Source organism: Brassica napus, chromosome C9 (genome assembly GCF_020379485.1).
Source record: "Brassica napus cultivar Da-Ae chromosome C9, Da-Ae, whole genome shotgun sequence".
In the NCBI taxonomy this organism is placed as follows: Eukaryota; Viridiplantae; Streptophyta; class Magnoliopsida; order Brassicales; family Brassicaceae; genus Brassica; species Brassica napus.
This window is the reverse complement of record NC_063452.1, coordinates 29,688,699-29,759,693: the sequence shown is the minus strand read 5'-3', so window position 1 is coordinate 29,759,693 and position 70,995 is coordinate 29,688,699. Positions and strand designations below refer to the sequence as shown.

The window sequence follows — 70,995 nt, the reverse complement described above, 5'->3', positions numbered from 1 at the left end:
TCTTGAGTGTTCCTTAAGGCTGAGCCACTCCTGGAAGCTCCCCCTTTGTTCTCACAAGCTTCATTGGTCTGGCGCATGCTGCCTTGTATAGATGGCTCACCAATATCACCAGAGAAGTTTGCTTTGGCATCATTGTAACCTGTCCTGAACTTCTGTGGCTTGAGATGGGGATGTTGTATCCAGCACTTGTCCTTTCCATGGCCTTTCTTCTTGCAATGATCACAAATCCACACCTTCTTGTCTTCAGCTTTGTAAGAGCTTTTGTTTGCTGCTCCATCAGCTTGGTTTTCAAGCACCAAATCTTTCTTTCTTCCTCCAAAGAGACCAACTGAGCCTTGCTCCTTGTGAATCTCAGAGCATACCTCATCTAGAGAAGGTAGCTCCTTATTCCTAAGGATGTGCTTGATGAGGTCACCATAGCTTGGATGGAGGGTAAGCAGCAAAGCAAAGACCTTGTCTTGCTCTCTCCTTTGATTAAGCACATCAGGATCAATAGTTGCTGGCCTCAGCATATCAAGTTCAGCCCACAAGGATTTGAACTTCCCAAAATGTTTATCAAAATCATTGTCCTCTTGACTAAGAGTATTGATAGCTCTTTTGACTTCAAAGACTCTACTGATGTTGGAATTGTTTCCATACACCTTCTGAAGTGTATCCCATAGCTCCTTGGAAGTTTCACAATAGGAGTAACATTCCTGAAGTGAGGGGTCAAGACTGTGCTGAAGAATGGACAACACCAACTGGTCCTCTTGACATTTCTTCTTGGCGCCAGCATCAGCAAGAACAACCTCTTTGCCATCCTCTCCTAGGATAGTCTTCTTTTGTGGCATGTCTTCTTCAACAATCTCCCAAAGCCCTCTGCCTCCAAGAGCTGTCTTAGCAAGCCTTGCCCAATGTAGATAGTTAGCTCCTTTAAGAGTAACTGGAATCACCACCATTTTTTAGTTTTCTCCTGAATTCATCAAGAGTCACAAGAACAGAACTAGAAAAATTGAAGAACAGTTCAAGAACAGAGGAGAGAGACTGGTGTGAATAATAAGAGATTTTAAAGAGAAAAAGAGAAATAAAATCAGAGTAATTTGCGGAAGAGATTTAGGTTTCAAGAGCTTGTAGCTCTGATACCATGTAAATTTATGAGAATTAATGAGAGTTTATGAAAATTATTTGAGAGATTTTGGTGAAGAACTAAAAGAGATATGTGAGGGAATCCAAGAGAGAGAGATATAAGAATATTTGAGGAACATTTTTCCTTAGATTGATTTAGTATATACAATAGTTACATAAATAGATCTAGCAAGGAGAATAAGACAATGAGAATGAATAAACAAATGGAGATGAATAAAGTAATGAAGACCAGATCTGAGGAAGTCACTTTCGGATAGTGACAACTCTCTTCTCTCTTCCTTCCTTAGCATATCATGTGACTTTGGCTTGTTTCCACACTCCAACAGCTCTATTCAGTTGCCTCCACTTGTTTAAATTCGTCCAAGACTTCAGGCAAGATATTTAAATCAGTCTCACACCTTTCCTTGCTTCAGTTTTCCTGTCCATGATTTCCTATCCATGATTTTCTGTCCATGATTTCATGTCCATGATTTTCTGTCCATGATTTTCTGTCCATGATCTCCTGTTCATTATCAATCAGGTTCTTCATGTCTTTACTCTTGCTCTTTAATCTCTTCATGTCAACAGTAAGTAGATGGCTCATTCTTTAATTGATTTTCTTTGTTGTTGTGATTTTTTACCGGCAAAAAGGGCAGTGAGTTAAAAATTTGCATCTTATATAATAAAACAGAAGTCACAACCTTGATTCATGTGTAATTTTTTTAAAAAATGGACTTAATGGACATATTACTAGGAAGTCATGTTACATTTAATCTCTAATCTTATAATTAAAATTTTGGGCCTACAAAATTTTTATTGGGCTATCAATAATTGGATTTAAACAATAGATGATCCATTGGATTTATAGATAATATAAATTAAATATATATAATTTAATGTTGTAATACTATACCTCCATATGTTAATTATTTAAATATTTGTCGATGTTAACTTTTAAAATTATAAAGATTTTTTTTAAATAACAAAAATCATATTATCTAACAATGATTAATCTTTACTACCTTAAACCAATGAAAACAAATTTTAAACTATATAGTTTATTTTAAAAATTAAACAAAAACTAAATGTTTAATTATTTACTCGATAATATAAATCTATGAAGCGAAAAGTTTAATTTTTAAATAATTTTTAAATTTGTGAAATGTTACAATATCTTTGAATATGACAATAAAACAATATTTTACTAATCTTTATAGATATAGTTATGATTCTAATAATGAAATAATAATCCGAAAATATATATATAGAAGAAGATACAAATACTTGTGAAAGTTTAAAACAATCTATTTAATTAAAAAAATATACCGTAAACTTTATTATGTTTTAAAAATTGATAGACACATAGATTATAATATATACCAATTTAGAATTGAAAACAAAATATTTACATAAAAATAAATGAAAACAAAAATCCGCGCAGTTGCGCGGATCGAAGTCTAGTTAGTATTATGACAAGTTTTATATCATTGCTTACACAGCTCATCGTCTTGTTAGTTACTTCTCTCTCAGTTTCAAGTTGCTTATGTCCATTTTCATTTATCATCTCCGTCTCAGGTATGAATTCCAGATCTTTGTTGTTCCAGATATGAACTTAAGATCCCACAATAGCGTGGAATATGTTATTACTACTTTTTGGACCTTGATAATTCTAAGTAGGTGTTATTGGTTTATATATTTTGATTAATTTAGAAATCTATATAGTATTTATAAATCCAAGTAAAATATGTAAATCCAGAGGTTTTCCTTCGGATTTGAGTCTTTGTAATTTTAACTAAAAAAATCCAAACAAATCCATTCAAATCCATTATAAAATCAAATATATTAGTAAATCCGTACGATTGAATAACACTTGATTTGATATAGAATTTATGAATCATTAAACCAATAACACATGATTTTAATATAGATTTGAAAATCACAGAACCAATAACACTAGAGTTAGTTCGGATTTTCAAATCCATTAAAATACAACAACCAATAACCCCTGCTTATTTTTTCTTTTGAATAATTGTATACTTTTAACTCAATTCCTATTGGCCTTTCTTAGTTTCTTTTGTAGTATAGGTTTACTAGTTGTGACGTTGTGGCAAAAGTTACACGATTTCACATCAGAGTGAAAATAGAATGGGTTTCCACCATCGTGATTAGGCCTGGGCATTTTGACCCGAAGACCCGAAGACCCGAATCGGAACCGATCCAAAAATACCCGATCCGGAACCGGACCGAAAATTTACAAGTACCTTTTGGGTCTAAATTTTTTTTACCCGAAAGAACCGGAACCGAAAAGGAACCGACCCGAATAGACCCGGATCCGAAAAGAACCGACCCGAATAGACCCGACCCGATAAGAACCGATTTGTAACCGACTTAAAAACATGTATATCTAAAACTATGATGTTTTTGTGTTCTATTTTATATATATTATTTTATGATTTAGTTGAAATATCTTTTGTTAACAACATTTGTTATTATTTTTTTAAAGTAATATACAGCTTTAAAATGTAAAATTTAGAGTTTTAAAATGTTTTATTTTAATTATTAATAGTTTCATTTAAGTTGTTTTGTAAAATTTTAGATATATATGACAAGTATTCAACTAAAGTTGATGGAATTGGGTATATCATGTCATTTTCAGATTCTAAATACCCGAACCCGACCCGGACCCGATATGGACCCGAAAAATTACGGATATTTTATGGGTATTTTAATTATAGACCCGAACCGGCCTGGACCCGAGAAGAACCGACCCGAACCCGAACAGAAAATTTCTAAGTACCTATTGGGTCTAAATATTTAGGATCCGAAAAGATCTGGACCCGAAAAGAACCGGCCCGAACCCGACCCGAAGACCCGAACGCCCAGGCCTAATCGTGATGTTAAACCTAACTAAATTGAATTTGCGATATCCCCATCACTCTTTTTGAAATGCCATTAATAACTTACCTAGGATGCCATATTGTTGCCAGAAAGATATGGTCGTACAGACTTCAAAATTAAGATGAGTGGTATGAGATTAGGAGTAATGAACGTTTTTCCTAGGCAAGGTAGTTGGTTTGAGACTTTGTGCCTTCTACTTAAGCATGTGTTGCAGGAGCCAAAAACGAAAAAAAAAACTGTAGGGCTATCAGAAGCCTGGATCATGAGTAAAGTATATGTTGATTGTTGTGATTGTTGTGATTGTCAACAGATGAAGATTTGGATGGTAGTTCAGTATCGAAACGACCTAGAATGTTTTGATCTTCTGCTATCAACTTGTAGAGTTTTTATGTATCTTGATATTGTATATAGAAAGACTCTGCAAGTTATAGAAGAAGATCCAGACATAGGTCATCTTGATAAAGTGCCATTTTGTGAGACACCGGATCCATTGCAGCCGAAAAAGGGAAAACTAATTTTTGATTATGTATAATGTTCAATGAAATGTCCCAGACAGGTATCGTTCAAGGGAACTGCCTTTCCATGGACCCGCTTATATAGCACGAGTAGGTAGAATGAACATTATTGTAGTGAAAAAGCTTATAGTTCTTCATAAGAGAAATGACAATGGACGAATCATCTGATTATCAAAAAAGGGTATATTTTAGATTTTCTGTTAGTACTGTGACAAGTTCTCCAGTATTATTGTTGCCCAACATTTTGATTGTTTTGTTGGCTACCTCTCCCTATGCTAAGTTCTTATCTCCATTTTCATGGAAAAGAAAAAATGTTCATGTTGTTTCGTTAACTACCTCTATAACATTTTATTTTTTTGAACATACATATCTATAAGATCTTATCTCCATTTTCATTTATCTTTAATTTGCAGTCCCATCCATGTATGGTTTCAAGACCTCTGCTCATTACTGCAGCTCCAGGTATGAACTTAAGATTCCACGTCAGTTGAGGATTATAGTCTCCAACTTTTGCAATTCTTCTTCTAAATGATACATTATAAACTCAAGTTAATGTGGGTCTTTTGCTTTTGCATTTTCTGATGGGAATCTCTGTTCATTCAAGTTTGCAGTAGTAGATGTAAAGGTACGGACTTAAAGGCGCACTGTCAGTAGAGGTGGATTGGTATATCTTAGATTGATATTTTTTTTAGTTCAATCTTTTTATTCACCGACAGCTAAGGTAGAGTAGCTACCGTAGGACTGTTCATTTCTATGGTGTTTGGTATGGACACAAACTATGGCTGTACTTTCGATGATGCCTTGATGGGTTTCAACTTTCAACCACCCTAATGTGGAACCTAGCTAAATTAATTTGAATATTGCATGAATTTATCAAATTGGCATGTGAAAAAATGAGTGGTCTAAGATTAGAATAACTAAAGTGTTTTATATATAAGGTAGTTGATTGGAGACTGTGTTTTCTACTTAAGCATGTGTTGCAAGAAACAAAAGTTAAAAGTCTATGGAGGGAGCTGAAGCCGGGGTTACTAGTGAAGCTGTGTCATAGAGTATCGGAGATGGTAGCTCAAGAAGTAAATTTGAATGGGAGATCGAGTAGAAGCACTCAAGATGAAAATATCTATGAGAAATTGAAGAAGGCTGCTCAAGATGGACACATAGAAAGACTCTACAAGTTGATAGCAGAAGATCAAAACATTTAATGTCAATTTGGCAAAAATGTTCCTTTTTGTGAGACACCAGTACTACACATTGCAGCTGAAAAAGGGCAAACCCATTTTGCCATGGAACTCATGACCCTTAAGCCGTTGCTTGCTTCAAAGCTAAACGTTTCAGGTTTCAGCCCTATGCATTTAGCTCTGCAAAACAACCACATTAAATTGGTGAGAGGGTTTGTGGCACTCGACAGCAGCTTAGTCAGAATCAAGGGAAGAGGAAGGATTACTCCTTTGCATCATGTGGCTCAGACAGGTGATGCAGAATTGTTGAGTGGAACTCTTGTTAGCTTGTCCTTCTTCCATAGAAGATTTGTGAGACAGCTTTGCACATTGCTGTGGAGAACCAACAGCTTAAGGCATTTAAGGTTCTATTGGGATGGCTCAAGAGAGCAAACAGGAAGGAAATCTTGGACTGGAAGGATGAAGATGGTAACACAATATTCCATATTGCTGCATCAATAAATCAGACTGAGGTAAAATGTCTCTCTTATCTTATTTAGTTTCTCCTTTCCCCCAAAATCCTTGTGGCTGTTACTCATGGAAGTGGATAGGTGTGCTTTCATGCTTAAAAGCTGTTGTTTTAACTAACGAACATGTGGGACTAATTTGCTTTCTTTGTTCCCAAATTTCTTATCAATGTTTCTGTGGCAATGGGTATATGAGTATATATATGTTTATGTCTCGCATGCTTATCAATGGTTGATTGATGCAGGTGATGAAGTTACTTCATTTTGAGTTTGTTATCAAGTTCCAAAAGCTAAGGAGAGAGAGTGTCTCTTGTTACCATGGCAATAACAGGACCAGAGCTAAGGAAGTCACACAAGCCATTGAAGAAAGGTCTTTCCTTAAGATCATGGTAATGCTTCTGAGCGAAATCTTTGGAAGGAACAACGACCTTGATCCCAACAAGCTTGAATCCCTTGCGTTCGAACCGAGAAATGATCTCTGATATCTGTTGGTTCATGAGATAAGAGATTAGCACACATATGAATCAAGACTAAAATTTACCAGTCCTCCATCAGGCTTGATAGCGATGAACGTGCGTTCCATCTGATTTGGAAAGCAACGTTCAGCGATCAAGAGCATAAAGAAAACAAAATGAAAATGGATGATTATTGTTACCTCAGCAGCAAGAACCTCCTGATCTTGAACCATGTAGGCTGTAACAGAAATAAAAGATTAACATATGTCAACGCTTCCATAGTAAAGTGGTGAAAGTTTCGAACTTTGTCCTATTCTAGGAAGCCAAACTAATTCAAAAAATAAACAAAAGATTTGGCAGCGTAATATTCAAATAATGTGGGTAAACCTGCAGCAGGAAGAGCCAAGAGTCCAGTGATCCAGCGATCTTGCAAAGTTAGATGCATAGAGAGGGATCTTTGCAGATGCAGTGACCGCTGCTGCTGCACCAAGACAACGTTAGAAATCCAGATTCTTCTTCTTTGTCATTGCTGAATCAAGACAGAGATAGAGAGAAGAATAAACTAACCGGAGAAGAAACGAGCGTTCTTAGCTGAGGAAAGAAGAGACCTTGCTGCTTTGGAAGCAGATCTGCAGATTTGAGAGCTCATCGTTTTTTAGATTTTAGTGAGAGTGATGAATAGAACCTTCAAGTGAAGAAAAGGTCTCGGAAAATGTGAACAAACATGATGAAATCTGTTTGTCGAATTTTATAGCCACGTGTTTCAGGTCGACCTATCGGGTCAGAAGCCCTACCTACCTCTCTCTATGTGAAAAATGTTACATCTCTGTCGGTGATAGAATTCCTTATTTTATAAAAACTATTTACGATTGCTTCTCAAGAAATGCAATGTTACTAAACCATCTTATATGCAACTATATACCTTAACTTATAATACTACAAGTTTATATTGCATTTACAAGTTTAGTTGTGATAAAATACAAAATATGTCAATATTAAATAAGATATATGTCGGATAATTTAATTAAGTAAAAGATAACTAGTAAAGTAAAAAGATATAGTAAAAACAACGCGTCTCACAGCACAACTCCAAATTGAGCGATTACGGTTTTTGCTGTCACAAAACTTACAGCGTTCTCCGTCGTTCTTTGGCGTCACTCGAGACGTCGGCCCTCCCTTCCTTATGGAGAAGAAAAAATCCTTCAAAAACCTTCACCAAAAAAAAAGAAGATGAAGCATAGATCTCTAATTGTTTTGCATTCCGCTCAATCGATGATTCCGCTGTCTCCCATATAGTTCATACATCGACTGATGAAGATTCAAAACCTCGTAAATTCTCCCTTGCCGAGACATGCGCATCTCTGACCTCTCAAGAAAAAAGCTCCGACGTCGCTACTGTGAAAGTTGTGGAAGCAACCGTTCCAGCACCGACCTTACCCTGCCATGAAGCTCCTCACGAAGTTTCCTCTGGTAACACACAATGCATGTCCGAAGAACACCCACAATCAAAAGCCAACTTCACTGATACGCCACTTTCAAACACTTGATGTGATAAGGCTAAAGGAATTGGCAATAAACTCCAGAAAAAGGAAACTCCTTTCACCCTTCCTTCTAGTGAAATCTGTATAAACATCCCAAACTTTGTTATTGAGAAAAACAGAAGATTTTGGGATAGTTTTGTGTTAGGGAAATTCTATCATGAACCTCCTTCACAGGGCACCATCTATAATATAGTGAATGGAATCTGGAATAGAACCCACAGAGACATCACAGTGTCGAAGATGGAGGGATATTCTTATTCAGAATTTCAAATGCTTCCACGAGGAATCATGTCATAAAACACGGCTTGTGGCAAATAGAGGGCCAGACGATATTTGTTGACAAATGAGAACCTGGAGTCATCCCGACAAAACCAGAACTGTCGTCGGCTCCAATCTGGTTGGAACTGAGAAACGTTCCACTCCTATTCTTCAATGAAGATGGTCTAGAACGCATCGCATGCCTCGTGGGACACCCAAAGTACATGCATCCCAACACAGCCAATAAGACGATTCTTGACGTCGCAAAAGTTTTTACGGTCATTGATCTAAGGAAACCAATACTGAAGGCAATAAACGTGCAGTTTGATTCTGGCGATATTGTGACGGTCCTTGTCTCAAGTCCATTGATGCCTCCTATGTGTTCAATATGCCAGGAGATTGGGCACACAGCAAACGCTGTAGGCAAGCCCCTACAACCTACACACACTGCAAGTCAACAACTCACCCCACTAAAAGATGCACTTGCACTAAACTCCACGATGACAAGCACAAGACATCTTGCCAGTTTAAACCTGATGCTCCAGCCAAACAATGGCAAGTCTGCAAAACCCCTTTGCAAAATCCTGTAGTCAACCCTTCTGAGAAGTCCTACAAAAGCACCTTACACCAAAGTGACAGCAATGGCCTTACACCTGCACATAAGCTCCCTCAAACAGAATCATTAGCTAAGGCGCATGAGAGTGCTCCAGTGACTGCTCAGGAAAGTGCCCAGCTGAGTGCAGATGATGGCAAGTCTTCGAGGCTGGATCCTGACTCATCAAACATTGTATCCTCAGATATGAATGGAGATCCGAAGGAAGAGCTTCAATACATAAAAGTCCTATCGAGAAGGACTAAAAAGAAAAATCGAAGGGTAACTCCCTCACACCACTAATATCTATGTGTATAGACCTTTTTTGCTGGAACGTGTGGGGTTTCAATGTATATAGCCACCACATCGGATTTAGGAAATGGTGGAAGAAAAATACACCACTTTTTAAAGGTATTATAAAAACTCATGTGAAGCAGCCAAATCACCAGAAGTTTGTTACTAGGATCTTACCTGGCTGGGGATGAAGAAAATTATATGTTCTTAGGTTGTGTGGCATCCATCTGTAAGACTCTCTGTGCTTAGCAAATCGCTTCAGATGATAACTTTGGAGGTAATCTTTCTAAGCCAGAGTACGACTTGCATCATCTCGATTGTGTATGCCTCAAATGATGATGATCAAAGGAAAGAACTTTGGGAGGAACTGTCCTACTTGAAGTGGGATCCAAGAATCTTAAGCAAGCTATGGATCATTTTAGTGAACTTTAACCAAACCCTGGACTCTAAGGAGCATTCTCGTCCGGTCTCTCTCAACGTTGATGCGAAAACAAGACTATTCAGAGAAGTGCTGCTGGATGCTGACTTGGCGGACCTAAACTTCAGAGGACCAACGTTTACCTCGACAAATAAGAGCAAAACAAATCTGATTGCAAAGAAACTCGACAGGGTGTTGGTAAATGATGATTGGCTAAACTTGATGACGTCTTCATATGCTATATTTGGAGAGCCTGATTTTTCTGATCATATTGTTTGTGGAGTGGTCTTTCAGCAAGACTCCATCAGGGTTAAAAGGCCTTTCAGGTTTCATAGCTACCTGCTGCAGAATGAGAGCTTTTTCTGAGCTATGGTATTCTATTGGAGCTAATGGTTCAACAATGTTCAGAATCTCTAGAAAGCTAAAGTTGATAAAGAATAACATAAGAAGCTTTTGCAAAGCGAACTATTCCAACTTGGAAAAATGAGCTGAGGAAGCACATTCACGTCTACTCACTGCCCAGAGCAACCTCCTTGCCAACCCAACATCAGAAAATATGGACAAGGAAGCTTCAGCTCTTGAAAGTTGGTCAATCTTAGCAAAAGCAGAGGAACTCTTCCTCCTCCAGAAAACTCACATTACGTGGATTCAGGGAGGTGATTGTTACTCGGCTTACTACCATAGACTGATATCAACGAGATGGTCGGTAAATTACATTCACTACTTGCTTGACGATCACAAGAACAGGGTTGAAGGCCAAGCTGAAGTCCAGAACATCTGTATTGATTACTTCTCTAACCTCTTGGCTGAAGAGCAGACTATTCTTCTCTATGACCAACGCGATCTGTCAAAACTAATGCCTTTCAGGTGTACTGAAGAACAAAAGTATGATCGCACAAAAGATTTTACTAGGCAAGAAATCAAAGACATGTTCTTCTCCCTCATTAGAAACAAAACAAGTGGTCCGGACGGGTACTCAGCTGAGTTCTTTACGGGATCTTGGAGCGTTGTAAGAGCTGAGGCCATTGATGCAGTTTTGGAATTTTTTAAATCTGTCAGGTTGCTGAATCAGTGGAATGCTACAACATTGGTTCTAATCCTTAAGGTCCCAAATGCAGAAAGAGCAAAAGACTTCAGACCAATCTCATGCATCAACACCCTTTACAAAGTCATTTCAAGATTGCTAACAAAGAGGCTTCAAGACATCCTTTCGCATGTGATCTCTCCATCCCAATCGGCCTTTATAAAGGGAAGGCTCTTGGCAGAGAATGTCTACTTGCTACTGAAGTAGTTCATGGTTACAACCGAAGAAATATTTCAAGGCGAGGTATGCTCAAAGTCGATCTTAGGAAGGCTTTTGACTCAATACGGTGGGACTTCATCCTCTCCACCCTCCATCTTGTTGGCATCCCTGAGATCTTCATAAAATGGATAGCTGAATGCATCACCTCTCCGATCTTCACTGTCAGTGTAAATGGAATTTCTGGAGGATACTTCAAGAGCTCTAAAGGCCTTTGCCAAGGTGACCCCTTATCACCATACTTGTTCGTCTTAGCAATGGAGGTATTCTCCCGGCTTTTCTCCTCTCGGTTTGAGACTGGATATATCACATATCACCCAAGAACTAAGGCTATTGGCCTCTCACATCTGATGTTTGCCGACGATATGATGATCTTCTTTGATGGGGGTTCTATTTCTTTACACGCAATCACTGAAACCCTTGATGATTTTGCTGGATGGTCTGGGCTGCTGGTTAATAGAGACAAGTCAGAGCTCTTTTTGGCAGGGCTCAGTACCACCGAGACATTCCAAATCGAAAGGTACAAGTATCCTATTGGTAAATTTCTTATTAGATACCTGGGCTTACCTCTGATGCATAGAAAGGTTAGGTTATAAGAATATGACCCTCTTCTTGAAAAACTTGCTAGAACTTTTAGGAGCTGGGCTGTAAAAATGCTTAGCTATGCGGGCTGGCTGCAATTGCTCAGTTTTGTGATCTATGGTACAATAAACTTATGGCTCACCACATTTATCTTACCAAAAGGCTGCATAAAGAAGATTGAAGCTATGTGTGCGAGATTCTTTTAGTCTGGTAACATCGAAGCAAAAAAATCTTCCAAGGTGGCATGGACTACTTTCTGTCTACCAAAATCGGAGGGAGGGTTGGGCCTAAGAAACTTCAACATATGGAAAACAGTGCTTTGCCTAAGATTCATTTGGCTACTTCACTCCGGCTCGGAATCTCTGTGGGTATCAGATGGCACAAGCATCATCACCTCCATAGCGCCAGTTTTTGGGCAACTGAAGCAAAGAACTCAGACTCTGCCTCCTGGGAATCCATCATCTCTTTGAAGCCACTAGCAACCATTTTCTTGAAGTGTAGTATAAAAAATGGTGAAACTGCTCTGTTTTGGTATGATCTTTGGACGCCATTTTGGCAGCTCATTGAATTCATAGGACAAGCCGGACAAAGAGATCTTAACGTACCAATCAATGCCACTGTCCGAGAAGCCTCAAGTGAAATGGTATGGAGATTGTCATCTCCACGATCAGACATGGCCTTAACATTCCAGATTCACTTGACAACTCTACCTCTGCCTCATCTCCAGTCAGCTAGGAACACTTATCATTGGATAGCAGACAACCCCGACTGCCATGGCTATTTCTCATCTAAAACGTGGGAGGTCCTAAGACCTAGGGTCTCACCAAAGCAATGGACAAAGGCTGTTTGGTTCAGTGGTGCTATTCCCTGTCAGGCCTTCAACATGTGGCTGGCTTCTCTCAACCGTCTGCCAACTAAAGTGTGCCTAGCTTCATGGGGGTTAAACATTCATACAAATTGCTGCTTCTGCACCTCCCCGCCGACTGTTTCTCACTTGGGATGAACTGCTTTCTTGGACCCGACGATCTCCCTCAGCTCCGTCTACCTTGCGAAAGTTAGTGACTGAATCACAATTTACAACATCTGGAGACAGCGGAATTCATCGGTCCACAACAACGGTCATGCCTCTACTCAAATCATCTTCAAAACCATCGACAGGGATGTCCGAAACACCATGACGGCGAGAAAGCATAAGAGAAATTTATGTTCTCTTATGCAATTATGGATTCGGTGACTTTGTCTACCAAATTCTTTCTATGTGTTTCCTTGTGTATATCGAAAACACGATTATTTAATAATTTTAAGATATATTATCTCTTAACATAATTTTTTTAACATATCACTCAAACATTCTGTTCTATTAGACATTCTAGAAAGAAAAAAAAAACATTAATTTTTTTGACTAAAACGTCAAATTAAAATTGAAATCGATGCAATTTTGAGTTTCTAATCAAACATATTCATTATTTTGTACCCAAAGTTGGCATATTCTCTTTTCCGGATCTCACATGTGTTCGAAGAATTCTCTTTCGTTTAGGTGTCCCGCTCTAATACTAATTGCATAATCTAGATTTAACATAAACAAAAGACACAAAGTAATTCCAAGAACACATATCTATTTTATTAGAAATCATTTACACAATCTCTTACATACTTGCTTGATCCAAATTATACGACTCGGTAGGGATTAATTCCTAGTCTATCCACCTTGCTTGACACAACAAATTTTGATCAAGTTTTTAAGTTCACTCAGTTATAAAACCCCAAAACCTTTGTGTTTCTATATGAGAATTACAATGTCAAAAGTTCTAATCTAATTCTAGATAAAAGTTAAAATATATATCAAATAACCTTTTCTATTGTCTAATACTATAATATTTCCTATATGTTAACATCACCAAATTTTACAATTTATTATCTAAAAATGTTTCTTTAATTCTAATCACGTCAAATAAACATATGAAAATATTCTACATTAGTGCATTTTGAGGTCTGTTTTTATCCCTTTCTTATTAAAGGAGGAACATTGATAGAAATAAACCTTGGCCTCATGTGTTTATTACATGAGTGTCATTTCCTATGTGTCATCACCTCATGCACTCTCACTAACTTTTTTTTAAAAACCCTTTGTGAACTAGAATAATTACAACCAAATGCCATTGGTCATATACATTATACTATATGATTACAATCCGATTTGAAAAAAAAAACGGGAATTTATGACAGACAGAATATTAACTCTTTTGTAAAAGGCAACAAAATAAGTTCGATATCTATCAAATTGTTTTATGAACATTTTTGTTTACGTTAATTATAATGTAACATTTTATGAACATTTTTAAACTAATATCAAATCGTATTATAATGCAACGTTTTATGAACCTTTTTGAAACCGAGTCAACATTTTATGAACATTTTTATGCAATATTTTATGAACATTTTTAAACTAATATCAAATTTCTTTATAATGCAACTAAAGAAACAGGAATAATTTTATGAACAATTTTATGCTTATTTTAGGAACACGTATTATAATCAAACGTTTTATGAACATTTTTGTCAACGTTAATTATAATGCAATATTAACTCTTTTGTAAAAGGCAACATTTTTGTCAACGTTGAAAAAAAAAATTATATGTTACGGATATCAGATATATTTTGGTTATTTGGTCAAAATAAAAAGGAAACACAATTGAATTTCAATATTTAGTTTCCAAATATAGAGCTCTGTATTGTCAATCGCATGATTTTTTTTTTTAAATCCACGATCATGGGAATATTCCAACATTGGAATGTATGGAGCTAAATATGTCAATATTTCAGTAATATATGTAGTCATTAATATAATTCAAATTTGTTAAGGAAATTCGAGTTTGTACTTTATTTAGACGTATTTTAAATTGAGGCTGATTGATTAAAAATTTTAATAAGTTGATCGTGATTACAATTTGTTTCCTATAATAGGCAAATTGATTCGCATGGATGTGTTTTAAGGCAAGTACTCGATATTCTCTGGATTAGTTTGAATTCCGAAATTTAAGAAGATGATTATCTAAGCAAATCTACCCTAATCTACCCTAATTCGTTCGACTATCCATATAAAAATCAGGCCGCATACCTTCATTTTTTCATTTTGAAATCTCCTTCATACGTTTTCTCTGACACCGGCTAAACGTGGGGCACCGATCATTAATTTGGAGGAGCACCGATCATTGATTTCCAAAATTTTGTTCGAGCTCAATGATGTTCCATAAATAGGTGTTTTCAGAAAAAGGTAATACATTTTGTTTAATGAGTTCTGATTTATAATTCTATATTTTGATAATATATATTATTTGTTATTGCTCTTTATATGATTGCAAACGGAGAGTTTTGAAGATACTTTCCACATCATTTGTTGTTTTTTTCATTTTCTTTAAAAACCTTTCCTTATAAGTTCTGCTTTTCATATTTTATTATTATAGTATCATAGTTTATTTAATCTTATGAAAGCAATAATTTAATTTTCTATTTAATTTTTTATCTTAATACCATAACTAAGTTTATATAAGTGTTTACTTTAACAGAATAAACTTCGATTACATCTAACCAATAACGCAAGTTTCTAACAGTTTAAATAATTAACCTTATATAAACATTTAAATTTTTTATCAAATCCGTCATTGTATAATATGTAATATACTTTATAAATATCAATAACTAAAAATTACAAACTCTTTTAGTTTATTCATCAGGGCGCGGGTCATCACCTAGTTCTTCTAAATTTTGTGTGATACATTTTTTTCCATGTGTAACACCGCATCATGTACCAAAACTTCGTCTCTTCAGCAACTCACTAGTGAAGTTGGATTCAGTCAGCAACAACTCTGAGAGTTCCATTCGCAAGAATCCATATTTTATTATTGCTATAATACCAGGTATATATCATGTCTTCTTTTTTAATAATCCATACATATGAAATGAAATCATCTTTGGATTGATAGAATCAAAATATAGATTCTCATGAGGAGATTTGTCAGAGTGACAATTACTTGATTGCAAGTTGAATAGAGAAGAATAGATTGTATTTGGCCTCAAATTCAACAAGATAAAATCCAACATAAGCAACTTTCCTCTATCTGAAACTGAAAAAGTATAGTAAGCTTTTGCTGGATCAAGATCAACTATTCTTGTATGTTCATATAGTCTTTTGTTACTGTATGTGTATATCTGTGCATATAGATGACATGATGTTGCAAACTTCAGTTTTGATCTTTCTCTAGACAATCTGGTTCATTTCACGTCCTACAATAAAATTTAATTACTTTAGCACTTGACTATTGGGTGACAATGCTTAATGGCCTGAAACTCTCTATGAAAAAGAGCATCATGTTTTAACAATCTAGAAGCATTATTTAACTATAAGCAGCATGAATTCAGAGAGATCAATGATCTCAAGAGAAAAGACGTGATCTTTTCTAGTAGACGTGTCCACGAGTTTTTATTATTTTGTGCTTTCTTTTTTTCTGTGGAAAATGTAAAAATTAATATTTTATTTTTATTTTAACAAAGACTTCAATTAGCATAAGGCTAGAATTCTATTAACCTTTTTTTTTTTTTGACAACAAAAGCATTTACAGATTCATGTAGACTCTGAGAATTCTATTAACCTAATCCTCCAACATTTAATGTGTAAATATTATTGGGATAAAATTAGTTAGATGTATCTCATTTTGCTAATTCTTTTCGATTTAATATGTTGTGGTGTTGTTGTCGAATACGGGGCATGTGCCATGCTTTCCCTTTATGTTTTTTTGAATACAAATCAGTTGACAAAATAATCTTGTTACAAGGTTTACCTGGTGTTCTTATAGATCTACTTATTAGAGCCGTGCTTACATGAGAAATAAATATCTATTTTTTTGCCTCAAGCTTAGGGCATCTATTTTTAAAAAGTTTATAAGCATTTCTTATGATTAAAAATATTGTTCCAGGATTCTATTACACTAAACAACGATAGCTTTTATATTTTTCGTAATTTTTTTTTTAATCTCTCTATCGCTTTGGGCAGCGGCTACTGGCTAGTGTTCGCACGGCTCTGCTACTTACTGTATACAACTTTTAATTTTTTTTTAAAAAAAAACAGATGTGATTTGCTTATTTTTTCCTAGGTTTACCGCCTTTGTTCTGATAGTTTGCAAGAACTTGTCTCGACTGGCTCAAAATTAGACCTGAGCATTTTAACCTTAACACAAAAACTCGAACCGGAATCATCCTGAAAATATCCTATCCAAAACCGAACAGAAATTTATAAGTATTTTTTGGGTCCAAAATTCTTTTATCCGAAAAAATTGGTATCGAATAGATCCGACCCGATAAGAACGGATTTGTATCCGATTTAAAAACATGTATATCCAAAATTATGATTTTTTTTGTGTTCTATTATATATATATTATTTTATGAATTAGTTGAAATATATTTTGTTAACAATATACTTTGTAACATTTTTAAGTAATATGAATCTTTAAAATGTAAAATTTAGAGTTTAATTTTTTTATTTTAATTATTAATAGTTTAATTAAAGTTATTTTGTAAAAATTTAGATATATATGACAAATATCGACTAAATTTGATGGAGTTTGGGTTAGAGATGGCAATTATGGATCTGGACCGCGGGACTGGCCCGTAAAAGACTGTCGCAGGACGGTATTGGGACGAGGATTTCTAGGCCCGCAAATTTGCGGGCCTCGCGGGACGGGTCTTTGCGGGACTAGGCTTTTTGCTGGATGTGCCGAAACGGGTCATGTGGGATTACATGGACTCGCATTTTTTTCTTCATTTCTTATTTTACCTGAAAAAACGAGAAAAAATGAGAAAAAGAGATTTTTGTGACTTTTTCCCCAGAAAACATAAGGAGTTCCGGCGATAATGATTCGAGCTCCGGTGATGACGACTATAGCTCCAGCGATGACGATTCGAGTTCTTGTGGTGTTTTGATTTGATTTTCTCTTTTTATTATACACAACTATGAATTGCTTTATTACAATGTGATATTTCTTATTTAAGTTGATTGGTTTTGTTTTTAGTACTGTGAAGTGGTGTTTTTCTTAAATTTAAAAAAAAAAATTGGTTACAATGGCGTTGTTTAGGAGAAAAGTTAGTTGTATATCACATCACTTGTATAATTTAGCAAAGTGATTCACAATTTTTTTTTTGCAATCCAAATAATTAAAAAGAGAGATGTGATGATAGGAGTTTCAAGGCTCCTAATCAAATGTTGTACAATAAAGGATGTTAAACCAGTTCTAAGTGATTCTAAAGCAAAGGGAATGCAAAACCATGATTAATCTAAGTGCTATCAATTGGTGAGATGATTTTTGAACTAGAATACTACTAAAATGCAATAAAGGACAAAGCTTTCTTTTTTATGAAATAAGAGAACTCATGGGCTAAAGGAATTGACCTTGGGTGATCAAGTTTCAATCTAAAGATGGTATCTTTCAACCAATCTATTAACCTTAGACCTAGACACAATCCTAAACAGACTCTATCTCTAGATGAATGCTCATTCACTAAGATAACTCAAGCATCAAATCTCTTTGGTTGAATATTATCTAAGCAATCATTAATTTCAAGTCCATTAGCCATTTTAACACCTTTAACATCAAATCTCTTTGGTAAAGAGTGTTAAAATCATAGTAGAGTTGGTTCAGGCATTTCATCGAACACCTATCGGGTGTGAAATGCCAAAGGCTCAACTTTAGAGAGGCCAACTCTAAAGTTGCATTAAAAGCACTCTACTAGCAAGGAACAAGATGGATCTATATTAAAACACCTTAGATCTAGCTTAATCACCCTTAGTCTCCCTAACCCATGAATCCAAAGATGACTACTCACTACTCTTCATGATGAGCCCAAGAATCAATGATGATTTGGTGCTAATCATGATTAGTGATCAAGATAATCAAGCAATCACAAGAGAAAATGATCAAGATAAGATCTTTCACCTAAAAGTTCTTTGTGATTAGATAGAAAACAAGATGAACCTCCAACATTAGGTTTAGAGAGTATTTATATGACTTCTAAAACCTAATGGGCTCAGTAAACAACCTGAAAAACCCAAATTAAACATAAATTTGCGACCATAAGATAAGATACGGCGCGGGTACACTAGGTCGCTCCCGTAGGTCGCTCCACGTCTCCAAATCGTGCGGGCACGTGACGTCGCTCCCCCAGGTCGCTCTACATCTGGAGCGGGTTAATCACCTCGCTGTGGTACGTCGCTCTGATATGCTTGCTTATCGTCTTCAAACTGCGCGCGGGCACGGGACGTCGCTCCACCAGGTTGCTCCACAAAGTGAAAGTTGTCGACAAGAGGTTGGGCTCAGAGCGGGTGCTTCACCCCGGTGCAAGTGGTCGCGATGTCTTCGTTTCACCTGGAGCGGGTGTCGTAGGTCGCTCCCGTAACCCGATCTGGTGCTCTGCTTGCTCAAACAACACTTTTCACTCCCTTTTTGATCCCAAATGCTTCCAAGTACCTCTAAGAACTCCAATGGAAACTCCAAGACCTGATAAAGACTTATGCAATGGAAAAAGGAGACTAAAATGCATGATCCCTAATCTAAATGATCAAAACATGCAAGAATAGAGAGTTAAAACAATGTAAATATGCAAGATATCAACTCCCCCAAACTTGTTCTTTACTTGTCCTTAAGTGACTTTGTAAGAACTCATAAAGGAGAGAAGTTTGAAGGTGGGAACTCATAGCCAAAAGTAACAGTTCCTAGCACTCAACTTAACATCCTAAAGAAACATAGCAAATAGCATGAACATCCTCCTTATTATACTCTAGCTTCTCTAGGCCTATCCATACTCTTTTGCCTCTACTCGAGTTGCAATACTCATCACCAACAAGTTCCTTCAACCAGCTCTCACATTGATTCACACACACGCACAAGGTGAATTCTCACAAATGGGCACATGATCTCAATCATTTGGCTAGGTAAGCAATGGTCTAATATGAATGAAGAGAGGGGTTCAAATATTTTCATTTAAAGGTGGTTATCACTCAAAACAAGGAGCTTGATCATTATGCAAAATTTATCTAAGATTAGAAGCAACTCATGCATACATAGATTCATTTTCATCATTCTACTCCCTTTTGTTATGAGTAATCTCAAGTTCTACCCTCTTTATCATCATCTCAAAATCAAAATAAACCCCTCACATCACTCACCCAATGAACAACTCTCTTTTTCTTTTGACTCAACCACTAGGGATTTTAACTCGCTTTTTACAAGCTCTAACTCTTTTTCATTCCGTTCCCCAACTTCTCTTTGATTATTTTTCTTTTCTTTCTCTTTTTTTTAATTAGGGGGAAGGTTCTTTGTTGCATAATCAAGAGCTTCATATTTTCTTTTTATCCCTAGAGTTTTCTTTTCTATTTATACTCTTTTGCTCATCTCTCTCATCTTTCTCACTCCCCAAACCCAAGATATTGAAGTTTAGAATACACAAACCCCTCTCACCATTCTCAGATGCTAACTCATTGTGCTAGCAAGAGATGAGAATAAACCTATGTCGCCTCCAATACTCTCAAGATTTTGCACATGACAAACTATCAAAAGAGGCCTCACTCATGCAATTAAATGTTTGGTCTCAAAGAATGGCTAGGGTTGTAGGGTATGGAGTGCCATTTGGGTTAATAAAGATGGTATATAAAGGAATAAGATAACTCAAATGTGTATGAGATCCATGACCAAGTATGCAAATGCCCATATGTAAAAGAGGTTAAGTTCATTCAAGCCAAGTTCGGGTTGGAGCTGATCTCAAGAACAATGCCAACATCAACCAAGCAAACAAGTTTCAAGAAGAGTTTTCAAGGCTCGAAGCGTGCAAGGTTTTCAAGAGATGCTTAAGCTACTTGATATGTTTAACTAGGGTGTCATTTTGAGTTCTAGACAAGGGTTCTCTGCAAGACATTTTAAATCATTGTTCTCAATGCAAGTGAATGCAACCTATATGCTCTAGACTCAATCCTAAAAGTGCAAGTGATGCAACTACATGTTTCTTTTTGTATTTTTCAAAATTTTCAATTTTTTTGGTTTTTCTATGCATATATGTATGTACAATGCAATGCATGAGACTAAAATCATCAAAGAAAACATGATCAAATACTTGATACCTCCCCCAAACTTAGTTCACACAGTCTCTGTGTTAGGAAGTTGGAGGAGATACCGAAAAAGAAAACAGATGCAAAGAAAACCTGGTATATACAATGGAAAGGTAGTGGAGTACCTGTCTAAGCATTCGGGAAGAAGCTCGAGGCCTCATATCCAGAGTCATCGGGGAAGGTAGTGTAGTATTCTTGGGGCTCGCTAGCATCTTCCTCGTTGTCAGTTTCTTCATCGGTTGAGGCAAGGGAAGGAGACTTATTCCCGGAGTTGGATTTATGAGCTTCGGGGTTTCGTGCCAGACGCAAGAGCTGGCGGGCAGTAAGGGGAGGTTCAAGGTCCAAAGTAGGATTAGTGACGGGGTCATAGGGCTGGGGTTGAGGAACGGAGGTATCTCTAGTGACAAAGTCTTCAGAACTACATCCTCCTACTCCTCCTCTAACCAAAAGATCAGCCACCTTCTTCATGAATTGAGCTGAAGCTTCAGCTTGCCTCTTCACTGTCTTTTTAAGCTCCTTGTACTTGGTCTTTAGCTTGAAGATTGTCCTGTCCTGAGCCTTGTTCCATCTTTGAAGCTTGTCAATGTGCTCATGAGCTTCACGGAGAGGGCCAATAGGTAGAGCTGTTGAGCTCTGAGTAAAGTGGTAGCGAGGAGGGCCATAAACGGGGGTAGCAGATCCCTCTTGTGTAGCAGCACTTGTTCCAGCCATTACATGACCTCTCGTTCCACCTCTCCTTCTCTTAGGAGCAGTCACAGGATCTATAGGGCCATGGGGTCCAAAGAGCTCTGATTCATCTATGTTGAAGTGGATGATCCCCGGCCTCTCTATGTTTGTGAGCTCTCTATTTGGGAGCAGCAGCTTAACCATATTTCCCTTGCGGAAGTATGTGTAGACAACTTTCTCTTGATACCTTCCACTAATGTAAGTAGCAATCCTCAAATAAGGGGCGTCAATGAACGCTGGTCCTTTGGGATCATTCCCCAAGTTCACACCATTTGCTATCAGCAGTGGAGTTATCATACCACCAATTCCAAGCTGAGGAGATGAATCTGCGGTAGTCCAAACCCAATCCTTGTAGTACATGAGGCGTTCCACCAAGAGACCAACCATTCCGAAGCGTTCGAAGATGTTAGTTGTGGGAAACTTCATCTTATCAGTCTCCTCAAACTCCTCAAGCTGTTCAGGTGTGACATTGTTTCTAACAGCCCGGTAGAGTAGTCTCAGCTCTTCTTCATTGACTGTCCCTGGCTCCTTGCGAGGGTAGACCGTGTGGACGAGTATCCTGTGGAGATAGCGCACTGCGGGATGTCTGATGGCTGAGTTCTTGTCATGACCAGTAGCATGCAGATTTCCACTTATCACTCTCCAAACACCGGTAGGGAGCTTTTTGAATCTTGGGAGGGTTGGATCTTCATTATCCTCAAGCTCCATCATTGCTCCAATATCCTTGAAACTCATGAAATGGTTCTTTCCATTGACCTTAAACTTGATTTTGCCCCACCCTTGTCTCACATGCTCAACCTCATAGAAAGATGCTTCAAGAGTTGCAAGGAATTGACAAGAAGGTTCCACATGAGTAGGATAGGCCATGGAATAGAAGCTCTCCATTTTCATGTGCTGCAGCATTGTCCTAACATCTTCTTCGATTCCTAGCTCTTCCATCATCTTGGTGTCAGGAAAGCATGTTGGAACCCAAGAAACACCTTTAGCCAAGTGATGGTATAGCTCTTCAACAATTGGTGTCTTACTCCTGTCCCTTTCAACAGCTATCCCCTTCCCTTTTGACATCTTGACTTTCTTTGAAGGAGCGGACTCTTCTCCTCCCTCATCCCTTGAAGAAGATGCCACAGCTTTGCCTTCTCTCTTCTCCCTTTCCGCTGCTTTCTTTGCAGCCAGAACTTGTTGCCTAGATGTTCTCTCTGCTCCTGGTTGGCTTGGTTCAGAAGGTTCTAAGGGATTTCCCCTTAGAGCAGTTTCTCTTTTTGCAGCTGCTGCCTTCTTAGCTTCCATATCTTTTTGGTTTGTTCTTGCCATTGTACCTATATCATTCAAACCTTGGTAGAGTATTAGTAAGAGGTACAAAAGAGGAGTTAAAATGAAGTTGCAAATGTGAATTCAATCGATTGAACAATCAGCATTAGGCTAGACAAATCACATTGCAACATCAATAGAGAACTAGGCCTAAGTGATAGAGCTATAACCAAAGAATCAAGTTTCTCAATGTTCTCAAGCATGAAGATGACAATTAAGTATGTTTTCATTGAACAATTGTGCTCTAAATTGAGAGAACTTCCTAAGTAAACTCTAAAACATCAAATTACTTCAATCCAAACTACATGCAAAACCAATGTGGACAGTTTCGAAAATTCCCAATTCTCAAGAACCCTAATCTTTTCAATTTCGGATTCAACTCACTTCTACCACGAAATTAGTTACCCAACATGATATATAAGCTTTCCCTAGACATATTCACAAGAATCAAGCAAGAAACTAAGCTAAATTTGAGTTTGAATTTCTAGGGTTCATGAACCCACGAAATTCATCTTTGAATCTCCATACCTTGCTTGGATTAGAATGAAAAGATGAATTGATTCAAGAAAATAGACTACATGGGCGAAAGTTTTGATTTATAAACAAGAATGGGTGGATTTGGGGAAGATTTGAGTGAGTTATGGGGTTTTTAGAGTTGGGGGAATTGAGAGAGTTTGTTTGTGTTTGGGGGAAGAAGAGAGGAGAACGGGAGAGAGAGAAACGGGAGCGGGGTAGGGTTAGGTTTAGGTCGGGTCGGGTCGTCGGGCACGGGTCGGGTCAGTGGGTTTAGGGTCAAGAAATCATACCTGGGCGATGTGGAGCGACGTCCAGACCTCGCTGTAACACCCCGCTCTGATGCTCGATTAAATGTCTTCATTTAACGCGCAAGCGTCAGACCCCGCGGTCACACCCCACGCTAAACCGTCATCCGAGATTCGAGTCGTGGCGCGACATCCAGACCTCGCTGCAACACCCCGCTCTGATGCTCGATTACATGTTCTCATTTAACGCGCGAGCGTCAGACCCCGCAGTCACACCCCGCGCTAAACCGTCATCCGAGATTCGAGTCGTGGCGCGACGTCCAGACCTCGCTGCAACACCCCGCTCCACCTTTTTTTTTTTTTTAATATATATCCTAGTGAAGTATATACAAGGATAGACATGGGACTTCCTCCCAACTGAGCTTGTTTTAAGTCTCTAGCTTGACTTTGGTTTCCTTTGGTTAGGCGGTGTCGGGGTTGGAGAGTGTAACCGAGATTCCTCTCTCCTCCATTGTAGTTCCCATGTAGAGCTTAACTCTTTGTCCATTGACTGTGAAGTCTCCACTATTCCTATCCCATAACACAATTGCCCCATATGGCCTAACTTCCTTGATCTTGAAAGGACCGGACCATCTTGACTTGAGCTTCCCGGGAAACAACTTCAGTCTAGAATTGTAGAGAAGCACTTGATCTCCAGCACTGAATTCTCTCTTCAAGATCTTCTTGTCGTGAAAGGCTTTGGTTTTCTCCTTGTAAATCCTTGAGTTCTCAAAAGCATCCAGTCTAATCTCATCAAGCTCGTTGAGTTGGAGAAGTCTCTTCTCCTTGGCACTCTTGATGTCAAAGTTCAGCAACTTAACAGCCCATAATGCCTTGTACTCAAGCTCAACTGGCAGGTGACAAGCCTTTCCATACACAAGATTGAAAGGTGTGGTTTCTAAAGGAGTCTTGTAAGCAGTCCAATAAGCCCAAAGTGCATCATCTAGCTTGATAGACCAATCTTTCCTTGTAGTTCCCACAGTTTTCTCCAAAATAGACTTGATTTCTCTGTTGGAGATCTCAACTTGACCACTTGTCTGAGGATGGTAGGGAGTTGCAACCTTATGCTTCATACCATTCTTCTTGAGAAGACTTTCAAACAGTTTGTTGATGAAGTGGGAGCCTCCATCACTGATGACAACTCTTGGAACTCCAAACCTTGGAAAGATGGTGCTTTTGAACATCTTGATCGCCACTCTAGAATCATTGGTAGGACTTGCTACAGCTTCCACCCACTTGGAGACATAGTCAACAGTTACAAGGATGTATTTTTGCCAAAAGATGACGGGAATGGTCCCATGAAATCAATACCCCACACATCAAACACATCCACTTCTAAAATTGGGTTTTGAGGCATCTCATTCCTTTTGGTGATGTTCCCTCTTCTTTGGCATGAATCACACCTAGAGACAAAGTCTTGAGTGTCCTTGAACATATGAGGCCACCAAAACCCAGCTTGTAACACCTTTGAGACAGTCTTGAAAGTAGCGAAATGACCTCCATAGGATGATCCATGACAGTGTGTGAGAATCCCTTCAACTTCTTCTTCAGCTACTACTCTTCTATAGAGTTGATCTCTACAAAAGATGTAGAGGTAAGGCTCATCCCAATAGTATCTCTTCACATCTTTGTAGAACTTCTTCTTGGCATATCCCTCAAGACCCATTGGCTCTCTTCCACAAGCTAGGTAAGTAGTTCACCAAATCAGCATACCAAAGATCTTTCTCTTCAGTTGCCTTCACCTCTTCAAGCTTCTTTCCAGTTTCACAAACTGCTACCACTGCTCCAATTGCCATGATCTGTTCTTCTGGAAGCCCTTCATCAATAGGGATCCCACTATCAATCTTCAGTCTAGACAAGTGATCAGCTACACCATTCTCAACTCCTGGCTTGTCTCTGATCTCAAGGTCAAACTCTTGTAGCAGCAAGATCCACCTCAACAGTCTTGGCTTAGCATCCTTCTTGGCCATGAGATGTCTCAATGCAGCATGATCAGTGTAGACTATGACTTTTGACCCAACCAAGTAGCTTCTGAACTTCTCAAAGGCATAGACTATGGCTAGCAGTTCCTTCTCAGTTGTAGCATACTTCATTTGAGCTTCAGCAAGAGTTTTACTCGCATAATAGATCACGTGAGTCTTCTTGTCCTTCTTTTGACCAAGAACAGCTCCCACAACATAGTCACTAGCATCACACATGATCTCAAAGGGGAGATCCCAATCTGGTGGCTGCACAATGGGGGCACTAACCAGCTTGTCTTTTAACTTCTTGAATGCTTCCAGACATTCCCAAACAAAGTTGAATGCATCTTCCTTGCATAAAAGCTTAGTCATTGGCCTTGCTATCATTGAGAAGTCTTGGATGAATCTTCTGTAGAATCCAGCATGACCAAGGAAGCTTCTAATGTCTTTAACCATCTTTGGTGGAGCTAATCCAACCATCACTTCGATCTTGGCCTTGTCTACCTCAATCCCCCTCTCTGAAATCTTGTGTCCAAGCACAATCCCTTCCTTAACCATGAAGTGACACTTCTCCCAGTTCAGCACAAGGTTGGTCTCTTCACATCTCTTGAGGACCCTGCTAAGATTGGACAAACAAGCAGAAAACGAAGATCCGTAGACAGAGAAGTCATCCATAAATACCTCCACAACATCCTCTATAAGATCAGAGAAAATAGACATCATGCATCTTTGGAAAGTGGCTGGAGCATTACATGGCCCAAATGGCGTCCTTCGATAAGCAAAGGTACCATAGGGGCATGTGAAAGCCGTTTTCTCTTGATCATTTGGATGTATGGGGATTTGGAAGAACCCTGAATACCCATCAAGAAAACAATAATAGGGATGATTTGCAAGTCTCTCTAGCATTTGATCGATGAATGGCAATGGAAAATGATCTTTTCTAGATGTTGAGTTAAGTTTTCGATAATCTATGCACATCCTATGTCATGTTAATTTTCTTGTTGGTATTAGTTCATCCTTATCATTTTTTACCACAGTTATTCCTCCCTTCTTTGGGACAACATGCACAGGAGACACCCATTTGCTGTCCGAAATATGATAGATTACTCCTGCATCTAGGAGTTTTAGAATCTCTTTATTAACAACATCTTTCAAGTTGGGGTTCAACCTTCTTTGATGCTCTTTTGAAGTCATAGATTCATCCTCTAGATGTATCCTATGCATGCACAAAGAAGGTGATAACCCTTTAATATCATCTAGTGAGTAGCCTATTGATTTTCTATACTTTTTAAGTTCATTCAAAAGTTTAGACAATTCATCTTCACTCAGCTCACTACTCACTATGACAGGATAAGTCTCATTAGGGCCAAGGAAAGCATACGTTACACCATGGGGAAGAGGTTTAAGCTCCACTTTTGGTGCCTTGAGTTCACTCCAATCATCCTCTTGGAGGTTCTCTTGTTGAGTAGTTTAGGAAGCATGGTGAATCTCATATGAAAGCTCCTCATTCTGTTCTTCACCACTAATCCCCTTGTGAGAGTCCAACATCTTCACATAGGCATCACTTTCCTTGTTCTCAATCACTTGGACTTCTCTCTCAATTGTTAAGGCATGCTGTAGAGAGTCTTCAAGTGCCAACTCCTCTAGAAGCTCATCAGCTAGAACATCCATTTCATCAATGTAGAAAACTTGGTTCTGGATGGTTGGCCTCCTCATCACTTCATTGATGTCAAAGTGGAGGATGTTCCCTTGTCCAAGATGAAGATCAATCTTTCTTTGTCTAACATTCACAATGGCTCCTTCTGTGGCTAAGAATGGTCTTCCAAGGATCAAAGGGTCTTGGGCTTCTTCCCCCATCTCCAACACAACAAAATCAGTAGGGATCTCAAAGTTACCAACCATCAAGGGAAGGTCTTCTAAGATACCAACAGGAATCTTCACTGATCTATCAGCCAACACCAAAGAGAGTTTACACTTCTTGTATTGAGTAAATCCAAGCTTCTTTGCAATAGACAAAGGCATCAAGCTGACACTAGCTCCAAGATCGCACATACACCGCTCAAACACCATGGGTCCTAGAGCACAAGGTAAGGTGAAACATCCTGGATCCACTAGCTTCCTTGAAACATCTAACCTCTGGATAATGACACTGCACTCGTGGGTAAGGATCATCATGCCCTCCATCTCTTTCTTCTTTGCAGCTATAACATCTTTCAAGAATTTGCTGTACTGAGGGACCAACATAAAAGCATCATTGATGGGCATTGTGACCTGAACTTCACTCATTTGTTTCTCAAAGAGTGCCTTGTACTTCTCCAATAGCTGTCTTTTGAATCTCCCAGGGAATGGTAGCTTTGACTCATAGGGAGGAGGAACAAAAGATGATTCCTTTGTTGGAGTAGCAGTTTCGCCATGTTTCACTGTCCTCTTCTCTTCTCCAACCTTTCATTTACCCTTAGCTTCAACAATCTTATCTAGAATTTCTTCATCAACCTTCTCATATACAATCACCACTTCATCATCAATGTTGATAGCCACCTCCCCACCTTGCTTTTCACCATCCTTGGTGAGAATTCTTGGAGGTAACTCTCTACCACTCCGTAGGGTGATTGCTTTCATTGTTTCCTTGGGATTTTGCTCTGGCTTTCCAGGTAATGCCCTTTGTTGGCGACTTGGCTGAGAATTCATTGAGCTCATTGTAGCTTCCATCAATCTTGGAGTGAATGTTCTTGAACTCATAACCCATTGTCTTCTCATTCTTTGCCTGAAAATCCAAAAGTTTCTTGAACATTGCATCCACACTTGTATCTGAAGCTGGAGCTTGGGAAGAACTTCCTTGAGCTTGAGTAGACTGCTTGTTGTTATTGTTAAAACCGGGAGGCGTGTTTTGCCTAGGCTGATAGCTCCCTTGCTGAGTGTTTTGCTTCTGCTGGTATCCTCCTTGCTGGTTGTTAGAGTAGGACATTTGCTGGTAGTTGTTGTATTGAAAGTTATGCTCTTTCATGTACCAAGAACCATTGTTGTTGATGAAGCACAGCTCTTCTTGGCCTTCCAAACCATCAACCTCATTGATCTTGGAAGGAACCTCTTGAATAGGACCACCCACAAAGTTCATCTGCTCTTGCTTAGCTTGCTTGGAAAGAAGTAAGTCCATATTCTCTTGCAAGGACTTGATCTCTTTCTTTGTCTGCTGATCATCACTTCTGTTGACCCTATCATGCTCCTCACTGTAGACCGAGTCACTTTTGGCCATGTTCTCTACCAGCTCTTCTGCCTCTTCCTCAGTTCTTCCCAAGAAGAAACCATTGCTGGCGGTATCAAGCCTGTTTCTGCACTGTGGTAGAGCTCCTCTATAGAAGGTGCTAAGCAAACTCTCCTTGCTGAAACCATGATGAGGGCATTGTGAACAGTAGCCCTTGAACCTCTTCCATGCTTCACTGAAGCTCTCTAGACCTTTCTGTTGAAACCCAGAGATTTCATTCCTGATCTTAGATGTTCTTGAAGTAGAGAAGAACTTGTGTAGGAAAGCTCTCTTACACTCTTCCCAAGTAATAACAGTGTCACTTGGGAGACTCTTCTCCCACTGGTGCGCCTTGTCGCCCAAAGAGAAAGGGAACAACTTTAACTTGAAAGCATCTTCAGAAACACCATTTATCTTGGACAAGCCATAATATTTATCAAACTTGTACAAGTGATCAAAAGGGTCTTCAGCAGCAAGGCCATGATACTTGTTGTTCTCTATTGTGTTGAGCAGCCCTGACTTGATCTCAAAGTTGTTGTTCTCTACTGGTAGTGCTCTGATTCCCAACCTATGACCATTAATGTGAGGTTGATCATAGGTTGCAATGGCACGAGCTTGGTGCGGTGGATGTTTTGGCTGGCATTGTGGTCGAAGGTGATCAGCTCTTGGATCAATGCCTCCTTGGGCATCACCATCTTGAGGCAGATTCTCCATATCAAACCCCAACCTTTTCAAGTGAGTCTGTTGCTCTACTTCTCTTCTCTGTCTTACAATCTCCCTCTCAAGTGCTCTAATGTCTTCAACTCTTGGAACTAGGTTTGTTGGATCTCTGCTCCTTGTGTTCATACACCTGAAATGCAAAGGGAGAAAAAGAAAGAAAAGCAATAACACAATTAAACAAAAATTGACTTAGTCTCAAGCAAAATGACTAAATCCCAATGTCACAATCAACTTAGAATTTGGCAACAACGCCAATTTGATGATAGGAGTTTCAAGGCTCCTAATCGAATGTTTTAGAATAAAGGATGTCAAACCAGTTCTAAGTGATTCTAAAGCAAATGGAATGCAAGACCATGCTTAATTTAAGTGCTATCAATTGGTGAGATGATTTTTGAACTAGAATACTACTAAAATGCAATAAAGGACAAAACTTTCTTTCTTATGAGATAAGAAAACTCAAGGACTAAAATAATTGACCTTGGGTGATCAAGTTTCAATCTAAAGATGGTATCTTTCAACCAATCTATTAACCGTGGACCTAGACACAATCCTAAACAGACTCTATCTCTAGATGAATGCTCATTCACTAAGATAACTAAAGCATCAAATCTCTTTGGTTGAATATTATCTAAGCAATCATTAATTTCAAGTACATTAGCCATTTTAACACCTTTAACATCAAATCTCTTTGGTAAAGAGTGTTAAAAGCATAGTAGAGTTGGTTCAGGCATTTCATCGAACACCTATCGGGTGTGAAATGCCAAAGGCTCAACTTTAGAGAGGCCAACTCTAAAGTTGCATTAAAAGCACTCTACTAGCAAGGAACAAGATAGATCTATACTAAAACACCTTAGATCTAGGTTAATCACCCTTAGTCTCCCTAACCCATGAATCCAAAGATGACTACTCACTACTCTTCATGATGAGCCCAAGAATCAATGATGATTTGGTGCAAATCATGATTAGTGATCAAGATAATCAAGCAATCACAAGAGAAAATGATCAAGATAAGATCTTTCACCTAAAAGTTCTTTGTGATCAGATAGAAAACAAGATGATCCTCCAACATTAGGTTTAGAGACTATTTATATGACTTCTAAAACCTAATGGGCTCAGTAAACAACCTGAAAAGCCCAAATTAAACATAAATTTGCGACCATAAGATAAGACGCGGCGCGGGTACACTAGGTCGCTCCCGTAGGTCGCTCCACATATTTTGCTTCACGTCTCCAAATCGCGCGCGGGCACTTGACGTCGCTCCCCCAGGTCGCTCTACATCTGAAGCGGGTTAATCACCTCGCTGTGGTACGTCGCTCTGACATGCTTGCTTCTCGTCTTCAAATTGTACGTGGGCACGGGACGTCGCTTCACTAGGTCGCTCCACATAGTGAAAGTTGTCGACAAGAGGTTGGGCTCGGAGCGGGTGTTTCACCCCGGTGCAAAAGGTCGCGCTGTCTTCGTTTCACCTGGAGCGGGTGTCGTAGGTCTCTCCCGTAACCCGCTCTGGTGCTCTGCTTGCTCAAACAACACTTTCCACTCCCTTTTTGATCCCAAATGCTTCCAAGTACCTCTATGAACTCCAATGGAAACTCCAAGACCTGATAAAGACTTATGCAATGCAAAAAGGAGACTAAAATGCATGATCCCTAATCTAAATGATCAAAACATGCAAGAATAGAGAGTTAAAACAATGTAAATATGAAAGATATCAAGATGGTTTGATGAAGACATATAACACTTGAGCCAAATTATTACATAGACAACAACTCAATCAGATTCAAACTTAACAAAAGCTTATGCTGATAACAAAAGAAGGCTTTTAACTCAAAAACGCAAGCACAAACGGAGCTTTGTGGCATTGATTTTGATAAGGCTTTAGTGAAACTTAACGAGCTCTCTTCAACTCTCTCAGACAACTCTTCTACTTGAACATTCATGAAAGAAGATGTAGCAGGCGGTTTGATAAGGAGGCGTTCCGCGGGACGGCCCGCGAAAACCTATATATTATGCGGTACGGGTTCCGGCCGGCATTTTGAAGACCGCAGCCCGCGCGGGACAGGCCCTCTGTGATCCGCTCGATGACTAACCCGCCGCGGTACGAGACAGAACGGGATGGGTAAACCTGTTTGACATCTCTAGTTTGGGTATTTCATATCCTTTTTAGATCCTAAATACCTGAACCTGATCTAGATCTGATACGGATCCGAATATTATGGATATTTTACAGATATTTTTATTATAGATCTGAACCGATCCGGACCCACGAAGAATCTACTCGAACCCGATTAGGCAGGACATTTTTAAACTCAAAAATCATACTATTGGGCAGGACCATAGCGAGTAATATTGGGCTTATTATGAGCCTTTTAAAATGGGCCATAACGACAAACGAACAGTGAAATAGAGTTGGGAAGGTCTCTTTAACCGCCGGGTTTCAAGCCGCGAACTCACTCCTCCGCTTATGAAGTTTCAAATATAGCTAGACAGAGAGAGAAAGAAAGAGAAAGCAGAGAGATGACGTCCCAGAAGAGATTCATCATCGAGGTGGAAGCTGCTAAGGAAGCTACCGATGGAAAACCCTCCATTGGTCCTGTCTATCGCAGTACTTTCGCCAAAGACGGTTTCCCTAACCCAATCGACGGGATCGACAGCTGTTGGGATATTTTCCGGTCGGTGAAATTCTCGTTTCCATTTTTTTTTTCATTTTCCAGGAAAATAACTTTTTGATGTTATTATACTTTCAGTGAATCCTTTGGCTTTTCTTTTTGTTCTCTCGTTGCATTGCCATTTCTTGAGGATTCTTTTGCGGAAAACGGTGTTGATCCGTGATTGTAATGTTTTCTTCGTTCTGTTTGGTTCTTTTCTTGTAGCACGGCTGTTGAGAAATATCCAAACAATCGCATGCTTGGTCGACGTGAGATTGTGAACAACAAGGTGTCCTACCCATTTTTCTTTTGTATTTATTTATTTATTTTAGCTTTGTGATATAATTAATACTGTGTTCGGAGTTGATAGAATTTCTTCTCAGGCAGGAAAGTATGAGTGGAAGACATACAAAGAAGTATATGACATTGTCCTAAAACTTGGAAACTCTCTCCGTAGCTGCGGGATTGAGGAGGTTCATATTCATTTCTGCCATCTCCAGTGTCTTCTTTCTTTAAATGTGATTCTCTTGTACCTTAGAGTTTGTCCTTTTCCGGATATGTGGAAATGTAGGGAGGAAAATGTGGTATTTATGGTGCAAACTGTCCTGAGTGGATCATAAGCATGGAGGTACGTTAAACATATTAAACTTTGCTAATATATCGTTTGATTTCTTTTGCTCCGGAGATTTAAAGGTGAAACTTCTGATGCAGGCATGCAATGCACATGGGCTCTATTGTGTTCCTTTTTACGATACTTTAGGTATGCCTTCTCTATATAAACAAGTTTTGTTTTTTAACTCTTCTTAAGCTTGCTCTACTACTAGTCTAGCCCAAAATATGTTTTTTTGGAGATTCAACTCTTCTGAGTCTTTCTGGTGTAGTAACGTCCAGTTTTGAACACAGGCTCTGGTGCCGTGGAGTTTATTATTTCCCATGCAGAAGTTTCCATTGCTTTTGTAGAGGAGAAAAAGATTCCTGAGGTATCTTTCTTTTGTATCATATATTCTATCGTGACTTATAAATAACTCCTGAGTTAGCCCAAAGCTTCTGACATCATTGAGATCTACACATTTGTACTACTCTGTGTGGTTAACTTCATTTTCCATTCAATTGTCAGCTTTTTAAGACATGTCCAAACTCCACAAAGTATATGAAAAGTGAGTCATACTAACTGATTCATTCAACCTTTTCCTCTTCTCTAAACTTTGTGATGCTAATGATGAAATGTGTGTTGACTACAAATGCAAAGCTGTTGTGAGCTTTGGCGGTGTCAAATCGGAACAGAAAGAAGAAGCTGAAAAGTTAGGACTGGTAATACATGCTTGGGATGAGTTCTTGAAGCTGGTAGGAGACTTTCATTTGCGTTATTCTGACTTTTTTTTTTTACTTATTTACTCATCCTTTGACGATGTCATTCATAAATAGTATGATATCTCTAATCTCCCTTATTTAGTTTTGTTTTTGTTTCCTCTATGACAGGGTGAAGGTAAGCAATATGATCTTCCTGTTAAAAAGAAAAGCGACATTTGCACAATTATGTATACTAGCGGAACCACTGGTGACCCAAAGGGAGTTCTGATGTCAAATGAGAGCATTGTTACCATAACAGCTGGGGTGAGGCATTTCCTAGCGATTTTTAACGAATCCGTGAGTTTTCTTCTTTCTAATTTGTCATGATTCACATGGAAAATCTGCAACTTTGAGCTGAAATGTTCTAAATTAAACAAACAGCTTACTGAGAAAGATGTCTACATATCTTATCTTCCTCTTGCGCACGTCTTTGACCGGGCTGTGGAGGAGTGCATCATTCAAGTTGGTGGTTCAATCGGTTTCTGGCGCGGGGTGAGTACATCTCAAGATTCTGATCTTCCAAACCAGTTATGTACTTGGTTGATATGTTCATGTGTCTTATGTTCTGTCTGTCCTCAGGATGTTAAGTTGTTGATTGAAGACCTTGGTGAGCTAAAGCCAAGTATTTTCTGCGCTGTTCCTCGTGTCCTAGAACGAGTATACACAGGTATTATCTTTATCCAGTGTTAAGATATATTCAACCATTTATTTATATGTTAACATGTCATGCTCCAATAGGTCTGCAGCAAAAACTATCCGTTGGTGGTTTCTTCAAAAAGAAAGTTTTCAATGTTGCTTTCTCCTAGTAAGTTCAGGCTTTCTCTGTACTACCTATAACTTGTGTTACACGTATATTGATCTAACACATCCAAAACGTGCTTAGTAAATTCGGAAATATGAAGAAGGGGCAGTCTCATGTCGAAGCAGCTCCATTCTGTGACAAACTTGTCTTCAACAAGGTAGCAACTTCTTCAGAACTCTTAAAATTTTATGAAACTCTTATAAGACGTCAAGGTCGGTACAATTCTTTTTATACCTAATCTCTCTCAAAGGTTAAACAAGGACTGGGAGGCAATGTGAGGATTATTCTATCTGGAGCAGCTCCTCTTGCTAGTCACATAGAGTCATTTCTTAGAGTTGTGGCATGTTGTCATGTTCTACAAGGATATGGTATCCCTTCAGACCCAAATTAAAATGATATGTAGAACGATCTCTTTTATTCTTATGATCTTTTTCTTGGTGTAGGTCTAACTGAGAGCTGTGCTGGTACTTTTGTTACCTTCCCTGACGAACTTGACATGCTTGGAACTGTTGGTCCACCAGTGCCAAACGTGGATATTCGCCTAGAATCTGTCCCTGACATGGAATACGATGCTCTTGGAAGTATTCCACGAGGCGAAATCTGCATCCGTGGGAAAACTCTGTTTTCTGGATACCACAAACGTGAAGACCTCACCAAAGAGGTTCTTATTGATGGATGGTTTCACACAGGTGATATTGGTGAGTGGCAGCCAGATGGAAGCATGAAGATAATTGACCGGAAAAAGAACATCTTCAAACTCGCGCAAGGGGAGTACGTTGCAGTTGAGAATTTAGAAAATGTGTACGGTCAAGTAGAAGCCATTGATTCAGTAAGTCAGAACTTTAGCTCAGTGAACTATAAATCTTCTGACATGTTTTTTTTTACCATTATCATTAAATTTTCATTAATATGTTTGTTTTATATTAGATATGGGTGTATGGGAACAGCTTTGAGTCCTTCCTTATAGCAGTCGCTAACCCAAGTCAGCAAACTCTTGAACGCTGGGCCGCGGAGAATGGAGTGAATGGAGACTTCGACTCTATATGTCAAAACACAAAAGCAAGAGCATTCCTACTTGGAGAACTCGTTAAGACAGCCAAAGAGAGAAAGGTTTCTTCTTTATTTGATCTCTCGTCTTGTCTTCTTTTGTCTCCCTTTTTTTTTTTTTGATCAAAATCTTCTTTTGTCTCTTTAATACTCTGCATCTGTAGTTGAAGGGTTTTGAGATCATTAGAGCTGTTCATTTGGAACCTGTGGCTTTCGACATTGAAAGAGACCTTCTTACTCCTACCTACAAGAAGAAGAGGCCTCAATTACTCAAATACTATCAGGTGAGTTTTACATCATTTTTGACGGTTTTGAGCTTCTTTAAATATATTGGTATTAAATCTGTTTTTTTTTTTTTTGATAGAATGTGATTGATGATATGTACAAGACTGCAAAGGAAGGTCAAGCTTCAGTACAGTAGATCCCTTCTACGTTCTAGTTTCATTCATTCTTTCTTTTTCATGATCAGGCATGACTTTCTTCATTTACGTTTCTCTAAATAAGGTTTTGTTAATGTCTTTGAGATGCTGCATAGCATCTTGACATACTACAACATGTCTTACTCTATAATTTTATTCCAAAATTTCATGTTCCTAGACATTGTACGAACTTTAACCCGATATCTTATAAACAGTGGAGAATTTAGTTTGGGGTTGTTAACTAGGCGTATTTGAGCAACACATCGGTTTCTATCTTTATACAAAACAGTTGGTTTTATATTCAGAAATTGGTGTCAACACACCTAAACCAACCTCTATTTTGCAATATACCCATAATTTTTGATGCTAAATTTCCTTCCCATTTTACCCCTACCACCTACCTTCCCTACGCCATAGACCCTCTGCGTTGAGTGTCAGGAGACTCAGGACACACATAATTTTTCCATCAGTCTAAGCATTAATTCAACTTCTAATAACCACCTACCAATTCATTGATTCATTCCTCTGTTATCCAAAATTTATTTTATTTCTTCTCCTAAAACCGAAACTTGGTCAAAGATAGAGCTTTGATTTCTTAATCGTAAGATGCAAGAAATCAACCTCCCTTTGAAAGTGTTTGCGGCTGGCGAGGAACCGACTGGTGAACGAATCAGCCATCATGATAATGCTCTTGATGAAGCTCACGCCTCAGGTGGTGTTGATCAATGTAAGGCTATTACTCCTTGCGTTCTCGCAGAAGCTGCAAAACAGTTGGCCTTTAATTTCTACGACACCTTTTCGAAAAAGCAGTCTTAGATTAATATAGTTTTTTTCATCCAACTTTTTTTATTTTCTGGTTTTACTTGTTACAGAGATATTATTAAATCTTATCTTTGGCATATACTTTTCTTGCATGGTCGAGTTTCAAACAATATTTGGTATCAACTAACAACATTGGACCCATGCGTGATGATCTTGTGGGACTTAAATGACAAACAATCCACTCATCAGTTAATATTTTAATTACCAGCTACCATATGTAGGTTACATATATTGTGCCTACACTAAAACCATGGTGTCCATATTTTAGACATGTGGTCATATTGATGTACATAACTGATAAACAATTCATTTATCAGCTAACACCCTCATTAGCAACTAACAACCCCCACAGAGGCCTTATTTATATATGGGGTGAGTATCTGATAGACTGTAACTTTCCCTCCAAGCTGCCAATCCACTACCAAATCAGATAAAAAATTATTTATCTACTGGCAAGTATGTTCCATGCATGTTTGTTTACACAAAGAACTGGATGTGTTTTTAGTCACATGTAGATATTTATAGGTCATAACTGATAACCCATCCTCTTATCAGATAACATTTTTATTATCAACTAACAAAACCGAAGGAAATCCATATTTAGCTATGCGGTGACGTTATGATAGCCTATAACTATCCTGTCAAACTGATAAACCAATAACAAAACAGATAACATATTAGTTGATAACAAAACAGATAACATATTATTTATCAACTAAAAAGTCATGTTCCATGTTTGTTGTTTATCAACTAAAGATGGGGTTAATAACTTACGTGCTGATATTAGTGTACATAACCGCTAAGCCACATAAGACTGACATTTCCATCTGAAAGATCAAGCACTGTGAAACAGCACTGCCTTAATCTAAAAGAGAGATTAAGGCCTTATACATTTCAATCAAGTGCTAATACTTGTGTCCTTGTTAACTAATACTTGTGTCCTTGTTAACTAAGATTGACATTTCATTCTTCCTCTTATCAATCTCTCTTTTATATTTACGTGGAACCCACTGCTTGATCAAATATACTGATTTATTGAATATAATAACTATACAGGTTCTTTACTTGATTCATATCATGGTGCAAAATGATTTCATTCTGTTAGTATTGGGATTTTATGTGAATCTAATAAATATTCTACATGGACAAAACTAATCATTTATATTTTCAAAAATTAAAATAAATTAATTTTAAATTAATAGTTCTAGATAACGAAGGAAATAAGTGATTTTCATTGTCTTTGTGTAGAAGACAAACCTATTTTATCGCTGTAAAAAAAAAAAAACAAACCTATTTTATCACAGTATTAATAGCAAATGACACATTATGCCAGGTATAATTTACAAAGTACATAAGTGTTCTAACTAAATTTAAATATGGTAATTCATAACCAAAATTTTTTTATTTTTCTCGTATAGTTGAAAGGGATCACTTTCGACATTAAGTGATCTAATGACCACCATTTATTGAGAAACATTGATTTATAAATGTTAAAATATTTCAATACTATCTTTTGATGTATGCCAGTGCTAAATATTCACTTTTTGAATGATTAATTGTATTCCAATAGAATATTTTGTTTGGCTTTTTTCATCAAAATAAAATAAATTTTTTATCTTATTTTTTTTTCTTGAATTCCAATAATAATAAGATCATAAATATAAACCACGATTATTATAAACCTTGTTGGCATTGCGCTAAACCCCGTACGTGCGGTCGCGTAGAGCCTGGCTCCGAATTATTGGGATTATACAAATATTATTCAGGGATTTTTAGAGCTTTTATACTACTTATTGTGTATATATATATTATATAATGCAGCTTACTACAAAAAGAAGAAGATAAGTTGGTGTAGTGGCTAAGATGCCTAACTTGAGTCACTGGTAATTGTTTCGATTTGCCAACAACTGAAGTTTTTGTTTTTTCAGCTTAACTTTAATGAAGTGTAGTAATGTAACCCTAAGGAAGAAGATGAAACCGAAATGTCTATACTACTGGCTACACGACCTATAACCCTGTTTCATTGGCTGCCAGATATTTTTTTTCTCAATTATTCTTTCATTTTTTTGTATTTACACTCAAACTAATAGATCTAATTAGAAAAGTTGATCTCTGAATCTTCAGTGAAAAAAAAGTGAGCTTTTCATATTTTCCAATTTTCAAGCCGATTATACCAAAATCGTTATGGCTCTCATCCTTTGAGTGCTTATCTTTCGATGATAGGGCCACCGAGACAAAGTTTTTGGAATATGGAGTATATGTGATCATTTACGTATACCACACATGTACAAATTGCTTTAGTGTGTACAAGTATCATTGCAATTTGATTACACAAAACGTTTTAGATTCGGAATGTAATGCTTTTGGATTTTTAAATACATCAAGGATTCTCATATGTATATTAGTGTTTCACAGTGTTCAAGAAATTTATAGACGATAGTAAAACGCTTTATAGAGGATTATTGATCAGGAAGGTGCCTACACCTTCTTTTTTTCTTAAATCGTTCTAAAAAAAATTGTTCGTTTGATTTGCCGCTTAGGGGGGGATCCTAGGCACCTCCTAGACCAATTAAAATCCTGGTATCTAATGATTCATACAAATATCTGCATCAACAACTATGAGACGCATTATAAGTTGGTAGACTCATCACGATTTTTGGTTTTTGAAAGAAAAAAATGAGTGTAGTATATGTGGAGCGGAGGAATAATCAATAGATTACATTCTATTTGAAGGTTCACCAGCTATACAAACTTGAGCGTTTTCAAATACTTCATCTAGCCCTGGATTGTTTCCAGTGTCTTCAATATTTTCAAACATGAATTAGCTATTATTGAGACTTCCAAACAATTATGACTTAAGTGACTTTCTATGGCTAATATGGTATATTTGGAAGAACAGAAATGATAAAAATTATTAACAACAAAAATGAAAACTCACGAGAGATTTTGCGGGTAGCGAAAATAGAATGTGCATTATGGGCAGAGGCCCAACTCAACGAATTAAAAGTTTCAGAGGATAAACATCTTACTCAAGTGTGCCACCAAATGAGAGAAGTGTGATGGTGTTACATGGATGGAGCCAGGAGAGAACAAGATATTTTTCGAGTCAAGGATTGTTCTGCAGCGCATGAGATCCAAATGACCATATTATAGGGGACATGAATATCCGACGAACCCTACCCACATTTACATGCAGAACGCGAAGCTTTAATTTGGGCAATATAGTGCTGGAAGACCCTATAGTTCTCAGAGGTGGTATACCAAATATACTGTTCTAAAGGTGAAGATAATATCTACACCGATAGAATGATCGACCTTCGCTTCCCACCTATATGAATTTCAACGATGTAAAGAGTTATTTCCGAACTTTACAATCAAAGATACCAAGAACACAATGGAGGACAAATTTTCGTGAGGTTTCAACATTTTCCTTCTGCTATATTGATTATATACACTGGTTTGCCTTTCTAAATCAGTGTTTGATTAGAAGTAATAAAGTTATTTGTTGGAAAAAAAACTTAGGCCACAAAACTAGATTTATATCTCATTTTGCTTTCGAAAAAAACCATTTGTATCTAACACATCTCACAGCTTTAAATTTCTGTATAATGGTCCAAGTATATTTTATTTATTAAGGAAATCTGAGTTGGTTTGCATGGAATCTTTCCAATTTGTCTTCTCGTGTATTTTTGATATTCATGTATAGATTTTTGTTATGGATCTTTTGTTTTCTCATTTATTTCTTTTGATAAAATGATGAAAAAACATTTTCAACATCAGATATTTCATTTTGTTTTCATATCCTTTTGTGAAATTTTTTTAATCTAGTGGTTTGACTAAATGCTCATTAATTTTCTATATCATAAGGTCTAAGTATTTAGTCTCAAAAATGTGATTTATTAACAATTACACAGATTAATGAAGAAATAAAATTACATACAGTCTTCAGCATAGTGCAATAGATCGACGTCGGGCGTAGATCTTCATAAAACAGATGTGGGTGATATAAAACCAAATAAAATTACAGGTTATAATATGTGTATGTAATGTTTTCATAATTTGTAATGTAGTATAATAAAATAACTCGTAAAACTTCATTATTTTTTCATGTTGAAGATGTTTTGATTGTTAATAAACTATTCTCTGATATTTTGGAAATATCAAATATCATGATGTCCAATATCTTTGTTTTTCAGCCACTATTTTGACAAATTAATTATACAAAACTCTTAAAGAGAATATTGAAGCCTATCCATATTCGAAGTTGCTAATTGTCAAGTATAGTGACCATCGTCTCTTGTAACTCGTAAGACACTATTCCACTTTGAAACTCGAGTTTGTTGACTAGAAATAATAATATGACAGTAAATAAAGTCATATGTTATCATATTATGCATAGTTTTTTTTATGAAATTTCAAATTATTGATCTATGATAAAGAATGTTATATACAAATCAATCTCATGCTAAGGAGCTCTAAACTTTGGTAAAATAAAGTCTTTCTCTAAAGTGTAACTTGAAACCGTCTACTTAGTAAACCTCCTAGCTTATAGTCTGGCTTGTACTTGAGAGAGAAAATTCTATTCTTCATTGCCTTGTCGATCAGTCTTTTTATATGATCTGTCGAAGTCCTAGGTTGGTAATGCCGCCTAGCATCTCTCTCTCCAAATGTGATATATTGTAGTCCGGAACAGTAGCTTAGCTAAGCTTGAATCCACTCCCTTCGCTCTCATTTTCTGCAGGCTATGGAGTGTCCATTGCCAGTCCGGATTGATACTAGTCCCTACCAGTTTCTGTGCAAGGCCCTCCCATACCGTATAAGAGTAACGACATGCAAAAAAAAGGATGGTCTCACAGCACTGCGCCATTCTCCATTGTGTCATTTGATCTCATGTAGACAACATGTTCTTAAACACTAGCCACACAATGAAGGAATAGTGAGGGACACCTTGCGTGAACTAAATCACCTTGCTCCATTCCACCTTATTCTTTTAGACCTCACCTGCTCCCACGTTCTAGAGGCTGAGAAAGTTGTTCTGAAGTCATCATCTTGATGCTTACACATCACTATATCACTACCATTTCCAGGATGAGGAAGTTCAATTTGCATAATTCTATTATGTAGATCATGAAACCGACGACTACACTTTCCTCGAATACTCCATCCCTTCATTGCCACAGCATCACTAACCTTTGCATGTCTCAGTACACCAATATAAGTAGTGCCAGCAGCTCATGTGATGTCAATCAATCGACCATTGCCAAACCAACTATCAAACCAGAAGTGACAACTTTGGCCATCCGTAACATCTATCATGATAAACTGGTAAGCTGCATCCCTCAATTTAAGTAACTTCAGCCAAATCCAAGACTCTTTTCAATCATCTCTTACATCCCAAAAAGTGTTATATCTCAGCAAATAACGTTTCACCCAACTAACCCAAAGGGAAAAAGGCTGAGTGAACAAACACCAAATGAGTTTCAAGGGAAACACTCTCGCCGATTCCCGAAGCTTCCTTACTCCAAGTCCTCCTTCTTCTTTTGGATAACAAAGATCCTCGCAACTTATTTCGCCTTATGTGTTTGAGTTGGTGAACCTGACCAGAGAAACGCAATACACATACTCTCTATTATGTCAAGACATTTCGCTGGTAATATGAAGGCCGAACTCCAAATGTTCAAAGTGCTAGATATGACAGATTGCATCAGTTGTAACTTTCATGCAAATGAAAGAGATTTGTTGGACCAGCATAGCATTCTTCCTTGTATCTTGTCAAATAATGGCACGTAATCATGGCTGGTAAGAGACTTCGTGGTCAGAGGCATGGCGAGGTAACAAATAGGCAGAGTTCCAACTCCTATGCTTAAAATCTCAGCTGTTGAGAGGAGGTCTCTCACATTACTTCTTAAAGCATACATGGAAGATTTACCTTCATTAATATGTAGGCCAGACATTCTTGCAATTTTTTTTATAATCTCCAAGACTCCCAATAGCGACTCTGATGTATATTTGGTAAACACAAAAATATCATCAGCGAAACTTAAATGAGTAAGCTTAACTCCATGACAATGAGAATAATAAGCAAATACCCCTGCCTCTGCTGCTTCATTTAAGAGCTTTGATAGAACATTATTGAATATGACATATAGGTAAGGAGAGAGGGAGCATCCTTGCCCTGATACCTCTGGCGCTTGTGAAGAACCCCTTCAAACTTCCATTTATTGATACCGAAAAAGAAGTAGTTGATATGCACAGCTGTATCCAATGAATGAACTGAGAAGGCAATCTCATTGCTTACAAAACAGAGATAATGAAGGACCATTTTATTGTGTCAAAAGCCTTGAAAATGTCAAATTTGATTGCACATTTCTATTTATTGGCTGTCTTGTGGTAACCATTAACAAGTTCTGAGGCGAGTAAAACATTTTACACCAACAGCCGTTGCGTAATGAAAGCACATAGATTAGCCTCAATCAGGGAAAATAATATTGAGTCTGTTTGTTAGAACTTTGGATATGACCTTGTACAATAAGTTACATAAAGCAATGGATATGCAATCCTTCATTGTTGTCTGGGCATTTATCATTTTGGGAATTAGGGAGAGGATGGCTGCATTTACTCCAGTAGGCATGAAGCCAAATAGGGAAAAAAAAACATAGTAAAAGCCAGTATGCATAGTTTTTGAAAACGTCAAGTATAATGAAAAAGTGATACAGTTTAGAAAATTTTAAAACTTAAGTAAAATCACATGTTATCATATTCTGCATTTTAGAAAATAAAAAGGTCGTACAATTTAGAAATTTTAAATTTTAAATATACAAAATAATCTCGATAATTTCTTTCCCCATCACTAATATATACATATAAAATAAAATAAACAACTTTTTAATTTAATATTAGTATTTACAAGAAAATAATGTATCCAATATAACCATAAATCTCTTATATATTTAAAAGAAACATTCTTAAAAATAAACTTCGAATAAAGATGTATTATTTATATGTATTTTCACCTAATGTATTTTCATAGCTAGTTTTAAATAGCTTTTAATTACTAGGTATACTACAGAGGTTACTATTGATATTATTTTTACATGTATTGTGCACCATGTTCAAAATTACGTTAAACGTGAATCGGGAGATTGGGTTAGATGTAACGAAGTAAAAATTGGAGATTTCTGTTTTTTTTTTGTCAACCATATTTCATTAGTACTAAAACATCCAAGTTATTACATAGTTTTTATTATCAACTCTGTCTTGCTTTGCTAAAGTATCAACATAACTTAGACATTCTCTAGATACATAATAAAAAGTATAAGCACATTCTTTCGAACACTCTATCACATCTTGTAACACAAAGGTGGCCTCCGTTGAGCAATTCACTTTCAGAATTTGTTCAGTTCCCAACTAATTTAACTCTTCAACTCTGTTCTTGCAGTCAGCCATAAATGCAACCTGATGATAATGTAGCATTTTTAACTGTTGCACGGCTAACAATAAAGCTATAGCTTATGCTTCCCCAACTGAATTTGTATTCTTGACCGAAGATGGTCCTTGTAGAAGATGTTGGTTATGTGCATTTGGCCTGAGTTTCACCTACGGCTCTGAAGTGCCCACTTCAGAAACCTGTCTTCAGCACTTTGTTGCTATATGGAAATCGGCGAAGTTGCCTAGAGCACTGAAGTGACCACTTCAGAAAGGCTGCATCTTGCACATTGATGCTCTAGGAAAGCTGTTATGTTTGGGCCTAAGTGTTTTCGAAACTCATTAGAGCTAGGGTTTTGGGGACACAAGATACCACTATATATTTCTTGTGCATCTTCTAAACTAAGAAGCCAAGCCAAGAAAGAAGAGAAGACAAGAGAAACTCCACAGAATCTAGAAAGAAAAACAAGCATAAAGCTCAAAGACTGTCAAAAGGGATCTGCAGTTGAGCAAAGAACAAGAAGGAGACAAGAGAGAAGAAGTCAGAGAGTGAGAAGCTACCAAAGACAAGAGAAGAAAAAAAGTTCGAGTCTTTGTATTCTTAGAGTATTTTGGTATTGTACTCTCCTTATGTAATCTCCTTTGTCATTCTCAAGGAAGTGAGAAGTGACTGAAACTTGTAAGCTTTGCTTGTTAGTGGAAGTTGTGGGAGAGAGATCCCACCCCAGAGGTACCGGAAAGGAAATTGGATGAACAAATCTCTTTTGTCTTTAAATTTATGTTTTCATCACAAAGATCCAATTTTAAACACTCAAAGGGTAGGAAAGTTAGGTATATGGGTTAACCCTAACAAGTAGTATCAAAACTAGGAACTGATAGCTGTTTGGTTGATACAAGGTCAAGTTGCAATTTTTTCCAACAAGTGGTATCAGAGCTCCAGGTTCGGAGGAAGAGTGTTAGAAGATTCAATGGCGAATACAAGGATAGAGGTGGATAGGTTTGATGGAACAGGAGATTTCTCCTTATGGAAGGTTAATATGCTAGCTCACTTTGGTGTTCTAGGTTTGAAAGGAATTCTTATAGATGAGAAGCTGTTGAAGGATCCACCTAGTGAACAAGAGGAGTTGGAAGCTACTACGAAGGATCCATAGAAGGGGTTACCAGGGATCTCAGATGCTGGTCCAAGCATAGATCCAGTAAAGCTCGAGAAATCAGAAAAGGCTAAAGATCTGATTGTCTTGAATGTGGGAATCAAGTGCTAAGGAAGATCAAGCACTGTGAAACAGCAGCAGCCATGTGGTCAACATTGGACAGCTTGTACATGGAGTCTTCATTGCCAAATCGCATATATCTACAGCTGAAGTTCTATACTTTCAAGATGAATGATGTGAAGAGTATAAATGAGAATGTTGATAACTTTCTCAAGGTGGTAGCAGATCTGAACAATCTAGGTGTAGATGTGTCAGATGAAGTCCAAGCAATTTTGCTGCTAAGTTCATTACCCCAAACGTATGACCAGCTAAAGAAAACTCTCAAGTATGGAAGGGACAGTCTCAGCCAGTGGCGGAGGCAGTTCTTTAGCAAGGGGGTCAGTTGACACAGGTGGATTTGTAGAATTTTTTTTTTTACTTGTATTTTGAAGAAGAAAACTGAAAACATGTTACTAATTTGATTATTGACCCACGTAATAAATTTTTACAAGGGAACTGACCCCTCTAAATGATTTTGCTGGCTCCGCCACTAGTCTCAGCTTGAATGAAGTAACAAGAGCTGCAAGGTCCAAGGAGAGAGAGTTAACTGAAAGTGGAAGCAAGTCTAGACCAAGTGCTGAAGGTCTCTATGTTGATTCAAGAGGAAGCAACCAACATGGAAGAGCAAGGTCTAAGAGCAGAGGAAAGTACAGTCTAAGCCACGACTTGATAAGAACAACAAAGGTTGTTTTATCTGTGAAGATGAAGAGCACTGGAAAAGAGATTGCCCGAGAGGAGGGACAAAGGCTCTGCAAATACTGTAATTGAGTATAAGGAACCAATTATTTTAATTGTTAGCACTCATAACACAAAGAAAGGGTGGATTATAGACTCGGGTTGTTCATACCACAACACACCAGACAAGGAAGTCTTGTTTGACTTCAAGGAGTTTGATGGTGGTAAAGTGTTAATGGCTAACAACACCTATGGTAACATCAAGGGGATATGAAAGGTTCGGATTGAGAATCCGGATGGTTCAGAAGTGATACTCAAGGATGTTAAATACATGCCAGAGGTGAGTAGAAATCTGATTTCATATGGGATGTTGGAGAAGTCAGGTTGCAAGTACAAAGGAAAAGGCTTCAAGGTTCAGTTTTACAAAGCTGGAAGGAAGGTGATATCAGGAGAGTATCATGAAGGGCTCACCTGTTGGACCCGAATATGACCCTCAGGTGAGGTACCGATAAGCGTGAGCTAGCATGTGGGTTGCGATAAGCCCATCATAACAAAGGGAGCTGAAAGCCGAGCTGACGACTGGACCTGGGAGACATCATAGCTTAGGTCACGACAGAAAGTGAGCTAACACCTTAAGAGACTCGGTCAAGAGGAGCCTAAAGCGAGCTCCGTAATTGAAGCCAAATATCTAGGAGAACAGTTGAAGGGTTGCCAACGAAACCTAGACTATATAAAGATGAAGAAGATAAAAGACAAAGGGGATCTCTTTTCCATATATCAACTTTTGTACTAGATTAAAAGCATTACGTATTCTTTAGCAATCATCTCAAGATACATTCCTTTGTATTCATCATCTTTCAACTCATCAATAAAATCATATTCATTCTTCAAGTTTATTTACGGGATTCAGCCCACGATTCTCATTCATCTCTCTTGACCTAACCTAAATCTAAGAAGTGAAACCTTGTCTCTCACAATTGGCGCCGTCTGTGGGGACAAATAATCGAATCCCTTTCTCTAAAGCTTAAAGGATGAATCCATTAGACGGAACGAATCCATCTAACCCCGATCAATCGAACCAGAGCAATAGCTCACCGAATCGCACTGCTCCGGGGGCAAATAACCCGAGAGCCTCCGGAGGGACCAACTCTGGGTCCTCAGCCCTCAATAACCCATCGCATCAATCCGCTCCGAACCAAACGGAAGATCAGCTTTCTGAGATCCGTCGGATGATGCTCCAGTTAGTGGACAAAGCTCAAGAGACCGAGCGAACGGTGCAACAGTTAGCCGAACGGCAGCAACAGTTCGAAGAGATAACCAGATCTCAATCCGCAACGACCCAACCGTCCGTCCACCAGGGAAGAGGAGTCACTTTCCATGAACGGTTAGCTGACCCTTCCTTCCCTAGAGAGCGCCTGAACTTCTCCCCTGATAGCCCAGGTGCAGAAGGGCAGGAACCTGCTTTCCAAACGCCTCGCGCTAGGACAGCTCCTGCGTTTACCCCTCCTATCACCAGCACCATGGGGAGCAATGTAGCTACAACTAGCTCCATGCCTGATCGAAACACCGGTGGGAGCACCCGTTTGCCTCCACCGCCACCTCCTTCCGGGTCTGGAGCAGGAACCAACATACCGTCCGGGGCAGAACATCAGCTTCAGTGTTTCAAGCTAGGGTTTCAACCCCAAGCACAGACGAATACCAAAGGACGGATGCTGATCCTGCAGCTCTCCGCACTAACCTCGCTCGGAGCCTAAGGACCAATGAGCGACCTATTTCGCCAGCTAGCTGGGAAGACGACCGAGCTCGGTCTCACCAGGAACCTGCTCGCCGAGTATCTGATAATGACCCAAATGTCCTTCCCTTCGAGGGACCTGACGCAATTCGCAGGTACATGGAGCGAACCCACGCAGCTCTCCAGAAATTGGGAGCTCAAGTTCACAAGGTAACGAGCTCAGCTCCCGAAATCGAGAGCTTAATTGAGGAGACTCGTGGAACTCCGTTCACCGATAGAATTGCCAACTCTTACATAAGAGATACTCGAAAAATTAAGATTCCTGAATACGATGGGAACGCAGACCCAAAGGCCTATTTAAGAGCCTTCCGATTAGCTATCGTTAAAGCTCACTTCACAAAGGAAGAGTGTGATGCAGGATATTGCAGAACATTTGCCGAAAACCTGATCGGAACAGCTCTCGAATGGTTCTCCAGCCTCGAGCCGAACTCTATAGACAGTTTCGATCAATTGGCTAACGCCTTTATGAAGCAATATTCAACTCACATCCTGAAACAAGCGTCTGAGGCTGACCTCTGGAAGATCAGACAAGGACTGGGAGACTCACTGCGAGTCTACATCGAAAAGTTCAGAGCAGTAAGAACTAAACTCTCGAATCCCAACGATCAGGTAGCCATTGAGGCTCTTAGGAGAGGTCTCTGGTATAAATCAGGTTTCTTCTCGGAGCTAACGCTAAATCCCCCTCCAACTATCGATGACGCCCTCCATAAGGCCTCTAGATACATTACCTTGGAGGAGGAAATGGCAGCATTAGATAAGCTCCACAGAAAACCCCAGAGTCACCCGAAAGGCGAAGCCTCCGATGGAAAGGGACCTCACAAAAGAGGTAGCTCCCGAAATAATCAGACCCAGGGAGAACATTCTTACGTAGTCGAGGAAGACAAGGAAGAAAAACCTGTCGCCGCGACAGCTAAAGCCCCCTGGTCCAAAGGTTATGACGAGAGCAAACATTGCTCTTACCACGATCGAAAGGGACATTCAACCGAAGAATGTTGGGACCTCCAACGACAACTGGCTGCTAAATTCGCAGCCGGAGAAATAAAAGATGTGGACCTCAAAAAGCCACAACCTTATCAGAAGAGAGGTCCCAGAGATAGCTCTCCAAAACGCGAGAGGTCACCTGAAAAAGAAACAGACTCACCACCCCCAGCTCCCAAAAAGAGAGTCGATATGATCCTTGGAAAGTTTCCACAAGGAAAAAGCCTACAAATCGAGGCCCTCTTGAGTAAACCACCTCCCCAATCGAGCCCTGGCTCAAGGATCGATTACATCCTTGGAGGGTCCGATGTGTGTCAAGACTCCGTTAACTCTATTAAAAGTCACGTACGGAAAGCTGTGTCAAACACTCAGTCCAAACCGACCAAGCCTGAGTCTAACACTAAGATCTCTTTCTGGGAGAGTGAGACATTAGACCTCGATAGACCTCACGACGATGCCCTTGTCATAACATTAAATATAGCAGGGTACGAGGTACCTAAGCTCATGATCGACACCGGAAGCTCCGTCGATCTTATTTTCTACAACGCACTAAAGGGAATGGAAATAGACGACTACGAAATTGTCGACCAGAAATCCAACCTCGTAGGTTTCTCAGGTGAAACAGCCACCTCATTGGGAACAATTAAGCTCCCAATTATAGCTGGCGGAGTCATGAAAATGACCAACTTCATAGTTGTCGACAAACCATCCCCTTTCCACGCAATCCTCGGAAGGCCTTGGATTCATAAGATGAAAGCAGTAGCTTCAACTTATCACCAATGCGTGAAATTTCCAACAACCAACGGAATAGCTACCATACACGGTAGCCAAAAGATTTCAAGGATCTGTTACCTGGGAGGATTCGAGATCATAAAAGAATCCCCCCAATAGCAATTACAGATCCAGGAGAGTCGCGAAATGCAACGAAATATCCGAGGTCCCCCTAAGAACCTCACCGAAAAAGTTAGCATCGACGACTCAAATCCTGAGAAACAGGTGAGCATCGGATCCGAGCTACCTCTCGAAACCAAAAAGGAGCTCGTCGAATTCCTAAAACAGAATATCAAAACCTTTGCATGGACCACCAGCGACATGAAAGGCATAGATGCAAATGTCACCACTCATAAGCTCAATGTAGACCCTACTTTTAAACCGATCAAACAGAAACGTCGTAAGCTAGGTCTAGAAAAAGCCCAAGCTGTCAACGACGAGGTCGATCGACTAACAAAGGCCGGGTCCATCCGAGAGGTACAATACCCCGATTGGCTAGCTAACCCAGTGGTAGTAAAAAAGAAGAATGGGAAATGGAGAATCTGTGTAGACTTCACCGATTTAAACAAAGCCTGTCCTAAGGACAGCTTCCCGTTACCTCATATCGATCGTTTGGTCGAAGCAACGGCTGGACACCAGCTCTTGTCCTTTATGGATGCCTTTTCAGGATATAACCAGATTATGATGGATCCTGAGGATCAAGAGAAAACCGCATTCATAACTGAACGAGGAACCTATTGTTACAAGGTCATGCCGTTTGGTTTGAAAAACGCGGGAGCTACCTATCAAAGGTTAGTAAATAAAATGTTCGCTGGACAACTCGGAAAAACCATGGAAGTCTACATCGACGACATGTTAGTCAAATCCTCAAAGGGGGAGGACCACATCTCCCATCTAAGAGAATGTTTCGAAATCCTCAACAAATACGACATGAAGCTAAACCCAGCTAAGTGTACCTTCGGAGTACCTTCCGGCGAATTCCTAGGTTACCTCGTAACCGAAAGAGGCATCGAAGCCAACCCGAAACAAATAGCGACATTCCTGGAAATGCCATCACCTAAAACGACCAGAGAGGTACAAAGATTGACCGGACGGATCGCAGCACTAAATCGATTCATCTCCAGGTCCACCGATAAATGCCTTCCATTCTATAAACTTCTGAAAAATAATAAGAAGTTCTTATGGGATGAAAAGTGCGAAGAAGCCTTCAAACAGCTGAAGGCTTACCTCTCGGAACCTCCGATACTATCCAAACCTGTAGTAGGAGAACCACTGTACCTGTACCTCGCCGTGTCGGCAGCTGCAGTCAGCGGAGTGCTAGTACGAGAGGAACAAAACGAACAGAGACCTGTCTATTATACTAGCAAAAGCTTAATAGACGCCGAGACGAGATATCCCACCATGGAAAAACTAGCCCTAGCAGTCGTGACAGCTGCCAGGAAGCTGCGACCTTATTTCCAATCGCACTCGATCATCGTAATGACCTCACAACCATTACGGACGATTCTGCATAGCCCTAGCCAATCCGGACGATTAGCAAAATGGGCTATAGAGCTCAGCGAGTACGACATCGAGTACAGACCCCGAGCAGCAGCAAAAGCTCAGGTCCTCGCCGATTTCGTTATTGAGCTAGCATCCGAACATCTAGACCAGGAAACAGAGGTTCCGAAATGGAGCCTATACGTGGACGGAGCCTCGTCAAGGCAAGGCTCCGGTGTCGGTTTAAGACTAACCTCCTCAGCCGGAGAAACCATCGAACAATCCTATAGACTTGGATTTAACGCTTCCAACAACGAGGCCGAGTACGAAGCACTAATCGCTGGATTAAAGCTCGCCCTGAGCCTCGGAATTCGGGAGCTAAACGCCTACAGCGACTCGCAGCTGGTAGCTAGCCAGTTTCACGGGGAATACGAAACAAGGGACGAAAGAATGGGGGCATACCTCGAGGTCGTCCTAAACCTCACAAAGCAGTTTGACAAGTTCGAGCTAACGAGGATCCCACGAGGGGAGAACTCCTCAGCAGACGCGCTCGCCGCATTAGCTTCCACATCCGACCCTCTCGTAAAACGAATTATACCCGTGGAAGGAATCGAGAAGCCAAGTATCGACATAGCTACCAAGGCTGAGATGGATAGCAAACCAAAGGAAAAAATAGAGGATAACAGCCTCCCGACGGTAGCTACCCAAGTTTTCACGACATTCTGGTTCCCGAAAACTAGAACACGCAGCTTTAGAAAGCACACCTCCAGGAAAGCAACCCAGAACCCGGAAAACAACGACAAAAGTGAAGGTACTCACCGAAGTTCAGACTCCCTAGAGCCTAACTCTACGAGTACCTCCGGGGGCACCATCCAGACCTCGGAGCCACTTGTCTATAAAGTCCAAACAAGAAGCCGCACCGCTCTTAAAAACGCATCTAGGAACGCTACACAAACCACAGGGGATAACGAGGAAATTGGAGATATTCCTCAGAACCCAGAACCTACTCCAACGAATATCTCCGGGGGCACCACGGCACCAGGTCCCGAACAGGAATCTCCCTCCTCTCTTCACAACAAAGTTGTAGGGAGAGAAGACTGGAGAATACCGATCATGGATTACATCCTAGAGGGAAAAATTCCACCCAACAAGTGGGAGGCTCGAAAACTCAAAGCCTTAGCAGCAAGATACTGTATAATCGAGTCAGCCCTCCACAAACGAAGTGTCTCCGGACCTTACCTAAAATGCGTTCACGGCCTAGTAGCTATGAAACTCATGAAGGAAATGCACGACGGTTCCTGTGGAAACCATTCCGGAGGCAGAGCCTTAGCCATCCGAATAAAAAGACAAGGCTACTTCTGGCCTACCATTATCGCAGATTGTGAGGTCTACTCCTCATCGTGCGACAAATGCCAAAGGCATGCACCGATCATACACCAACCAGCGGAAAAGCTGTCTAACATATCAGCTCCCTACCCATTCATGAGGTGGTCTATGGACATTATAGGTCCATTAGTACCTTCAGGGAAAGGAAAGAAGTTACTAAACCTCCTGGTCCTAACCGACTACTTCACGAAATGGATTGAAGCTGAAGCTTTCCAACAAATAAACAGATTCGAGGTCGAAGGATTTGTTTGGAAAAACATCGTATGCAGGCATGGCGTCCCATACGAAATCGTAACCGACAATGGAGGACAGTTCATATCCCACGACTTCAAAAGTTTCTGCGATAAATGGAACATCCGCCTCACCTTCTCATCACCTCGGCGACCTCAAGGGAACGGACAGGCGGAGGCTGCCAACAAATCAGTTTTAGCAAACCTCAAGAAACGCCTAGGAGCCCAAAAGGAGCTTTGGTCGGAAAAACTACCCGAAGTACTATGGGCCTGCCGAACCACCCCACGAAAAGCTACAGAGGAAACTCCCTTCTCCTTAGCTTACGGGATGGAAGCTGTCGTCCCAGCAGAAACCACCGCAGGTAGCCTCAGACGGGAGCTCTGCACCTCAAATCCCGCAGCTAATAACCAGCTCCTGATGGATAGCCTCGACTTGATCGAGGAAAGACGAGACCAAGCCTTGCTTCGCATTCAAAATTATCAGCAAGCAATGGCACGACACTACAATTCCAAAGTAAGGCCCCGACAGTTCGCCGTAGGGGACCTAGTGCTTAGGAAAGTGTTCGAAGGAACAAAGGAACCGGGAGCTGGAAAGTTAGGAACCAACTGGGAAGGACCCTACCGAATTATCCACATAGTACGACCCGGAGTTTACAAACTCCAGAAGGTACGAACCGGGGTACCTGAAATCCGATCGTGGAATGCCACGAACCTCAAAAGATACTATCATTAGGTACCTAAAACCCCTGAACTACGTTTGGCTTGATCCCTTGACTGGGTACGTAGGCAACTCCGTCATGAGTGCAGCCCCAACCTCTTCTCACCAACCTCCTCACCTAAGCCAAAGGGGCAGGTGTTACCAAGAACACTTAGCCTAAAAATAGTTACTGCGTAAATAATCTGAATCATGTATTCTCTGATATCTGATATTAATAAAACGATTGATTCAGTTTCATAAACATCAAAGGTCTTAAAACCCTCCAAGAAAATTTAGGTCCCCCTAAATCGGGACCTAAGCTCAACAATCTCGAATACATTCAGGTCCCTAAAAACCTGAACCTAAGGTCCTAAAATCCTTAACATAAACTAAGGTCTTAAAATCCTTAACAATCAGCAAGGTCCTAAAATCCTTAACATAAACTAAGGTCTTAAAATCCTTAACAATCAACAAGGTCCTAAAATCCTTAACAACTGCAAGGCCGCAAAATCCTTAACAATCAACCAGGTCCTAAAATCATAATCAAAACCAAAAGGTCTTGAAACCCTTATCAAAATCGAAAGGTCTTAAAATCCTAAAGAATCAGGAAAATCCTGAAATTCCTCAATTTCATCCGTTAAACTTCAAAGGCCTCGAAGTCCTTCGAATTAACTCAGGTCCCTATAAATCTAAATCCAGGTTCCTACGAACCTGAACAACCAGGTCCCAGAACCTTTCGAATCGGACTCAGGTCCCCGAGCTAAAATCAAGAACTTCTCTTTAAGGTTATCACGACCGAATATCCATTAAGCTAAATGCTTATCATAAATAAAGACTAAAGGTCCTAATCCGACTCAACGATGACGGCACACAACTCATCTGAGATTCGCAATCACTATGATTAAATGAAACGAGGTTAAGTTCAAAAACTTAAAACAGAAATAATAGCCACGATTTAAACATAAGAAAGGGTTTAAAAACCTCCCCAGGCTATTGAAATCCAGCAAGCGTTAAGGTTTAAAGGCCTCCTCAGGCACTAAGTCACAAAACATAACGAAACAAAGCCCTTAGGCCGAAGTCTTAAAAACACAAAACATAAAGTTAAAAGAGCCGTAGCTCTCAATCTTCCTTCTCTTCCTGAATCGGATCACCAGCACCGGCAGGAACTCCCTCATCGACCACATTGCCGTCACCTCCTATTGCTGCCTCGACTGGAGCTAAGTCAGGAGCCATCAAACCCAAATTAGAGCCATACTCCCCAGAAAAGGATGGATTAAACATGTTAATCTCGAAAGTACCTGAACTCTCCGAGATCTGGGGAAGAGGAAGCTTGCTGACCGAGAAGTCAGAGACTTGAGCCTTCTCATACGCAGTTGTCGCTTCTGGTAATAAGGCCACCAATTGGTTGTACTCCTCTTCAACGCTTTGGATCTTGTTGTTCAGCATATCCTTCAAGAGGTCGGCATTAGCTTGGAGCTCCTGAGCGTACACCAAAGCGTCGACCTCATCTTTCTTCCTAGCAAACTTCTCCTTAACACAGACCAGGATCTTGCCGTAAGCTTCGGCGACTTCTTTCTTCCCTTCCCTGACAGCCAGCTTGACTTCAGCTTCCTTGTTCTTCTGGCTATCCCGGGATGAGGCAATGAGCTCACGTACTTGATGCTCAGCTATCTTTCGAGCAGCCTCTAAATCATTGATCCTCCTGCTCTTCACCTGGATATCGAGCTTTTGACTCTCGATCTCTCCTTGCTGAGCATCGGCCTTCGAGCCTAGCCTCGTCACTTCGGCTTCGAGTTCAGAAATTCGAACCCGGGCTTGGTCAAGATCGGTTTTGGCTGCCTTAACCATCTCGGTAACCTCAGCAAGTTCACCAGCATTGGGGGCAGCACACAGAGCATTCTCAAACCTGAGCTGGGCCCTGTTAACAGCCCCAGCCAACTGCAATAAATCCAAAGAAAATATATATATATATCATCGTCTCCAAAGAATGTAAACAAATAACAGATAGAGATCACGTACCTGACCCATACAGTGGGCAATATCGAGATACTCATCTCGGTTAGTCAGGTCCTTGAGCGCTGGAAGGGGACATCCCACGCTCTTCAGGTGCCTCATTATCGCAGCTAGGCCCCAAGAGTCATCCAGGATCGACCCAGGCTTCGAATGGGTAAAGCTCCACCCAACAGTCCCTCCTCTAGAGGACGAGGAAGAAGAACGGATGGAAGCTCCGCCCTGATCGATCCTGGGCCTCTTGTGTCTCGACGGCTCGATCTCAGAGGTACCCTTCGGAGCCTGGTAGTCAGCCTCCGGCACCTGGACCTCAGGGAGAGGAGCAGCATCCTGAGCTACAACCTCAGTTGGAGTAGTCTCGACAACAGGTTTGGATCCTCCGTCGTCCAAAACTTCCTTCATTGAGATAAGGAACGATCCTCCTTGGTTCCTGTCGCTTCCACGAGAAGCACTGGCAGCTTTAGAGGGGTTACCCCTAGAACGGAATGACGGTCGCAGAGTCATGTCACCTGGCTGAGACTTTTCAGTTCCCGAAGCACTAGCACCAGTTGAGATCGATACAACCGAATCGCCTGCCGAAACTGGAACAATGGAAATCCTTAAGTTTAAAAACTTCAAAGCGATAAAATCATTGAAAAGGTTCTGACAAGAACTCACTCTCAAGGTTCTCAGCAGGAATGGGATCTTGGAAAGAGGCGTTGTAGGTATCTGGGAATCTGGCTGCACTTATTCGAGAAGTGGTGTAGGCCACCCAGGTACAGGGACTCTGTTGCAACTTGCGGTATAGAGCCCTGGTGAGCTTGGTAGAGAGCTTCGGGGGATCTTCGATTTCTGCAAGTAAATCAGAGCAAAAGGTTACTCGGCCATAAATGAATAAAACAAAAAAAATATCCCTAGAATTCCTAACCAGATGGATTAGTCCAAGTGACCCTAAGGTTCCGACCCACAGGAACCGTCGAAGGATCAACTTTAACGTAAAAATACTTCTTCCTCCAGTCATCATCACTACTAGAGAATCTGAAGATAACATGATTGGGACGACTAGGGAGGTAGTAGGTCCCGGTACCACCCTCCTTAGAGGCGCTTTCCTTCAGGGAAAAGAGGCTCATAAGTTCGGTAAGACCGACGCTAACCCCCTCCTCTTTGGACCTAGTGATAAAGCCGTTTATCACCCGGATAACCGAGGGACAGAGTTGGGAAAGGGCTAACTGATAATGATCTAGTAGATCAAGCAGTAGGGTCGGAAGAGGAAATCTCAAGTGAGACTTGGAGATGTACTTCTCATGGCAACAGAACCAACCCTCCGGAGCGGTCTCGGGGGTTTCGTCAGAATTACAGGCACGGCCAAGCTCCTTTTGGGCGAGAGCTTGAACCATGAGGTTAACCACGTCTTGATTTTTCAGCAACGAAGGCGAGTGAGGACTGCTCCCACTAGAATCGTCTTTCTTCTTCCGTTTAGAAACTCTGGTCGCGATTGCCTCCCTGGCTGTCTTTTTCCCCTTCCTCATCTTGGCTCCGATTTCTTGCTTAACTTTCAGTAGTTTAGCTCCAGAAGCAGAGGGAGGCATCCCGGATTCCCCGGAACCTTCTTTCGGATGATCCATAGTATGGGAAGGTTAAGGAGAAAATCGATTGCAAGGTTTGGGAGAGAATTTGCAGAGAAAAGTAACGAGGAAGATAAAAAAATCGCAGTAAAATAAAGAGAGAGAAGTTACCTTGAAAACCGAACGGAGGCGTGGAGAAAGTGGAAGGCTAGCAGTTAATGTTCACCGCTTTATATCCCATCACCTCTCGAGATTCGGAAAAGTCATTTCAAACCCTCTCCATCTGAACCATAGATTCTGCCAAACGTAATAAAGACCGTTAGATCGAGTAAGCTGAATCTAAATAGGATAAGAACTAATCATTATCTTAACGAAAAGATAAGATCGATAGCTAGATTCTAGCTTCCGAGACAAAGGATTTTATTCGGAAGCTGGGGGCAACTGTTGGACCCGAATATGACCCTCAGGTGAGGTACCGATAAGCGTGAGCTAGCATGTGGGTTGCGATAAGCCCATCATAACAAAGGGAGCTGAAAGCCGAGCTGACGACTGGACCTGGGAGACATCATAGCAGAGGTCACGACAGAAAGTGAGCTAACACCTTAAGAGACTCGGTCAAGAGGAGCCTAAAGCGAGCTCCGTAATTGAAGCCAAATATCTAGGAGAACAGTTGAAGGGTTGCCAACGAAACCTAGACTATATAAAGATGAAGAAGATAAAAGACAAAGGGGATCTCTTTTCCATATATCAACTTTTGTACTAGATTAAAAGCATTACGTATTCTTTAGCAATCATCTCAAGATACATTCCTTTGTATTCATCATCTTTCAACTCATCAATAAAATCATATTCATTCTTCAAGTTTATTTACGGGATTCAGCCCACGATTCTCATTCATCTCTCTTGACCTAACCTAAATCTAAGAAGTGAAACCTTGTCTCTCACATCACCTACCTTCAAGGCAAGGTTACTAAGACTGAAGTGAAGGTTCCAAGGGAAGAGAAGGTGAGTATAGAATCAAGGAAGTCCGAGAAAGGAGCAGAGAAGTCTGTTAAGGGAGCTGAAAAGAAGAAGTCAAGGAATGTGACTTTCAGCATGAATCTGATTCAAGGACCAACTCCTTATGGCTATAAGTGGCAGGAGTCATTAGCTCAAGGTGGAGGCTCTTCTATGACAGGATGGCCAGGAGAGAATGAGTCTAAGGTGAGCAGAGAGGAATCAGGAGTATAACTGAAGGTAGCTCAAGAGGACAAAGGGAAGACCAAGAAACAGTCTTCAAGAAGGAGGAATCAGAGGATCGATGAGTTCAAGAAGGATTTTAGGTGTTGCATTAGTAGTTTCTCAGGCTCAGAGAATGCAACGGGCTTAGATGAGATTGAAGCAGTCACAAGGTTTCTGTTCGAAGTGAGTGAAGCAGAATATGAGTCTATCATAAAAGCAGGAAGATCTACCCAAGATGAGAAGCATGCTAGGAGTAAGAAGGGAGGCTTCTTGGATAAGAGGATACCGAGTCAGGAGTTGCAGCAAGGCTTCATACTTCTCAACGCTCACTAAAGGGGGAAACAGACCCAGGTAACTATGCAGGCTTATGGTGAATCTTGCAGGATCGAATTAACTGGGTAGAGTTAGTTTGTCTAAAGCCTGGAGATGGAAGGTTAAGTTACAGCGGGGAAAGTTACCTGGAGGAGATTCTGGAACTGTGTAACTAGAGACACATGTTCCAGGTGGAGCAGTTGAGGGAAAGCTTCAGAAGAAGTTGAAGCAAGTAGTTTGACTCAGGTGGAGTAGCTGAGAGAAGGAGGCACGAATGATTTCGCCTCAGGAAAAGGAGAACCCCAAAGAAGTGGGGGCAAGTACCTACAAGGCATGGTAGGTTGGATGTAGGTTGCAAGCGCAAGGACGCACAAGCACAAGGGACCAAACGCTCAAGGTGGAGATTGTTGGTTATGTGCATTTGGTATGTGTTCTGAAGTGCCCACTTCAGAAACATGTCTTAAGCACTTTGTTGTTATATGTAAATCGGTGAAGTTTCCTAGAGCACTGAAGTGACCACTTCAGAAAGGCTGCATAAAGGCTGCATCTTGCACATTGATGCTCTAGGAAAGCTGTTATGTTTGGGCCTCAGTGTTTTTAAAGCCCATTAAAACTAGGGTTTTGGGACACAAGATACCACTATATATATCTTGTGCCTCCTCTAAACCTAAGAAACCAAGCCAAGAAATAGGAGAAGACAAGAGAAACTCCACAAGATCTAGAAAGAGAGGTAAGCAAAAAGCTCAAAGGCAGTCAAAAGGGATCTGCAACTGAGCAAAGAACAAGAAGGAGACAAGAGAGAAGAAGTCAGAGAGTGAGAGCTACTAAAGACAAGAGAAGAAACAAAGTTCGAGTCTTTGTGTTCTTAGAGTGTTTTGGTATTGTACTCTCCTTCTGTAATCTCCTTTGTCATTCTCAAGGAAGTAAGAAGTGACTGGAACTTGTAAGCTTTGCTTGTTAGTGGAAGTTGTGGGAGAGAGATCCCACTCCAGAGGTACCGAAAAGGAAACTGGGTGAACAAATCTCTTTTGTCTTTAAGTTTCTGTTTTCATCACAAAGATCCAAGCTTTAACACTCAAAGGGTAGGAAAGTTAGGTGTATGGGTAAACCTAACAAGTAGTATCAAAACTAGCAAGTGATAGTTGTTTGTTTGATACAAGGTCAAGTTAGAATTTTCCCCAACAAGTGGTATGACCAACTAAAGGAACACTCAAGTATGGAAGGGACAGTCTCAGCTTGAATGAAGTAACAAGAGCTACAAGGTCCAAAGATAGAGAGTAAACTGAAAGTCGAAGCCAGTCTAGACCAAGTGCCGAAGGTCTCTATGTTGATTCAAGAGGAAGCAACAAACATGGAAGAGCAAGGTCTGAGAGCAGAGGAAAGTATCAGTCTAAGCCATGGCTTGATAAGAACAACAAATGTTGTTTTATCTGTGGAGATGAAGGGCACTGGAAAAGAGATTGCCCGGAGAGGAGGGATAAAGGTTCTCCAAATACTGCAACTGAGTATAAAGAACCAATGATTTTAATTGTTAGCACTCATAACACAAAGAAAGGGTGGATTATGGACTCAGGTTGTTCATACCACAGCACACCAGACAAGGAAGTCTTGTTTGACTTCAAGGAGTTTGACGGTGGTAATGTGTTAATGACTAACAACACCTATAGTAACATCAATTGGATAGGATCGGATTGAGAATCCGGATGGTTCAGAAGTGATACTCAAGGATGTTAAATACATGCCAGAGGTGAGTAGAAATCTAATTTCATATGGGATGTTGGAGAAGTCAGGTTGCAAATACAAAGGAGAAGGCTTCAAGGTTCAGTTTTACAAAGCTGGAAGGAAGGTGATATCACAAGAGTATCACGAAGGGCTCTACTACCTTCAAAGCAAGGTACTAAGGCTGAAGTGAAGGTGCCAAGGGATGAGAAGGTGAGTATAGAAGCAAGGAAGTCCGAGAAAGGAGCTGAGAAGTCGGTTAAGGGAGCTGAAAAGAAGAAATCAAGGAATGTGACTTTCGGCAGGAATCTGATTCAAGGACCAACTCCTTATGGCTATAAGTGGCATGAGTCATTAGCTCAAGGTGGAGGCTCTTCTATGGCAGGACGGTCAGGAGAGAATGAGTTTAAGGTGAGCAGAGAGGAATCAGGAGTAGAACTGAAGGTAGCTCAAGAGGACAAAGGGAAGACCAAGAGACAATCTTCAAGAAGGAGGAATCAGAGGCTCGATGGGTTTAAGAAGGAAATTAGGTGTTGCATTAGTAGTTTCTCAGGCTCAGAGAATGTAACGGGCTTAGATGAGATTGAAGCAGTCACAAGGTTTCTGTTCGAAGTGAGTGAAGCAGAATATGAGTCTATCATAAAAGCAGGAAGGTCTACCCAAGATGAGAAGCATGCTAGGAGTAAAAAAGGAGGCTTCTCGGATAAGTGGATACCGAGTCAGGAGTTTCTGGAAGGCTGCATACTTCTCAACGCTCACTAAAGAGGGGAAACAAACCCAGGTAACTATGCTGGCTTATGGTGGATCTTGCAGGATCGAATTAGCAGAGTAGAGTTAGTTTGTCTAAAGCCTAGAGATGGAAGGTTAAGTTGCAGCGGGGAGAGTTACCCGGAGGAGTTTCTGGAACTGTGTAAGTAGAGACACATGTTCCATGTGGAGCAGTTGAGAAAAAGCTTCAGAAGAAGTTGAAGCAAGTAGTTTGACTCAGGTGGAGTAGCTGAGAGAAGGAGGCAAGGATGATTTCATCTCAAGAAATGGAGGACCCCAAAGAAGCTGAGCAACTACCTACAAGGCATGGTAGGTTGGATGTAGATTGGAAGCGCAAGGGAGCACAAGCACAAGTGACCAAACGCTCAAGGTGGAGATTGTTGGTTATGTGCATTTGGTATGTGTTTCACCTACGGCTCTGAAGTGCCTGAAGTGCCCACTTCAGAAACCTGTCTTCAGCACTTTGTTGCTATAGGTAAATCGGTGAAGTTTCCTAAAGCACTGAAGTGACCACCATCCTCAACTTTAAAGATTGATGGAGTCAGATCCCAAATTTCCTTAGCCACTCTACATTTGTATATTAAGTGGTTTTGTGTTTCCAGATATTCTCTACAGATCTGGCAAGTACAATTTAGTTTGACTCATCTTTTAATTAGATTCATACCTGATGGTAAGCTGTCATGTGCCACTCTCCACCATAAAGCTTTAATTTTGGGAGGAAGATCCAGGGACCATATTTTTGAGCAGAAATTTTTGACTGCTTCCGATATTAAGAAATCTTCTTCCTGCTGACCTGTTTAAGTATCTTGAGGCTTGTTTTTTTATGGTATCCTGACTTCACATTGTACTCTCCCGTTTTTGAGTAGCTCCAGATCAGCTTATCCGCTCTTGTTGTTTCACCTGGCTAATATAGAAAATATAATTCGCATCGTCCTGATGAACAAGAGCAGGTATCAATGGTACATTCCATTCTCGTGATCCAGGTATAAAAAGATCTTTAACTTTTATGTTAGGATGACTGATGACTCCACTTCTAGTAGCTGGTAAAGAAGGCCCTCTGTAGAGCCAATTTTCTTCTCATACTTTAATCATATCCCCATTTCCAATCAACCACTTCATTCTTTTTTGAGTATCTCCTGCGTTTGCACAATGCTTTTCCAGAAAAAAAGAAAGATTAGTTTTGAGTTTTTTTTTTTTTAATTTCGAATACATTTGTATATATTTAGCAGTTGGTGAATTTTAATATGTATTGTGGGCTTTACTTTTCCAGGAAAAACAAAGAAAATGTTAACATTGTATGTGAATATTTGTATTTTATGATATTTGTGTCTGGGACAAATCAATTAAAAATATTAAAACTACATTTCCGAGAAATAAATTAAAATAAAGATCATTTTTTGGTATAAACATCATTTTACTAATACATAATACTCTATTTTTGTCTAATTTAAGTGTTATTTTGGTCAAAGTTTAGTTAAACTGAATTTTTTTTAATTGATGATTTCCATTTAAGAACCCAATGAAGGACGATTACAAAGTAGTTTACATAATGAATTGAATAAAACTGGTACAAACATTAAATTATGGGTTTCAAGTCAGCAAGACTACACAACCAAGTCGCGAACACAATTCTGGATCTTACTTTCTCTTTACCACAGAGCTCAGATTACCGGTTTGGGAGCAAAAAGTAACCTTTTTCCCTCGACTAAGTAAACGACCTTGGCCCTGTTCGTTTGCTCACCCAGATGATCGATGTTCGTTTTGTGCATTATAATGTTACATTCAGATGGATCACCCAGCTGAATTTTTAAAAATTCATCTCAAATTCTCACCCAAATGAAGGTGAGTGTTGATGGTGCATCTGGACGCATATGCATCTAGTTCAGTCCAAAATGATAAATAACCTTTTAAAATCAAAATATTATTTTCAAACCCAAAATTCTATTTTTTTGCATATATATTTTTCTGCTATAACCAAAAATGCATTTTCTCGCAAAAACTGAAAAACACACTTTCCCGCCAAAACCGCAAGATGCGTTTTTCCGCAAAAAAACGTAAAACACACATTTCCATAAAAACACATTTTTCAACCAAACTAGTAAAACAACACTTTTCGACCAAAACCGAAAAAACGCATTTTCCTGTCAAAACCAAAAAAACGCATTTTCCCGCCAAAACCCAAAAAATTGCATTTTCCCGCCAAACTCCAAAACGCATTTTCCGGCCAAAACCGTAAAAAGCATTTTCCCGCTAAAACTGGAAAAACGCAATTTTCTCGCCAAAACCGGAAAATTGAATTTTCCCGCCAAAACCGGAAAACAGAATTTTCCCGCCAAAACCGGAAAAACGCATTTTCCCGTCAAAACCGGAAAAATGCATTTTCCCGCCAAAACCGGAAAACACAATTTTCCCGTCAAAACCGGAAAACGCATTTTCCCGCCAAAACTTTTCCCGCCAGAACCGGAAAACAGAATTTTTTCGCCAAAACCGGAAAACGCATTTTCCCGCCAAAACTGGAAAACGCATTTTCTCGCCAAAATCGGAAAACCACATTTTTCCCGCCAAAATTGGAAAAATGTATTTTCCCACCCAAAACCGGAAAAATGTATTTTCCCATCGAAACCGCAAAAATGCTTTTCCCGCCAAAATTATGAAAAAAAATTTCCCGCCAAAATCGCGAAAAAAACTTTTCCCGCTAAAATCGTGAAAAAAACTTTTCCCGTCAAAACCGCAAAACACACTTATCCCGTCCAAACCGCAAAAACATATTTTTCCGCCAAACCCATGAAAACGTATTTTTCCGCCAAAACCACAAAAATGCACTTTTTCGCCAAAAACACATTTTCCCTCTAAAACCGCAAAAATATTTTCCGCCAAAACCGTAAAAATGCTATTTTTTCCGCCGAAACGTAAAAAATTATATTTTAATCATTTTATTAACAAGTCCACCTGGATGTAGATGGAGGTTAAAAAATGAAAAGCAAACAAACATAGTTGCATTCAGATCATTCATCTGGATGCATGAACGAAATGAAGAAACGAACAACACCCAGATGGAGCATCTGGATAAGACATCTAGATGGACCATCTGGATGTATCTTCCAGATGTACAAACGAACAGGGCCCTTGTGCATTAAAGCTCCAAATGGATGCATCAAGGGATAGATACCAACCTTGAGGAACCGAAGTCTTGATGAGAAACCGGGTTGAATTGGTGGACCGCTCGATCGATGATTAATGGGTACCTGCAAAACAGAGAAGGGTTCAAACTGTCTGGGAGCTTCAAGTGAATCCCCAAGACACTGGAAAGTTTGATTCCAAGCACGCTGCTACAATGGAGGGTGAGGCCTCGGAGACAAACCAGAACTTCAAAACCACCACACGTCAACCAACCCTAAGAACTAGAGCCGTAAACTCTCAAAGGAAACACGATGGTAGCCTGTAATAGAACAGCAACATCAACACAAGAACAACACCCAAACCAAGCATCAGGGAAGTGTAAATGCTGAGCAAGGATCGCCATCGATGGAACCGTGAGAGAAGGTGACTAAAGGATGGAGGAGCTTTCTGACCGGCCAATACCTGAGCACCAGAATTCTCCATGCGTCGAGCCAGAGTTGTCAAACTTCATGTGCCGCCAGAAGAGTACCATCTGACACCCTCAGAGGACTGAAACCGATGCATGCCTTGGAGGGGACCTCTGCAGTCCATCTTGAAAGAAGGAGCAAGCTCACACACAACCGGAACGCCAAGGTATAGGGAGATAAATTTCCAGCCACCACACAGCTATCCTCTAACACGCAGAGAGAAACCGAGAGAAGCCACATACCTCCCACGTACCGCCACAATGAGCTCAATCAGAAGTGGAGAAACAGATCTGAAAACCTCTGCTCCTATTCTCGCCACCCTAAAAACCGACCACACCCACTTCCCTTGCCTCACAAACCTCGTCACCGCACCAGAGGAGCGGACTTCAAGAAGAAACCCAATTTGGGATCCCAGATCAGAAAGCTTAGATCCACCATCCTTCCTAGGGAATAGACATATCGGAAGAGAGAAAAAGGATTATTAAGTTAAAGCAAAGATGAAAGGCAAAGGAGAAGAGAAGAGACCACCGACTTCGACACTGTGAAAAGCCGCCCGCGGTGGAGAAAAGGACGCCAAAAGGAGAGAACTTTGAGGGAGAGAAAGAGTTGAGAGTAGGCCTGGCGTTCGGGGGCCCACCGGTTTTGGTTCGGTTGATTCAGATTTGTGGGTTTTCGTTATTATGCTCATAAGTCTCATTCGGGTTTTTACTAATTATTGGGTCGGGTTCGGTTTGGTTCTTTCCGGGTTCGATTCGGATCGGATTGTAACCAATGTCTAAAATCGTCCAAAAATATATTTTTTTAATCTGAAAAATTGACCCAAGAAAATTCAAAATATATAAATTATTTACAAATCTAATTAAAAATTATTTTAACTCTAAACTAACTAAAAATTATTCAATATAACAAATAAAACAAACTACCAAAATCTTTAGAATACTAAAATATCTAAATTACCTTAACATATATAAAAACATTAACATATTTAACTAATCTTTAGAATACTAAAATATCTAAATTACCTTAACATATATAAAAAACATTAACATATTTAACTAATTTAGGATATCTTCAGATCCTAATTTGGATTTCGGTTCGGTTCGGGTTATATCCAAACCCCAAAGTACTAAGCTCATAAGTCCCGTTCAGATATTTTTATATAACGCTTTGGATCCGGTTTCAGTTTTTCGGTTCGGGTTTAGGTAGGTACTTCGGCTTGGGGTAAAAACGCCCATGCCTAGTTGAGAGAAATATTTTCTTTTCAAGTTGTACTCAAAACCTAGTAATAAAATAACTAAAACCTGGGAGAGAAAATATTTTTTAGAATAACTAAAGTTCCATTTTCAGTTACTTTTAAATCTGTTTTATCTATTTGAACTAATAAGTCAGTAATTTTAAATAAATTGGAATGTTATTCTAATTTTCATATGAATTTAGCATCTTTATCGTATTAATTTAATTGTTGACAACAAATCTTAATTATCATCTTTTCAACATTACATTGTGGTGGTATAGTAGTTTCCATTGGACAGTCACCATATTGGTCCATGCCGGGAATCGATTCCGCTCCAGTGCGATATTGCTAATTCCTCACATGGGTAGGTGGCGTGGGTTTATAATTCTCACGTAGGAAAACTGTGCTTGCCTGTCACCGGTGGGTAAACCCCTATGTGATTAGTTGGTTGGGTCTCGGTCCGTAGGACACCATTAGCTCATCAAAAAAGAACTATATATATATATCAAAGGATACATTTATAGTTAACAAAATATCGATCTTAAAGTCTGTTTTTTGTCAACGGAATTCATTTAACAGTCCAAAAAGGCATATTTACAAACGAGTAAGGTTTTAACAATTCAGGCCCAAAGACAATTTATATTTATATAATTTTACAGTTTTAAGCCCATTACGAGTATAAACCTACACGTCTCTATTGCATGTGTTTGACTATAAAGCACTCGTAGGACACACATTAAACATGCGGCTTGCAAACAGAAAAAACTCCTCTTCCGCCGCTCCGTTGCTGGATTGCTTCATCGTTCTGATGTTCTTCAGTGTTGATTCATACCCACGATTGGTGCCTTATCTCATTCAAAGAGAATCTTCCCCTAACTCGTTTTATGCTTCGCTCCATGAACGCCTCTGAGACCAAGCATCTTAAATCTCTTTGTCGGATGTGAAAGCTCTCCTAGTAACTTCAATCGATTTGAGGTACGCTATCGCCAAAACACCTGCAAACAAACAAGCTTTGGCTGCTCTTAATTCGGTTCAAACCGACAAACTCAAATCTTTAACTCTTCAGAATACTTTACCAAGATATACAGCAAAGATAGATATCGTCAGAAGTTAAAGGTTGAGGATAACCGACAAAAAATAAGAAGATCCTAGAACTCAGCCGGAGTAAGCGAGCCGAAAACTCATCTAGTGAAATAGAGAGCTGAAGTTTTGAGTAATCAGCTAGAATTGGAGAGAAAAACACATGAAGAACTGCTCTGATCCGGTTGATATAGTTACAAAACAAAATTCGCCACACTAAAACAAAAGTCGGATTTAACCAAAATGATACAATCGCCTGATTGAAAAAAAACAAATCGATCTTTCGATCGAAGAGAAGTATTTTATATCAAAAACATAAGATAAATCTCTTTCTCCTTGTGAAAGATGAGATTCCGGAAACATGGAAGAAAAGAAAAATTCTCTCTCTAAAAGATGAGAGAGAACTCTATTTCTCCTTATTGATCTTAAAGTCTTAATAAAACAATGTTAACAATGCTACATTATGAGCCGAATTTACAAATTATCTAATAATACATTTTAAAAGCAATAAAAGTAGTAGTATTTGCATATTTGCCAATTATATTTAGAATATTAAAAACGGTTAAAAATAACCGAAGTGAAAGTAAAAATATATATGAAATAACAAAAAAAAAACATTGGCATTGTATGTGAAATTGTGTATTTTATGTTATTTGTATGTGGGATAAATTAATTAAAATATAGTTTAATATTTGAAATACACAATTTACATTGGCAAATATATATATATATATTTGAAAAATATGGTTAATGTTTAGATTATTGATGTAAAAATAAAATTTTGACATACATATAAACCTAAAGTTCCATTTTTCAGTTACTTTCAAATCTACTTTTTTATCTATTCAGTATATTTTGTTAGGTGAGAGATGTTTGAAAAGTATTTATTTGTCAGTGGCCGTGATGCATGATGTCAGTGCGTGATACTGTGATGGTGGGGGTCTTCAACTGAGTTGGTTTTCAGCCCACATTCGCTCAACTAAGAAACGTTTATTGTTATTTGACCGAAAAAAAAACGTTTATTATATAGAAAACCCCTTTGGAGAGGAAATGTAACCTGGCATTGTCATTGAGGTCAGGCAGCAATTATGAACAACAGTTTATCTTTATCAACGCCACGTGATCTCTTTGTTCGATCAAAACTTTAATTTTTACTTTTTACAATAGACCTGGTTGGGTCAATGTGATAGACCGACTAGAATTTGATCTGTGTTTATAAAGCGCAATGATGCAAAATTCTACTAATAACGTTACAAATGTTTTGTTAATTTGTAAAAAATTTTCTATTTAAAACATTTTTGTTATTTCCAGGTCCTTTTATTGCATTCACTTACTTTTGCATTTTAATCGCTTTTAATATTTAGTCCAGACCCGCAATTAATCCAAAACCACTTTTGAACCAGTAAATCAAGTTCCGTTTGGGTTTTAAGAAATATCCATTATTTAAAATCCTGATAAACTTTTAGAAATAGCTAAAACCAGAGGCTAGCAGTTTAACCGAAGAGTGATCGATATGTAATCAAATTTGATTTAGCTTTTTATTTTTAAATTTAAAATTTAATTTCAATGTTTCCATTATTTAAATACTATTTTAATCTTATTGTATTTTTTATTATATGTGGTAACTCTAACTTGTTACAAAAACTGTTTAAATTTTCTTTTATATAAAAATATTTAAAAATGTAGTATATTTTTAAATATTTTTTCTTCTATTTTAAATATTGATATATATATATTTATATATTAAATTTATTTTTTGTCATCAGTTATATATTAAATTGGTCACCGTAGTATGGTTCAATGTCTCGATAAAGTTTAAACCATTGATTTGAGCATTTTTTTTATATTTCTATAATATATATTTAATTAAATGTTACCAAAATGATATATGATTTTTTATACTAATTCTATGTATGTTGATCGTATAACTCGAAAGCTAATATAATTTATTGCTTGTTTCTGATTGTAATATAATTTAAAGACATTAGACATTGAGCATTAATTTTTGTTATATGTGGTAACTCCAACTTGTTCCAAAAACTGATTAAATTTTGTTTTATATTTATGTAAACAGAAAAATAAAGAAAAAATATTTGAAAATTTACTACATTTTTAACATATTTTTATTGTGTTTTTAATATTAATATATAATTATATATTAATTTAATTTTTTGTCATCAGTTATATATTAAATTGATTAAATTATTGACATACAGCTTACTCGCAGTGACCCAAAATAGTATGTTTTAATGTCTCAATAAAGTTTAAAAACATTAATTTAAGCATATTTTTACTTTTTATAATTTATATAATATAGATTTTTATTAAATTTTACCCAACTGATATATGATTTTATATACTAATTCTATGTATGTTGATCATATATCTCGAAAGCTAATATAATTTATTGGTTGTTTCTACGGGTGGATACTTCAGTTATTTTTCCGGTTCGGTTTGGTTTGGTTAGTTCATTTCAAGTATTTTTCCAACTGAAATAAACAATAGTTAGTTTGGTTTGCTTCGCTTCGGTTCGGTTTGTGTTCGGTTCGGTTTATATTCGGTTCGGTTTGTATTCGGTTTGGTTTGTTTTTTGGATCAGTTTAATTAGGTTCTTCTTAGATTAATTTTTATGAGAAACTATGTTTTAAAACATAAATTATATAAACATAACTATGTGAACTAAATTCAATATAAAACTGAAACAAAAACCTTTAAAAAAGTCACAAAAGTTATATAAGAATTAAAACAAATGAAAGTTAACTAAAATAAAAAAATTCAACATCATTAGTAATGTCTCTTATATCATTACAAAAAATCTTGCAATGAAATTATCTTTCATGTGACGCTGTGGAGAAGAACTTTTGTTTTTAATAAAATTTGCTTTAGGTTTTAGGGTTTAGATTTAACATCCTCGTTTACATATATAAGAATATAAAAATACAAATTTTTCTATTTTTTTAAATCAAATATTTTGATGATTACATATTAGGTTAGAAGAATATATGTTAATGAATGAAAAACAGAAAATATGTGGTTTGGTATTAGAATTTTAGTATTGATATTATTAATATTTTTAATTTAAATAATCACAAAACACATCGGTTCCTCAGTTCTGTTTTAAACCAAACTGAACCGAACCATTCGGGTTAGGGAAATCTTCAACCAAACAGTTTGAAATAGACTTTGGTTCGGTTTAAATCGGTTTCGGTTCGGTTTGACTCGGTTTTTTTGTCCACCCCTGGTTGTTTATGACTGTAATATAATTTGAAGACAATTTCTGACTGTCATATATAATATTTTTTGTAACCTATAAGACTTCTTGTATGATTATGTGTAATCTTGTGTAATATTTGGTAGTTAACATTTTTTCTTAAGATTATCGAATATACTAAAATTTGTTAATGTACTAAAATTTACAATTACCTTTTACGTGTCATGTCAATAGGAAATTAAAATCAAGCAGTGTACCAAAATTTCCATATTAATAGGAAATATTTTTTTGTTTACTCAATTTCAATAAATACCATAATATTTGTTTTTAAATCTAAATAGTAATTGCATTTCCGTAAATTACTTACAAACCAAAGAAAATTTCTAAAAAGATACTTTAATTTTAATAGTATAGATTATATGGCAACACGTGAAAAATTCTTTCTATTTCACTTTTCATATTTCTTAAATTGCCAATCCTCACACAAAAAATGAATTATCTTTTCACTTTCTATATTACCGGGTGGAGACTTTTCCGGTCTCCACCATTACTACTCATTTTCCATTTCCTCATCTCGTTTTACAGATCTCCAAATATGTTTATTGAAAGTACTAACGAGCTATTTTGCTCATTGGTTACTTCTAACTATCCATATCCATATTCATATCTAATCAGAAAACTGGTAACATATTGTCTTTTTTTTAATTAAAACTAGATTATAATCAGCGCTTAAAACTTTGGAAATACATTTTAATAAAATCTGATTTACAATATCAATAGATTTTAATATTTTTTTATAAGTAATATTTTAACATTTTTATTTTGTGTATTTGAAAACTATATAATTATATTATTTTATATTTATATTAAATAAGAAATTATCTAAAATACTACTTCACTACTATAATTATTTCTGTCTGTTTCATTACAAAATTTTAATAAAATATATGTAATTTATTTGATTAAATTTGTTGTTTATATTATTTGATAAT

At 38.8% G+C, this 70,995-nt stretch overlaps 6 protein-coding genes, 2 long non-coding RNA genes and 1 other non-coding gene across 12 annotated transcripts; 6 read left to right on the top strand and 3 right to left on the bottom strand.

Moving 5' to 3' along the window:
* The first annotated feature begins 11,885 nt into the window (after positions 1-11,885).
* LOC106358439 lies at positions 11,886-12,644 on the top strand. The gene has a single exon (XM_013798242.1). It carries the CDS (start codon positions 11,886-11,888, stop codon positions 12,642-12,644), a length of 759 nt encoding a protein of 252 aa, XP_013653696.1.
* A 14,414-nt stretch (positions 12,645-27,058) lies between these two features.
* On the bottom strand, positions 27,059-29,543 carry LOC111203252. Its single transcript, XM_048767830.1, has 6 exons — positions 29,376-29,543; positions 28,646-29,243; positions 28,353-28,585; positions 28,082-28,264; positions 27,645-28,030; positions 27,059-27,533 (listed from the first exon to the last, which is right to left on the bottom strand). Exons 1-6 carry the CDS (start codon positions 29,541-29,543, stop codon positions 27,059-27,061), a joined length of 2,043 nt encoding a protein of 680 aa, XP_048623787.1.
* Positions 28,972-29,078, top strand: LOC125593795. The gene has a single exon (XR_007329686.1). It is a non-coding gene; the product is annotated as a small nucleolar RNA R71 (small nucleolar RNA).
* Positions 29,544-31,800: 2,257 nt separating the features above from the next.
* LOC106373976 (long chain acyl-CoA synthetase 5) lies at positions 31,801-39,485 on the top strand. The gene is made up of 18 exons (XM_013814088.3): positions 31,801-32,218; positions 32,420-32,483; positions 32,578-32,667; positions 32,766-32,822; positions 32,906-32,954; positions 33,098-33,174; positions 33,312-33,351; positions 33,444-33,538; positions 33,674-33,841; positions 33,926-34,036; positions 34,124-34,211; positions 34,283-34,349; positions 34,428-34,503; positions 34,597-34,714; positions 34,790-35,175; positions 35,274-35,456; positions 35,558-35,677; positions 35,758-39,485. Exons 1-18 carry the CDS (start codon positions 32,064-32,066, stop codon positions 35,812-35,814), a joined length of 2,001 nt encoding a protein of 666 aa, XP_013669542.1. The 5' UTR covers positions 31,801-32,063; the 3' UTR covers positions 35,815-39,485.
* An 8,390-nt stretch (positions 39,486-47,875) lies between these two features.
* Positions 47,876-49,645, top strand: LOC125592578. The gene has a single exon (XM_048767829.1). The coding sequence runs from the start codon at positions 47,876-47,878 to the stop codon at positions 49,643-49,645; it is 1,770 nt and encodes a 589-aa protein (XP_048623786.1).
* Positions 49,646-49,672: 27 nt separating this feature from the next.
* On the top strand, positions 49,673-53,780 carry LOC106439760. The gene has a single exon (XM_048768597.1). The coding sequence runs from the start codon at positions 49,673-49,675 to the stop codon at positions 53,351-53,353; it is 3,681 nt and encodes a 1,226-aa protein (XP_048624554.1). The 3' UTR covers positions 53,354-53,780.
* A 417-nt stretch (positions 53,781-54,197) lies between these two features.
* Positions 54,198-59,836, bottom strand: LOC106416525. Of its 4 annotated transcripts, none has more exons than XM_048768596.1 (4): positions 57,043-59,836; positions 55,985-56,158; positions 55,337-55,908; positions 54,198-55,255 (listed from the first exon to the last, which is right to left on the bottom strand). In XM_048768596.1, the coding sequence occupies exons 3-4, from the start codon at positions 55,829-55,831 to the stop codon at positions 54,437-54,439; spliced, it is 1,314 nt and encodes a 437-aa protein (XP_048624553.1). In that variant the 5' UTR covers positions 55,832-55,908; positions 55,985-56,158; positions 57,043-59,836; the 3' UTR covers positions 54,198-54,436. The 4 variants fall into 4 exon arrangements, with proteins under 4 accessions (XP_048624553.1, XP_048624551.1, XP_048624552.1 ...); XM_048768594.1 differs by lacking the exon at positions 57,043-59,836 and having other exon boundaries at positions 54,198-54,534; positions 54,616-55,255; positions 55,985-56,925; XM_048768595.1 differs by lacking the exon at positions 57,043-59,836 and having other exon boundaries at positions 54,198-54,528; positions 54,616-55,255; positions 55,985-56,925.
* A 6,495-nt stretch (positions 59,837-66,331) lies between these two features.
* Positions 66,332-66,926, bottom strand: LOC125592918. Its single transcript, XR_007328665.1, has 2 exons — positions 66,789-66,926; positions 66,332-66,707 (listed from the first exon to the last, which is right to left on the bottom strand). It is a non-coding gene; the product is annotated as an uncharacterized LOC125592918 (long non-coding RNA).
* Positions 66,556-67,317, top strand: LOC111202732. Its single transcript, XR_002655620.1, has 2 exons — positions 66,556-66,687; positions 66,779-67,317. It is a non-coding gene; the product is annotated as an uncharacterized LOC111202732 (long non-coding RNA).
* Positions 67,318-70,995: the final 3,678 nt, after the last annotated feature.

Bases quoted from the DNA above. Each gene is read 5' to 3' on its own strand.
- LOC106358439 (XM_013798242.1), top strand. From the start codon at position 11,886: ATGGACTACTTTCTGTCTACCAAAATCGGAGGGAGGGTTGGGCCTAAG.
- LOC111203252 (XM_048767830.1), bottom strand. From the start codon at position 29,543: ATGGAGAATCTGCCTCAAGATGGTGATGCCCAAGGAGGCATTGATCCA. The intron at 28,265-28,352 runs GCAAAGAATGAG...ATGAATTCTCAG, and splicing joins AGAAACTTTTGGATTTTCAG to CCAAGTCGCCAACAAAGGGC. The intron at 28,031-28,081 runs GTTGATGAAGAA...GGTAAATGAAAG, and splicing joins TGGTGATTGTATATGAGAAG to GTTGGAGAAGAGAAGAGGAC.
- LOC106373976 (XM_013814088.3), top strand. From the start codon at position 32,064: ATGACGTCCCAGAAGAGATTCATCATCGAGGTGGAAGCTGCTAAGGAA. The intron at 32,823-32,905 runs GTACGTTAAACA...CTTCTGATGCAG, and splicing joins AGTGGATCATAAGCATGGAG to GCATGCAATGCACATGGGCT. The intron at 34,715-34,789 runs GTATCCCTTCAG...TTCTTGGTGTAG, and splicing joins TCATGTTCTACAAGGATATG to GTCTAACTGAGAGCTGTGCT.
- LOC125592578 (XM_048767829.1), top strand. From the start codon at position 47,876: ATGGAGCGAACCCACGCAGCTCTCCAGAAATTGGGAGCTCAAGTTCAC.
- LOC106439760 (XM_048768597.1), top strand. From the start codon at position 49,673: ATGCAACGAAATATCCGAGGTCCCCCTAAGAACCTCACCGAAAAAGTT.
- LOC106416525 (XM_048768593.1), bottom strand. From the start codon at position 56,357: ATGTTATCTTCAGATTCTCTAGTAGTGATGATGACTGGAGGAAGAAGT. The intron at 55,909-55,984 runs GTGAGTTCTTGT...CCATTGTTCCAG, and splicing joins TCCTGCTGAGAACCTTGAGA to TTTCGGCAGGCGATTCGGTT. The intron at 55,256-55,336 runs GTACGTGATCTC...GATTTATTGCAG, and splicing joins TTGCCCACTGTATGGGTCAG to TTGGCTGGGGCTGTTAACAG.